The 68,014-nt window shown below is 38.7% G+C and overlaps 1 protein-coding gene across 1 annotated transcript; it reads left to right on the top strand.

Moving 5' to 3' along the window:
* The first annotated feature begins 8,101 nt into the window (after nucleotides 1-8,101).
* znf644b (zinc finger protein 644b) lies at nucleotides 8,102-40,549 on the top strand. The gene is made up of 7 exons (XM_036569457.1): nucleotides 8,102-8,157; nucleotides 16,354-16,400; nucleotides 27,398-30,226; nucleotides 32,099-32,650; nucleotides 37,003-37,128; nucleotides 37,876-37,981; nucleotides 39,084-40,549. Exons 1-7 carry the CDS (start codon nucleotides 8,102-8,104, stop codon nucleotides 39,277-39,279), a joined length of 3,912 nt encoding a protein of 1,303 aa, XP_036425350.1. The 3' UTR covers nucleotides 39,280-40,549.
* Nucleotides 40,550-68,014: the final 27,465 nt, after the last annotated feature.

Here is a 68,014-nt window from a genome sequence, read left to right as displayed (position 1 = left end):
AAATCAAAGCTCTGGCAGGCCATTAAAAGAATTACTTCATGCTCTGAAAAAAAAGGCTGCCTAATGTCAATTTCAATATCTCACCAAAAACAGAACAACACACTCGCCAGTTCACCCAATGCTATTGTGCTAGATTAGTGAGTGTGCAGTAATATGCTTCCAAAATAATGGAGTTCAGAATACTTAATGTGTATTTATTTAAAAAACAATTAGGTATGCAGGTATTAGGAATATACAAGGATTATGTCATGATCTATTTAAACCCAAGGCAGTAATTGAGATAGTAACAAGCTAAATATAAACAGAATCATTATTTATAGGGTACTTTCTATTAGACCTGCCTTACAACTTGTGAAAACACTCCCTTCATTTTTTTAAAAGATCTTTTTTATTTTTTTTATAGTGAATTTGAATCATTACAATTTTTCAAGAGTTTAATTTTTAAACAAAGAAATATTATTCAAAAATGCTGTCCCATGGTTTCATGTCGCTACCAAAACTAAAAGAGTTAGTCCATAGACAGAGCCTTATTTTAGCCACACCCCTGCATTTTAGAGCAGGAAGTGAGGCTGCATCTCTTTCCCTCATGACCTTAACTTTTATGTTAGTTAATGTAACAAGATTGTATTCTGAGTAATTTTTGACCATTTCTGTTGGTCTATTGGTCATGACATTTTGACACTATGTAAAAGACAGCAGGTGTTTTCTCTATATAGCACTGTTGTTGGAAGAAAACTAAAATGATATCTTTACAGGAGAAGGAAAAAACATACTTTACTTTTAATGTAAGTCAATGGGACCAGACTTTTTTCCAAGTGATTTTGGGTCATTTCTTTTAGTCCATTCAAGATGAAATTACATACAATATAAAGGGTAACGATTATTTTCAAATTATGTCAAAAACTGAAAAACGTCAAAAATGGAGATACAAGGTTTTCTTCCAACAACAGTGATACAACACATATACACCCATAACACACCAATACAATACTAATAACATGCTGTTTAATATTAATACAATCAATAGTGATTTTGTGATTTCAAGTATGTCATTATGTTCATTGAACTATTTCCAAACCTGTCTGAAAGCCCAGAATTAGTTGTAGCATCACCTGGTACTCAGTGTCTGGTTTAGTAAATGAGGTGCGATAGTGGTAGATTAGAACCAATCCATGCGATGGGGAGTGTTCTTCAAACTAGCATACATTCAGTATTTCAACTACTTAAAAAAACCCAACAAATGCTTGTTGTTTGTGTTATTTATTCTAATGTTATATAGTGTTTTACAAGCAAAAACACACACTGGGAAATAAATGGTTTTGCACAGTACAATACACACATATATTTATATGTGTGTGTGTGTGTGTGTGGTGCAGTTGTATACTGTTTTGCAATAAGAATGATTATAATTATATATGCATTATTATATAATTTCTTTACAGAGCAAAGTTATTTAAAATCACCTATGCGAAAAAGTAATTGCCCCTTTAGGTATTCAAACAAAAAAAATGTGGCCAGTTTTCTTGAATGTAAACCTCACTCATATTGAAGTTTACCATCGGAGTGATGTAGTTTTACAAGCACACTAGGCCATGATCAAAAGAGTCCAAAAGAGATGAGGGAAAAAAAGCTGTTGAAATGTATCATTCTGGAACGGACTACAAAACAATTTCTAAGAACGGTGAGAGCTGTTATCTACAAATTGAGAACCTTAGGAATGCTGGTGAATCTTCAGAGGTATGGCCGGCCTGCCAAAATGTCCTCAAATCATCCAGGAAGTCACTAGTGGTTCCAGGAGAACATTCAGGGAACTGTAGGTCTGTATTATTGATTTTATTTCATGGTCTGGGGAAAATTATGATATCTTGTAGTCTGCCACACTGAAAAAAGCGATACACTGAATTTACTTGCTTTGAATGTGCACAGTGCACCAGTTTCCTCCCACAGTCCAAAGACATGCAGTCAGGTGAACTGGACATGCTACATTGGCCCTAGCCATAAGTGTGAATGTATATATCTGTGTATCTGCCCTGTGATGAACTGGCGACCTGTCCAGGGTGTTTCCTGCCTTCTGCCCAGTGACCGCTAGGATAGGCTCCAGCACCCCCCACAACCCAGGAGGATAAGCAGCTTAGAAAATGTGTACATGTGTGAGTGTGTGTGGGAGGGTAAATGTTTACATCATTTCTACGTGAATAAACACATTACATCACCACAATTATGGACAAAAGCATGTAAACTCAACAACAACAATTGTGTTGATGTAACATATTTTATTAATACGGAAACGATGTGCACATCTGAATCACGTACATTCAATGCATTACCTTTTTTCAGTGCTGAGTATATTGTATTCCAAAGTATGCTGTGATTTCAGGAACACTGGATCATTTGGATAATTGCACACCTGGACCAAAGGTCAACAAGGTCATGGTGAACGCTGTATTGAATGGAACAACTCCTGCTGCCCTACAGAACTAAATTGGAGGATAAAGATTCAATCACACCTCACAAGCCAACAAATGCGAACAGTGGCTCGAAAATATGCTCAGCGCTGGATTGTTAGCGACCTTACTTAAATGAACTGGTAAAATGGAAATGGGGGATTTCTCTCAATGACACGATTTTCCGTCCTGTCAGTTCACATTGACTTTAAGAAACGAACACAAACTTTGGAAAAGGGTGAAACAATGGCCTGAAATATCGAGGATAAATCCCCGATGCCCGTCTTCATTTCTGCGGTGGAGAAACCCTGCTAATCTGTAGTCACTCTTTGATATTCATTTAAATGAGTGAAGTATTAATGGATTAAATTAGGACAGGCATTTTCTAATCTATTCTGACCTGAGAAAATAACAGGGGGACACAGGGGATAAAACAGCAATTTTCTTGGTATTACTGCCATAATTGGTCTTAGTGAAAGCTGTTATAGGGATTGTTTAAACATAACTGAGACTACATTAGCAGCCATACAAACTGGACTTCAGAGGAAGGATACAACAGTGTTTCCAGAGCTATACGACTCAGAAGACACTGATTTAACTCTTTTATATTAGTAATAAGAAAGTAAATATAACTTTCTAAAACATTTTTTAATTAACCAGTAAGGCCAGTACTGAGACTGGCCAGTCTTTGGTACTGTGTCTTCAATTCAGCAAATAATATATATGTTATTCATGTGGAAATGATGTACACAATTAGATTGCTGTTCTCTGTTAGTGAGTACAGCCAAGTCTAAAGGAGCAATTTATTGAAACTGTATAAACCTATTCTGGGGCAGCTTGATTTTTTTCTGCTTGAGAATGAATATGAGATAAATATTTAAAATTAAGATTAAAAGTGACATTTTGAAGTTATTACAAAGTAATTACCTCAAGGCACTTCAGAATTCAGCATTCATACTTAGTGTGGTATACAAACAAATGCACCAAACAACTACAGCATCTGAATAAGAATAAACACTCATTTGCATTTCACTCAGATGGCTGTATGTAAATTGTACTGTACTGCCTCGCCTATGATCTTACAACCAATGCTTAAAAGAAGCTTGATTGTGGAAACGTTCAATCTGCTGTTTATTTAAGTAGGACCAGAGCATCTGCTCAGCAAATAAATTATGGAATAACATCAATAATTCACATTCAGTATGTTGCTATCATAAACGAGTGTTTATGTAGGCAGGCTTAGCTCTATTGATTCATTTTAGAAGCAGGCTAATGATTGCATACGAGATGTTTATGTCCACATTCTGCTTTCGTTGTATTACAGTTCTCAGCTCCTGAATGATTTCTACATTTGTCTGCATATCCAAGTATGCATCTGCTTTTTACTGATTGGCTCAACATAAATTGTAGGAGAGGCTGAGAACAGTTACAGCATGGAATTTTTGTCATTAACATTAATAATGTCCAAAGGCTTGTAGACTGCTAATCTTATGCTTCTTCTGAAGTCAAGGACATCAATATTAATATGGACTTTGTCTCTACTCTTCTGGGAAGGCTTTATACTAGATGTTGAAACATTGCTGAGAGGATTTGATTACATTCAGCCACAAGAGCATTAGTGAGGTCAGCTCCTGGTGTTGAATGATTAGTTCTAGATCACAAGTGCCACTACTACTCCTCCCAAAAGTGTTTGATGGTACTGATACTAGACTCACTATTTGACTATTAAAATTAACATGTATTTGCTAAAAAGCTTTTTAAAGCTTTTTTTTTAGAGTTTTAATCTTTTAAAGCTTTTTTAATTTAATTGTCTTTTAGTTGAAGTTGGTTGTCTTTTACTGTATAAATTCCACATTTATGGGGAAGATCATCCATGAACTGGACAGACAAGCTCTCCACATGTGTGCTTATTTGCAAAGTTACAGTGTCCTCGGTGCAGGGTCACAGTGCAAACCAGAACAGCAGTGACTCAGCAGACTCCTCGCAGTTTTGTTAGGGCCTGACCAAAACAGACCAATACAAAAGCTTCAGGGTTGCCTTGACCTTCTGAAGCCAGATATATTATAAAAAGCTTGCATACTGAACTTGAGAATAGAGGAGAGGTGTCACAATCCACAATGACACAAGCCTTTGACTAAACAGGTTTACAATATGTACACCTTGAACAGTCCTCTTTCGTAGCTGCTGTAACTCAATTTCCTTTTGCATTAATAAAAGATCTGTCTGTCTGTCTGTCTGTGTGTCTATCAATGTTTCTATTTATGTAAGTAACTACTATGTAACTAGTATGTAAGTTACAGTTGTCTGCAAATGTTTGAAAATCTCCAGTCAAATTACAGGTTTTGTTAATGAAAATATGTTTAACATACTGGAAAAAATAAAACATAAAATATAAATATGCTATAACTTTTGCACTTTTTTTCCAATTTGTTAAATTCTTTCAACAAATAAATAGTAATTGTGCATTAAAGTGTGCAGAAATGTGTTCTCTGTAGAGGATACGTTAACTTATTTTCACTTAGAAAATCAACAAACCAGGGGTGCCCAAACTTTTTCATACAATTTTATGTAACTGAGACACAAGGTCGCCTCATAAATGTAGTAAAATGTAAAAGAAGAACTGAAAAGTGGGCCTAGATACAGGTTTAAGGGGTTAAATGGAAAATTGTGCTTGCATCGCTAAAGTCAGCGTGAGTTGGAAATCATAAGACATTTTCATATCCTGAGTGAAACACACTATCAGGGAGGGTCTAGCTGAATGTGTTCGCTTGATGAACAGTGGGGGTGGTGGGAGGGAGAGATGAAACATGGTATTACTGATGACGAAAACAAAACTCAGAAGACATATGAGTCGGGCAAAATTCACAACATTTTGCAGGAGGATTACAGAAAACAACAAGAACTTGGTATAATGAATTGTTAATCTCACATATAGTTTTACGACTGAAAAGCTGCTGGCCTACATGACCAATTAGTGGCAGTCAGAACCCTGTAAAGTTGATATTACTTCAACATACTTCTGTGTACTTTCTCAGGGTTCTCTTGTTGTAATTGCAAAGTAAGATCCTTGCACAGTTGTGCCACAGATGGGATAAGCAACATCAAACAAGCTTGGAATTATGTTTCAACTACTCAATATTAATATACAAGTGTATTCTGCATTGTATGTACATTGTACACCCATCGACTACTTCATTAAGTACACCTACCTAAACTCATTGTCCATTTTATCAGCTCCATTTACCATATATGTGCACTTTGTAGTTCTACAATTACAGACTGTAGTCCATCTGCTCACCCTGTTCTTCAATGGTCAGTACCCCCACAGGTCCACCACAGAGTAGGTACTATTTGAGTGGTGGATCATTCTCAGCAATGCAGTGACACTGAAATGCTGGTGGCGAGTTAATGTGTGTTGTGCTGGTACAAGTGGATCAGACAGAGCAGTGCTGCTGGCGTTTTAAACACTGTGTCCACTCACTGTGCACTCTATTTGACACACCCACCTTGTTGGTGCACCTTGTAGATGTAAAGTCAGAGATGATAGCTCATCTGTTACTGCACAGTTTGTGTTGGTCATCCTCTACTCCTTAATCAGCAGTCACAGGACGCTGCTCACAGGACGCTGTTGGCTGGATATTTCTGGCTGGTGGACTATTCTCAGTCCAGCAGAAACACTGAGATGTTTAAAAACTCCAGCAGCACTGCTGTGTCTGATCCACTCAGACCAGCGCAACACACACTAACACACCACCACCACGTCAGTGTTACTGCAGTGCAGAGAATTATCCACCACCCAAATAACACCTGCTCTGTGGTGGTCCTGACCACTGAAGAACAGGGTGAAAGGGGTGAAAGTATGCAGAGAAATTGAGGTACTACAGTCTGCAATAATAGAACTACAAAGTTCTCCTATATAGTAATTTGACTTGATACAATGGACAGTAAATGCAGGAGGTACAAGACAGGTGTACTTAATAAAGTGGGCAGACAGTATATATTACTTTTTAGCCACGGACTATATTTCCACTCTTAATGACAGCAACCTTACCCAAGAATTTGACGACCTCATTGTTAAATAATCAATAAAATTTCCAGCTATGGACACTGAAGGCCACTTCTGCAAAGTAAAAGAAAAAAAAAAACTTATGGAAGTGCCATGGCCAAACTTTACTAGACACTTCTGAAACACTAGTAACACTTTGAGCTCACTATATATACAAGTCATTCACCATATATTAGGATTTTGAGGTCTTCTGCACTGCTCTGAAAAGGTCACTAAGCTCATGGGTGACTCTCTGCCCACTGGCTAAGACATTTTTCGAGCGCTGGCCACAGCAACTTCACCCTGGAATTTTATAACCTCTTGCTTTTGGAATAATCCACAGTCCGAGTAGGGGTCCAGCTTTAGACACTGAAGACCACCTCTACTAATTACAGGAAGAGTGTATTAGCTAGTCAGATAAGAGACAACAGCTTCTCCTTCCTGTCAGTTTGCAAGACGGAAATCCTTCGAGGTCCTCTTGAGAAGGTGCTGCGATTTTGAAGCCCACCGAGCAGACACCCCTCTCCGAGTTATAGTCCAACCTGCAGGATTTTAGGCAAAATGGCGACAGTGTAATGGATGGGAGACTAAATGGAGCAGTAATGGAAGTGTCATGAGCAAAGTTGTCGCTTTTTTACTCAGTGCTGCGTCTTAAAGGTAGGTTTAATGCTCGGTTATGATCAGTCCAGGCTGTTTTGGGGGGTCTGCTGTCTGTGTGCTGAGTGTTAACAACATGCCGTTGTCCTTTTTGCTTGAGTCCTTGGGATGAAGGCTAACAGACCAGGTTATGCAGAGAGAGGGGAAGAGAGAGAGACAAGAGAGAGAGAGACAGTGAGAGACACAAGGCAAGGCAGTGCAGGATGTTCAGAGGTGAACAGAGTGAATAATCATGATGTCGTAGCGTAAAGCATGAATAAGTCACGAAACCATTTCACCATTTTCCGCTGTAAATTAGCTCGCTAGTTGAACGCGATGCTAGCTGCGCTGGGGGAAAAGTTGGGCTTTGCTTCTGCTCTGCGAGTCAGCGCACTTACAAGCAAAGGTTTGTCGTGTTTTTTTCCTCTCCCTCCCCTGGAAGTCGACGCTTTATCTGCTCCTTTACAAGCCTCCGTGTCAGGATCTAGCCAAAGCATTGTCAATCAGCAGCTCAGGCGAGCCCCGTTTCCCCGTGTCAGCAGCGGCGGCGGCAGCAGAAGCCCCAGCCCTGCCTGCCTGTCTCGATGCACCAGCTCCAGCTCAGCTTTGACACTTCAAGCAAAAGGCGCAGACGCGCAGCAACTCTCTAACAATCATCATCTCTCCGTCTCGCGCGCTGAAGGCTCATCTCATCTCATCTCTGCTAGAGCATTTGTAACTGCAAACACAAGCTCCTGCAACTTGATCAGCTCTTTTGGCAATTGCACGTTCCTCTTGTTGAGCGTTTTTAACAAGTGACACCATACTTTTACAAGCAGCCCTTCCAAACCTGGAGGAGAATAAAAATAAAGCCAGCTCGTTCTAGTCCCTTGTGGAACCTGTCAGGTGAAGCCACATTTAGAGGTTTAGTAGGCCTGCACTAACCTGTACTGCAGTAGAGTCACTTCATGCAGGCCCACAGGGGCTCTGAGCCCAGATGGTGCGGCCCTGCAAGGTGCCCTTCGGCCCCGGTGCAGATAATAAGCAGAAAGAGTGATCAGTTTCCCTTCTGGTTCATTTCTGTCAGCCTCAGTGTTTGTAGGCAGACGCCTCTAATTAGCCCTGTGTTTTCTCAGGCTGAGCTTCTTGGCTGCGGCTGATTTTTCATTTTCCTTGTGTTTCTTTTTTTTTCTTTGACTCATTTCAGACTTCGACTTCATTGCCTGTTGTTGTAAGTGTGACTGTGCGACACGTGCTAAAATGTTCTTTAGGTTGTGTGGAAAGATAAAAAATTCTCTGCCAAATACACCGCATGGGACTGCAACGGTCTTTACACCTCTTTTTTTCTGTTTTTACGTCGTTCTCTCTCTGCTTTCCTCATTAGCAATGACATGGTAAAGTGTAGAAAGCATGTAGTTGTGTTATTATATATTCTCACCCACACAGGTTGCTGAAAATCTTGATAGAGGGCAAGGAGAGAGGCCTAATACTGTACAGTGTACATTTTTTTCTGTTTCAGAATGTATGCTGCCTCCTTCGGCTTAAGGGTAGAGCACAGATATCTTCATAGTACAACATAGAGGTGAAATATGTTCAGGCGTCATTGTCTTTACTCTTTAAAAGTATAATTGCAAACTGTAAAGAAGAGATATGAATTCTAAAAGATGTGTAGAAAAACACATCAAGTGATCTTGGTTAGTTCTTGTCATGTTCTGTCATTTTGTGGGTTTGGTGCACATTTTAATAGAGCAAAGCTTTGGGACAAGTGAAATTAAACCTCTTTAAAAGTTCCTTTTAATTGCGACATTCTTAGCATACAGTCGAGTACTGAACAGCATACAGTCGAGTACAACTGAACAGAAAACCCCTCGACTCAAAACACTTTTTTCTGTCATTAAGATTACAGTTCGTTCATAACCATTAGAATGTGAATCAAACAGAATGTGATGTATTACTAGTAGCATTGAAATGAAAAATTACATAAACAAACAAATAAATAAATAAACAAATAAATAAAATTAGCAGTGAGCACAAGTGGCGTTCCTCCTACCCTATGGCTGCTAATAGAGCCATAAACACTCAAAGAAACCTTTGCATGACTAAAGGGTTCTTTGCATCGTGAAATGGTCCTTCAGATTGATGGAGAATGTGCTGTAGATGGTTCTATATAGAACCTTTTGAAAAGGGTTCTATTTAGCACCAAAAAGGGTTCTCTTACTGTTACAATGTCAAGCTTTGAATAATAGAAGAACACTTTTTGGTGCTATATAGAACCCTTTTCAAAATGTCATCAAAATGACATCATTCTGAAGAACCTGTTCATGATGCAAAGAACCCTTTAGTCATGCAAAGTGTTGCAAAGAGTGTTCATGGTTCTATATATAGAACCATTTTCTTTACTAAAAAACCCTTAAAGAACCATCATCAAGTGTGTAGGACAGACATATACATGCATTCATATGGACTATATGGGATGGTCTGTCATTTAAAGCTGCACTTTGTAAGATTGAAGTAGTGCTACTGAGTTGGGAGAAGAAAAAAAAACATGCGAAATATAGTGTCTGTGCGCTGCTAAAAATAGTAATTTTGTGAGAGTTTTTTGGACCATGTCATACATCTTTAGGTGTTAACATTACATGCACAGACTCAAAAAGAAGGTCAGGCTCAATGTTATGTCTCAAATGCCAATTCAACATACTGATGAAGATACAATGACAATAGTGGATCATTCACTCACATCCTTGGGAGACAGATCCTTCACTAAGTTTTGACTCTTCAAATACACTTTCAACCGCAGTCATCAGACTCATCTGCTCAAAGTGTTCTTCCACACATTGTATGCAGTTACATATTTCCACCAGAGAGGTCTCCAAATCTCCAGATCTTACATAGGGTAGCTTTAACATTGAAAGGAAGTTGTTGTGTATGGGGAGAGCCAGGGCGCATGTGCATGCACTGTCAATAACAGAAGTAAATGGGCAGTTGCTTGGCAGTGGTAATTGACTTCTTGTTACAGATAAAGGAGATTGAGGTTAAAACACTGGAGTATTTTCTTAATTCACTACCATCATAATGATTCTGACATTGGTGTCTGTTTTTGGACTTTACCTTAAAGTCTTGAGAGCTGTCTATAAAAGTGAGTAATTTAAGTTCTCAAAGAAAAGAATTCAGACTATGGAACATCATTTTGGCGGAACAAAGCCGAGCAAAACAACAGCAACAGATGATAGAAAAATGTGTGAAGTAAATCACTTAAACAGCTACTATAGGGCTCAGTGAGAACCTCTAGAATGGAGAAACCATCATCTGTGCACTGAAGTCCTAAACAACAGAAATAAAAAATGTCTGCACTGCAAGTTGTACATTTTGTGCATTAACATCAAAACAGAAAGACAAGATCACTGTACTAATATTAAAAGTGCAGAGATGACTCTGCAGACTTAGTAGAGTTTAATGGGCAGATGATAGTAAATACCAGCATGAATGTAAAGTTAAGGGGTACAGAATGAAAAAACAGGCATTCAAATAATCTCTCATCTCAACTCTCAGATGTGTTTCAGACGTGCAATGGCTTGTAGTCTCTGCTGGTGATGCAGTTAAAATGGCTAGACTACACTAAAGTATACCAAACATAATTTGAAAAATTCCTCAAAGTGCACTGAAAATTGGATTAGAAGGGTAAGAACGTGCACCAGAAGTAGATATATAATGACACATATTTGAAAAATGACTCCAAATGTCTTGGATGGTGCTTCACTGTGCAGTACGAAAGTGTTACAGAACACACTGCCAAGTCAGCAGGGTATGCGAGGTGGTCATTTAAGGGAAAAACATGTCATGCTTTCAACCAAGTCAGTCACTTCATATCAATAAAGAATGCAGCTTGCTTGCTAAAAATGAAACTGAAGTCAGAACCACCTAAACACACATACACAAAAGAACTGAAAAGGGTGCAGAAAAGGCCTGACAAAGTAATTTATGCTCGCTGAACTGGGGGACAAAATGTTCCCAAAAGTGAAAGGCAGTGCTCTGTTTTTGCTTCATATTTGTCTTGAGTACACACACAAAAAAGAAAAGAAGCCTTGTGCATTCATCTGTGAGTTCTCTGGCCCAGTACTTTTTAACTTTTTTGATCATCAATATCAGATAATTACTTTGTACTGACTTACCAGAAGCTACAAATAACAGTACAGTATTATAACTTAGTTCAGTGAATTAGAAATTTGGAAAGCATTAGCCTCTTTGTTTCTCTGTGTCATGAACATTATTGCCATACATTGAACTCCATTCTGCTCTCAAGTCCTTCATTCTTAAAAATTTTAACAGATTTTTATTTTGTCGTCCTCACACCTGCATTTTATGCATGAATGCCACCATCTGGTGCAACAGAAGTAAAGGGCAGAGAGGAGGATAGAGGAGGACTATGAAAATGGATTAACGTACCTTACATAACTTAAAACAGTATTAGCAGCCAAGTTGAAACCTAAATTTCATCTGTACATTTGTCCAGTTTTGCTGATAATAGTGTTATACAGTCATACAATGTCAAAACCACATATGCAAGTTTGAGATTATTTATCCTCTCAGTTTGCTTTGAGGCCAGTGTGTGATGATTTAGGCATGCTGTTTGCATGATGCTAATTAGTGAGGTGTCAGCTTCCATTACTTGTTAGCTACATTAGCCTTATAGCTCCATAAAGCTAAAGAAAAAAGCTTTGGACACAAAATAAGTCTTGGCTGATTGACTACGTTTGGGTTAAGTGGAAAATTGTGTAAATTTGGTTCTTCACCAGAATGTCACTTCAGGTGCACCATTTATTGAGAGCAGATGTGTTTAACTAGTGTTGGAACCAAATCACGATAGCAGATCTCCAAGTGATGGTTGGTGACGATGTGCTCGATTCTGCTACACCATAAAGACGCAAACTGGATGACACATTGCATAGCACCAGGGCAGAGAGGGACTCAAGACATGTTTGTTATGATTGCACATGGCACAGCTGGGAATTGAACCTGAATGTCGGCATTAGAGAGCATTTCTTGACTGATATGCATTACTTTTACCAGCCGTGCCCTCTGGGCCACAGTGTAATATTTTTTTATCAGAGGCAATAGTTTTGCATCAAAGACTTGAACTTTCCTTGGCTCGTTTTCCCCGCGCCGCTGACAGGTGCTCCAGTCCTTCCCTGTTTTCAGTCTCCATTCTTGCACACTCCGAGCTTCTAAAATTGAGTACAGACAGGCTGTCAGTCGCCATTAGCCTGATTCCAATCCAGGCAGCGGGAGACAAGTTCCTGGATGGTGAGCTCAGTTTGCCCAAATTTTTGAGACAGATTTTTAAGCGAGTGCTGCTCTAGGCCTCAGGAGATGCTCGATCCATCAGAAGTGGAGATATCTGGAAAATTCAAACAAGCATTATTGAGAGTCTGATTAGCCCGTAAACACAGCTAGGCATGTTAATGCAAGATAATTACAACCACATAATGAAAGGATCTCATCTTAGTGAGTTATGGGTGCTTGGGTATGTAACTAAAAGGACCATATCATACCCTTTTCCAGTATTTTATGCATGTTTATATGCACAAAAAGTAGATATAATTCATTTTTACATGATTGTTTTCCAACTGCTCTCCATACCTTCAAGCAAACTAGCTGTTTTTGTTATTGTGTCTTTAAGGCTGATGTAATAGGCAGCCATATGTAAATATGTTCAATGGTGAATTCGAAACGGACTGTTTAGTTTCCATATAGACATTGTGTAGGCTGGGATGTGAATTGCATGTATTAACAGATTTTATTGCACATCTTCGTGTACCATTTCTATTGCTTTGCTGAGTTTAACATATTGGAAAAAATAAAACATGAAATATAAAATGTGCCAGAACCTTTACACAGACCAGATTTTGTACGTGCACAGACCTCAATTTATGTTAAATTGAGCAAATAAACAGTAATTGTGCATTATAATGTGTGTTCTCTGTAGAGGATGTATTAACATATTTTCACTTAGAAAATTAATATGTAACATGTAATCTGAATAGGAGTGTGCAGACTTTTGCATGCAACTGTATGGGCCCTTTAAGTGAAGGAAGCTGTTGCTATGATTTCTTCACTGCACAACGAAGTCTCCCAACTCACTTGAAGCATTGAACTCTTCCCACTAATCTGATGAAAACAGCAAGTTGCTGCATGTGCAGGAGATGGCACCCCTTGTGTTTTTTCTGGGACGAGATATTGGATCATTTGGTTAGTCACATGTTGGGTTTTGTTGATGTTCATAATAAAAAAAAAGGAAATGGATGATTAATGATAAAAAAAGTTTTCCTAGACCTTATACACACTCACACACACACTCTCTCTCACACACACACACTCTCACACACACACACACACACACACACACAAACACACACTCACACACTCACACACACACACACTCATGCACACACACACACACACACGCATGCACGCACACACGCACACACACACACACACACACTCACACACTCACACACTCACACACACACACACTCATGCACACGCACGCACACACACACACACACACACACACACTCACACACGTATACAAATGTCCATAAGCAAGCGAGCCAGTCTCTTGCAGGCAGATATCATAGCGTGACTGAATAAATGAACCACTGTAGGCCAATTTTCCACAAATTGATTACGCTTCACTCCGCAAGGTCAAATATTTGCACTGAAGCGAAATGTTGGAATGGCCAGAGTGATAAAACACTAGTTCCATCCTCCCATCTCACAGTGCTATAAATGAAGACGCTGGGGAATGGCTTAATGGGAGTACACTGCCCTGAATTAGCAACCCAGCAGAACTGCAGCCGGGTCGGAGAGATATTTCAGTAAGCTGTTGATCTAGCCAGAACACTGAGACCTCCATAAGTCTGTTACAGGCACTTGAGGACAGGAGCATGTTTGTTTTCTCTGCAGAAGACGCTAACGCTAACTCTTAGCTGTTCATTCAGAGGGATTTAACCTTTAACCTTCTGCACAACCATCTCAGCTGCTGGACCCGTTGGACAGACTTTCCGAGAGTGACCAGTTGTCCTAGGTCATTTACTTGAGTGAAGGGGATGCAGGGCAGTGTATTGGGCTTTTTCCTGGGAGAGTAGACATGGATATTTTTACGGGAATGATGTAATTTTGTTGTCAGTGTTAACTAATATTAATGCTCAGATAAACAAGATTGTATTCCTAGAGAAGCACCTTTTTTGCAAGAATGTCATACTGGGATAGTGAGGAATTTTTATGATGCAATAATCTGGAGCAGCTATATTTAGGCTCTTTGTCAAGGGCAAGATTGGGCTGCACTAGACTTGTCATGATTATGACTTGTCATTAAAAAAATTCAATAGCAATACCACTATTAATATCTTGACTAGGACTTTAACCATTATGAAATTGTTAGCAGACGATTACAAATTGTCCTATAATTAATTGCAATTAACAATTTTATTGCTTTTTGAAACTATTAAAATAGAAGCCTAAAGTGGCAAAATTGGCTGATTAGCCACCTTTCTTGCTAGCAATGTTTACTAAGTAGCTAACAACAGCTAGCAGCAGAATGTGACTGTATAATTGCAGTCAGCTTCACTGCGATCATCTCAGTTGCGATTGGGTGATTATGTAGTAATTATGACAGGCTTAATCTTGACTTTGATGCCGAATCCTGAACCATATCTTTACAATACCTTCTTTTAGATTACAAAAGTAAGTGTGGCTTAAACCAGAAAAGAGTTCCAGAGATTCTGGAAGTGGGTAAATTTACTGACCATAACAGATTGCAGACTAATCAAGAAGCACTGACATTAATAACATGCAAACTGAATGTAAGTTAGACAGCCAATCAGCAGTCTAGATTTTGGAACAAGCATGCTTTTTGGACTTGAAAAATGGTATTGAGTGACCAAGTGTCTTGTTACTCAGTTATATTAAGTTATTTCAGTTGATACCATGAAAGTATTACATTATGATACGCAGTCCTGGTTGTGACACCAGAAATGTTGACTTTGATTTGGCATAAATAAATAAATAAATAAATAAGAACACCCAGATGTTTTTTGAATTGAACAAAAAAGACTTTTGAGATTACAGAATAATTATAAATTATAAAATCTCAGATTTATGAATTCCTCTCTTTTTATCAATACAGAACTCTTTAAATCCTGAATAGATCAAATAAGTATGTAAATCATTTAACATGGCCTCATTTAACTTATTCCAAATGGAAGATGGAAGATTGTGAGAAAACAAAGCCTAACATTGATCAAGTGGATTATACATTATGTTAAATTAGTGAATTAAACTTTTCACCTGTATGTTTTTAGATATGTTATTGAATATAACTCTTTAAATGTATTTTTTATGTATGCTTGAAAATGTGTTTGCGTTCAGAGGAATACAGCATCAACACTGTGTTAGCCTAGTTGACAATAGTATGGAAATGTATTGAAGCAAAAATGTAAAAAGTTGAAATATTGAATTGCTTGCCATCCCTGAAAAAATCACTGAACGATCAATATAATGTTCATCACTAGTCTGGACTGTAGCTTCTCCAAATGCAGACTTCCACATATTTGTTCATGCATCCCACTATATTCATCCTTTAAAGGGCCCATATCTTACATTTTGTGTATTTTTGTATTTATATATTTATGTATCATGAGGTGCTGAGGTGTTTTATGTACCAAAAACAACATAATTTATTTTTGCATGACCATTTTTCAACCTCTCTTTACCCCTGAGAATTAAATGGGCTGTTTTTGTTACTGTGCCTTTAAGACAGATATATATAAAAGACCCCTTTTTGATTGGCTTGTCCAGATTTGTGCCTCGTTCAAAAAGCAGTTCAGGCTGAAACACTTCTTATAACTTCAGCTTATGGTTACTTTTTCAAACAAGCGAAGAACATTCAGTTTCCCATGATATAAACCATGTAACAAGACTCAATTTGATACTCTGATGGTATTGTAATGGTTTTGGAAAATACATCTTATGCAATGAATTTACTTGAATCAAATTGGGACACAATTTCCACATGAATAAAATACATATAAATTTTTTTTTCTTGTTTAGTTTACTTGCTTTGGACAGTAGTATTGTTGATGTGATGTGTTTTAATCATGTAAAAATATTGTTCAAGCTAAATACTCTATTTACAGTGAATCCTGCGTGTAGAGGATATGTAACATCTCTTTTATTTTCTTTCATTCGTAGGCTGGTGTTCCCGTGTCTGGATGGTGCCAATGTTTGCGATAAGATCGGTAAGACCCATGTTGCCAAGCCAGTCAGTTCTTTTCTAAGTCAAAGGTCTGTTTGATGGAGTTTGGCTTCAGGAGAGATTGTTGAGGTTTAATGTTAAATAGGTAGGCAAGTGAAGGTAGATGTTGCCTTGCTGTCTGCTGGTTCTGTGTGATACTGTTTTGTAGTATTGTTATACAGAGAAGCAGCTCACCCTGGGTGTACACGGTGTCAGGCGGGTGTGGGTGTGCGCGTGTGATGTCGCAGACATTTGGTGGCGTGTCTCAACACTTTGAGCCGAGACTGAACGTGTGAACTGCTGTGATACTATAGCTGGGTGTGATCAGCAGTCAAATGAAATCAGGGCTGTCAGTTACGTGTGTCAGAAACTTCAGCTCGGCACGTCAGCCTGGAAACCTGGCAACCTTGTCATGGCAACCTTCATCTACTTCTCACACACACAACAAAATGCCAAAAAAAGGGGGATTCTTGGTAGGATCCTGTGTGTGCAAAGCTGACAAGATCATTTTGAGTAATTGGACGATGATCCATGACCCGCTTCTGTTACGTTAGAGAAATGGAGAAGATATCTAGAAATAAGTCTTCTGTTTGCTCTCGGAGCCAAAAAAAAACCCAGTTTCTCTGAAGCTTGTTCTGGGATATCTGCCATGATTTTTTGATAGAAATGTGTCTGACTCGCAGCGTCTACACTTGCCCCAAGCTGAATGTAGGCCTACTACTGTACGCCTCTCTAATACGGTGCTTTCTCCTCCCGCGCTTTTCCATGTGGCGAGCTCTAACGTTAACTTAACATCCCTGAAGCCTTTGTGATGTTGACGATTAATGGGGTAACAAGTTCCCTCACCTGATGAAGCAGGCGTGAATAAGGCTCATTGAGATGTCCCTGTAGCAGTCGCTCCTCCACACCTGAACAAGCAAATGAGAGGCTTTCCTTAATTAAGCGCTTCATTAGGGGAATTACGCAAAACACAAAACCTCACACCTCTTCTCCAAACCTCTAGACGTACATACAGAATCAACTTAGCTCCGACGTCTCCTGAGTGGAATCGATGCCACTGCTGGATTCATCACTAGGGGGCAGGATTTGATCACTAATTCTTCACACGCCATCAGATGGATGCCCATAATAACCAGCTTCCATTTACATGCCTTTTTTACAAGTCATTTATAAAACACAGGAGAGCGAAAGGAAAATGTCCTAATTTAACCTCTGAAGATGTTCTTGTAGCATGTGTTATAGAATATAATGCAAAATTTAAAAATGACAGGTGCATTATACAAAAAAAATCAATTTAATGTGCTATAAGCAGTAGGACACCTACTAATGAACATATGTGAAGCTTTGGAAATACTGTTAAAGTCCTTTAGTGAATGAAAAAACCCAATATTTTATGCTGAAATGTAAACAAGTGGACATAGTAGCCCATACCTCTTATATTATAGGCCTGTAAAGCTGTTGTGTATTTTTATTATTACATTTAACACATGGAATGACATTATCCTGTGTAGATTCCTGTGAACTGTGGATTGTCTCTGTAAAAATGAAAAGAAAGAGGCATTTGTAAGAGATTCCTGGATCGATATGGCCAAGGTTTCCACAATTCTCTATCGACAAGCCTTGTTTTCCTCATGTCGAGCATCCGTTAACCGCAGCTGCATTCACAGTTTTCTATTGACTCAAAGATGCAAAGGTAAAAGTTTGCCCCTTAATTTAACTGTCAAATGGCCAATGGCTGTTTGGTCGAATCCAAAGCTTTGCCTGTTTTAACTGAAGTGTCTCTTATTAAATTAGCATTAGCTTCTGTTGTGGCCTAATGGAGAGATTTGATGGATTTGTGGTCCAGATATTCATGAAATAAGCATTAATGAAAGAGGAGATCATGTGAACTGTGGTCTATGAATGCATTTATTTATTATTTATTTAGCAGAGAGAAATGTAGGATATTTATTTCACTTTTCAAATAGAATATCAGATGTTTCCTGAGATGAGTCAGATGGTTTCTTTTTTTGTAGGTTTGCACTTGCAGTTTATAGCTTTTAGCAGTTAATTCTTAAACATAATAGTCAAAATGGGCCATCTGTTGGTCAAGAGTGGTAGTGAACAAAGAAAAGATTAATAGGACAGTGCAATTACTCAATAAAGACATTTTAAATCTTTGCTATTGAAATTTGTAGTGAAATTTAGCTTGACCTTATTTTTAAATACAATTTTTTTTAATCAAATAGTTTTATAATTCAGCAGTCAGCAATACTGTTGAATTAATCATCGGCTCCAACAATAAAAGAGCTTTTGCTTTGTTATATGAGCCACAATAACATGTTTGAAGTAGATAACAGTGGAAGCTTCAGATGAAGTCAAAGGATTAATGCTTGCTTTGTGAAGTCTAGAAAATACGAAGTAGTTTTAAGTATTGAAGATGAAAGCATTGCTCAGTTTCGACAAAGCTGATTCAGTAGTACAGTTTTAGGAAGTTATGATTTTTTTTTCATCCTGGCTAAAGTGATGCAAGACTTTACTCGATTTGAAAGTGCACATAATTTCGATTTGAATAAAATACATCAGCACAATTTTGTCTTTTTGTTGATTTCCTTTTTTGCAGTAATTGTGTTAATGTATTTTTTTTTAATTTAGAAATTGTGTAAATATTTGAGTTAAGTGTATAGAACACTGCTATTTTTCAGTGAAGTGCAGTTTACTACTGGTTCATGTGGCATTTGATTATATAGAGGGTAAAAATACAAAAAAATCTCCAAACAGAAGAAAAGGCCCTTCAGAGACAGCTCTGTCTGTTGTGAATCAAAAGGGACATTTTGATCCTCTTTGATTTGGTCAGTTGCATTTTGATCTTGGGCGTAATGCATCTTTAACTTGTCGTATCCCTCCCCGCAGGACTAATGACCTTGCTTGGTGTTGAATGGCACCCAGGCCCAGAAGGTACAAGCAGGGGAGGGGGGTAGCATCCCACCACCATCACAGGCACCGGCCCCAGCACTGATAACATCGCATTAATTGGGATGTAGAAAGTGCTTCTCTCTCTCACTCTCTCTCTCTCTTTTGTATACATTTACCATTATACTCATTAGCTTCCCGTCGCCTCCCAGCTAGCATCTCCTTCACAGCCTGCCAGGATTCTCTTGGGAGGCTATTTACATCTCTCCATGAGGCCTCTCTCAGGGTTATTGGGGAAATCCCACCCGCCCCCAATACCACTCCCACCTCTCCTTCTCCGCTGCGGCCCCTCTTTTGATATGTTGTAGGGCTCCTGTGATTGAGGGCCACTCTGGTGTTAATGAGCGGTTGCGATGCAGGGTCCACCTCCTCATTCAGCTTTAATGGATGCCATTGACAAACAGCAGTGAATAATAAGAAAGTGATGGTTTTTTAATATCCTCGGGGAGTCTGCTTGGTAGAGGTGGTCCGCGGGATGCTGCGGAAGGCCCTGTGCTGTTGGGACCTGGTGCTTTTTTTTGATCAGCACTGTGTATTGTAAGCGAGTCAGAATTTGTTAGGCTGGAGGTCAGTGTGACTGGCATTGAAGGACTTAATAGATTGCGAGCTGACACGACTGATTTGGTGCAATGCAGTGCTTGTGTAGTGTTTGTGTTCCATTTTCTGGAGCTACACTTCTGAAAATAAAGGTAGCAGAAGGGGTTATTTGGAGAAATGCCATAGGAAAGCCACTTTGGGTTTTGAAGAACCTCAAAGAACCTCTACATAATGTAGAAGTTCCATAATAAGGGTGTAGCAATTTCTATACAGTTCTGAACAGTAACAGAATGTATGGAAATATAAACTGTTTAGCTGATATGTCCCTTGGTCTGTTCTGGGGGTCTCTTGTTTAGCATCTCCTATGGAAACCACCGTCAGTGATCAAAAGTAGACATATGGGAGCATCCCATTAAAATGAAGTAGATGGGGAGGGGCATATGTTGGGCATGCACCCACACTTTTTTCAGAAGTCTTTTTTTTGTTGATGTTAACACTGAGATGCTTTTGGGGAAACTGGGTCTGGTTTAATACAGTACTGTGCAAAAGTCTTAGGCACTTCATCAGGCTAAGATTATAATATATACAGATAGCACTAGTACAGTAAGTAGTGGTTATATATCTGTTAATATGTTTATTTAACCCTTTAAATGGCCAAGGCCCACCAGCAGGCCCAAAGTTTTGTTACAACCTACTATAACCTAAGAATAGCTCAGCCAGTTTGCATTGAATCATTGTAGTTACTGAATAATAAGCATTAGTATGTAATGAGTTTGGAATTTTAAGGGGCTAACCATTCCCAAACTTCTCCTCAAGGAAGCCCAGTACTACTTGTAGTAATTATCTAATACCTAGTTTGGCTAATCAGTGCTCAATTATGTTAAATCCAGTCTGTCCAATAGGAGGAGAGGTCAGGGGTACTCCTACACTGTTAAGGTTCTTAACAAAGGTTCTTTCATGTTTTTTGGCTTGGATGTAGAGTTCTATGAATAAAAAAAACTGCAATTGATACAGATATGGAAGTTTTGTAAACTTGAAAAAGTCACACAACTAATTTACAAAATTAGTTCTTTAAAGAATCATCCATTTAGGGGACCAGAAGTGACTCTTTTATGGAATCACTACAAAGAACCCTTCATTAATTAGAGTGTATTGGACAGTCGTCAGTTTTGGCTGAAGTTATCCAGTTTGCTGAGGAATCCTACTTTGTGTAATACCCCCCCGCCCCAGCTCAGCTCAGCTGAGGAAGTCATGTTAACAGTTAATGTAGTTAATTAGTGGTCCTCTCCACTTTAATTTAACTCTCTTATGCTGTTTTATGTAGCTCATGTCTTCGCTGGCACTTCACACTACATTTTAATGAAAGCTAATAAGTGGTGTTCCGTCCTGATACCTGCGGCTCTTGACATTTCTCTAAATGTGAACGCGCCGCTAGACCTGATCCCCGTCCTCAATTTGGAGGCGAGCGTTGACATTGAGTCACTTTCATCTGATTGGTCACGTGCCTCTACAGCAAAGCGGCAGCGCCAAAGTTAGTTTTTTTTTTTTTTCTCACATAACTCAAGCAGAGACAGATGGTGGAGAGCATGCCCTCGATCACACAGACAGCATGTAGCCCGCGCAGTCCCAGAGTATCTAAAGCAGCACGCTGGTAAGCATCGCGTTTAATAAAGGAAAACATGTAGCCCTACGACTAAATAAGACATGGGCGCCGTGGAGCATGCACTCTATATTTCTCAGCACATCAACCGAGGAGATGTATTTTTCATTGCATGTGTCTCATGCATATTAATGTGACGGCGAAACAACAATCAGTGTGAATTTTTCCAAGATTTAACAGACGCGCCACTACTTTTTAAAACTAACAGGATGATGCAACAGCCGTGTTGAGAAGTTTTTTTTTTTTGACTCCCTTTTGTGTCATTTGACTTACAGGCGTCGTCTGGCGCGAGACAGGCTGCTGATTTCGGGGCCGTGTGTTTGCTCCTGCCACTCTTCAGCTCAGCGTGAGAGTTACTCTCATTAAAACAGTCACATGCCCAAGAAACCTCAGACCTGCTGAGGTTTTTTTTCCCCTTTCTCGCTCTTTTTCCACCCTTTCACTCTCTCTTTCTCTCCTCTTTAAGAAAAAGAGATGGAAGTTTTAAACTAACAAAGCCTTGGGAAATCCCCATCAGACGTCCTTTCTTAATCCCTTTAATTTTGAAAGGTATTGTTTAAGGCTTCAAAGTTGATATGGTTTAATCCCTCCTCCTAACACTACGGGGCAGCAAATGAGGCCGTGTCAGCATCGCCGCGGCAGCTCTAATCTACTCCCCACAACAGAAAATCCTCCTTCAAGACGAGGTTGCATAGACTTTCCTGTGAACTCACTGTTTGATGTTCCGTACCTGCTACTGAACATGACTTCTGTCTTAACCCGTCTGTCACTCGCGCCCTGTCCCCTTTTATCAGCCCCACCGTCGACTCTCCCCCCCTTTCCCCGCGCTTAAAACCCACCATCAACCACGGCCCTTAACTCGCATGCTCGCATTTTGCCCCTCTATTTTGGGAGCAGGTTGATGAGGACGGGCCTGGGAGAGAACGAGGCGGAGAGGTGTTGAATCTCCTTTAATTTGGGGGGGGTTACACAAAGACTGCAGCATCAGGACAGGATGCGCTCTTTTCGTCTCCGAGTTCAGGGCCGAATTCCTGTGGTCCATTTTTAATCCGGATGAGCTCACATTGCTGCAACTTTGCATCAGCGCGCCTTTCAGTGCCCGTCCAGGGAAAAGGCAGCCTCTCACCATTGTGCTATCCAGGACATTTGAGTTGTCAGTCTTAGTTTCTAGATAAGCACTAGTTTGTTTGAGGGAGCTTTCTTTTGGAATACTTGTTCTAAGCCAGCAGCTCCTGAGCTTGTGAGGAGCTAGTGTAATAAAGCAGGAGTTATTTCTGAGCCCTCATTCGGACCGCCATTCAAAAAGAAGAACTTTTTTTCTGCTTGTGCACCTTCAGCTTTCAGTCTGAACACTGAGAGACAGCATGTTTCACACATTATTGTTTAATAACCTCTCTTGATTAATTTCGCAACTAGTACAGCTGCTGCAGAACTTTTACTTACTGCTTCCTAAAGCAGAAAAGTGTATACCACAGAGATAGTGCTCACTCTTATATCCATGTTGTATACTGAGAGCAGTACATAGGTTCCATGAGATAATTGGGGACAGATTTCTTATCAGCCAGCCAGAGGGAATGTTTTGTATTTAGCTCAACTTTTTTCTGTGTCCTTAAAGTGGTGATTTGGCCAAAAATCACATTTACACAATTTTCCCTTCACCCCAAGGGTGAGGGACAAAAGTACAGACACAATTCAGGCTTTCAGGATGGTTACTGCTAGCTATGTAATGCGGTTCTGTCTATTTTAATAGATAATAGTACGTCATAGTCTCGGAAACAACATAAGCAAGTTTGTTTGAGATTACTTAACAGTTGTGAGTGTGCAATATTTTAGGCATCCAAGTTAAGCTACTAGTTAGCTACATTACATTTGTAGCTTCAGTGCAAAACTTAAGCAAACTAAATCTATCTTGGCTGATTGAAAGAATTTTGTAAATTTTTCAGTTAGATTTTTCAAAATTTCTGCATAATTAATCGTTTAAGATGTAAGTCATTCCGAGTAGAAATGAAATGCGCTGTTCTAGAGAAACATACAGAGTCAGAATTGTTCACGGTGGTAGTGATAGGAACCAGATGTCTAAAACAGGTTAATGCCTCTAAAAGCTACTCACAGAAAAATTTTAAGTGAAATAGTTACAAATACACTGCCTGATTCCTGAGACATTGTTTTACAATATTTTTGAGAAAATATTTTTGGCCTAAAATGTATTTATAGAATGTGTTTGTGGTGGAGAAATACATGTATGATGTTATAAAGTAAAAAAAAAAAAATAGGTGTACCACTGTTGAAAGTAAATGAAATATGCTTGTTGTAGACATCTCGACCCCTGGTTCCCATTACCACCACTGCAGAGAAATCTTAGAAAGTTCTCTGAATGACTACATTTCAACGACTGAATTATGCAGAAAGTTTGAATCATCGGTGGAATTTCCATGTACGTCTGCAGGGGCCTCACAAGATCATGATCTCTGGCCATACCAGATGTTTTAATTTTTTAATAGAAATATCACAAAGAACATTGTTTTCACGTTTACTGTTTATTTGTTGAATTCAACACATTGGAAAAAATAGATAAAGTTGTAGTTGTAGTTGTCTTTTCCCTGTAGTGGATGCATTGTGAGTGTTCAAGAAAACATGTAGTTTGATCAGGGTGTTCAAACTTTTGCATATGACTATATGAGATACCATGAATGACAAATATTTCCATTAAATATGGTTATTGGCATCTCTTATTGTGTCAGTTTTGGGCTGTAGAATCACTGTGGTTTTACCAGTGTACAGGTAGAGGGGTATGATCTGAGCTAACACTGTCTGTCTGTGTTTCTCCCAGAGAGAGAGAGAGAGAGAGAGAGAGAGAGAGAGAGAGAGAGAGAGAGAGAGAGAGAGAGAGAGAGAGAGAGAGAGAGAGAGAGAGAGAGAGAGAGATGTCTACATATAATATGAATAAAATACATTACATCAACACAAGTCTTTGTTTACTACAGTTCTGTTGATGTGATAAATTTTATTCTTGTAGAAATGATGAACACTTTTGAATCAAGTAAATGTATTGCATTGATTTTTTTAGTGTAGCTAGACAGATAGATGAAGTATTCTCTGCTCCTCTGTTCTCAGATATCAGGCTGAATAGGTCCAGTTTGTTTACTCTGCTGAGCTTTGATTCACACTCACACGTAAACTTCATAAATTCGCATTATGTCAAATAAATCAGTAAATTTCATTATTGCATGCTTTACTGCTGACTACTACTTCAGGGGCTATGAATGCACTCCACTTTATTGGTCGTTTCTGCTGTGAGGGAGGAAAAGGGAGAAGAAACAGAGAAGTACACTTTTATTAGAAAGAATAGAAACATCATCCACAATAACAATTTTAATAGGGATGCATTGATATGGGAATTTTGGGCCATTGCTGATATACAATATTTTTCAAGTACATATCTACCAATGTCTGTCCTGATACGTAAACATTTATAAAATGTAGAAATTGGGACTGAATCCACCTGGATTAGCATTACAGAGAAATATAAGATTGATTGTAGAGGGATACAAGCACAGTAAAATGAATAAAATGCAGAAATTTTATTCAGCTCCTCAGTTTTCCAGCATCTCTTAAACATTCTGCTTTGCTGGAGTGCAGTATAGATGTCATCAGTTATTGGTTTGAAATGTAAGTCAAATCTGTCTCTTGCTGATAACATTTTGAAGCAATTATCAGCTGATACCGGAATGATTCTGATATGATAGATATGCCTCCCAAATTTTGCATTGGTAGTCTGACAGACTCTTGCTTCCCTATTTTTAAACACATCCAGCATTGTTCTTCACCTCTTTAGGTGCTTTATTTCAGGTTTGTAGTCTTTATCGGGATGCCTCAGACCTTTCTGACCTTTTTTTCGCTCTCTACCACACCTCTCCAGAACTGTACTAATTTTGTAAAAAATAGAGGTAATGTGGGCCTGCTCCATCACCCCAGTTATTTTTAAGATAGAGATTAATGGCAGTCCTCTTTTTCTGTGAATGTAATTTGTATTTATAGAGCTCTTATGCTGTGTATTTCGGTCCTGATTGTGTTTTTTTTGTGTGTGTATTTTTTTCTCAAGGAATAAGTAGGAAGAAACGAAATTAAAAGTTTAAAACACAAAGTGGAGCACGGCTGGTAGTTTCGCATTCCCTTATGGTTAATAAATATATCCAAGAAAAGTTTATCTTCTGGGATTGCAGAATAATGTGTAATGATAATATGCAATTATCGCCTCTGATTTTTTCAGCAGTAACCTCAAGATGAGGTGTAACTTGAGTGTTAGAGCAAGTGCTGATAGAGAGAGCAGGGAGAGGGGGAGAGAAAGCACAGTGACATATGTGCGTGTCGTGGAAGTGTTAAGTGCTCTTTTACTTGTGCAGTTAATTTAGACAGATCACAATGGGACTTCCCCTGATTCATTGTTTGTGCGTTCATTATTGAACCAGTGTTTTTTTTTAAAGAGGAAGGTAAAAAAGACAGATAGAGAACAAAAGAAAGAAAGAAAGAAAGAGAAAGGGTGGGAGACTGAGAAAGAAAAGGAGCTAATCGCTTCAGATCGATCCCCAGCATCGCGCCGCACATTTATTTAAGCTCGTAATCCTTGTAAATAGCTTCCAGCAAGGCAAAGTCAGCCTTTTAACATTGACTAAATGAAGTAAATAGAAGCGAATGAATTTTTAAAAGATGCATTGCGGTTGAACCCTGTTTGTTATGTATGGAACAGATCGGCGCGTAAGCTGGCAGCTAATGAGGCCTGTAAATTTAACGCCGAAATCATATTCTGATGGCTTTGCCACCCTGCTGTTCGGGGGCTTGCAGTGAAGTTTGCTTTAAATGTGGAGCGTCTGTTCCCCCTCCTAAAGCCCCTCACACCCGAACAGATGGAGAGAATATGGAGCTGGGAAGGTTTACCTTGGAGGTGGTAACAGTGAAGCCACTCATTAACACTGAATTTACCACTTCGTTAGCAACGCAGCTTCCTGTTGAGAGCATCCAGTGCTGGATGTCAAATCCTCAGAGCATACATTTAGCCTAGCGACCCGACAGCAATGTTGGACCCTTTCAAGGGGTATGGGGCTTTTTTGGGCAAGGCAAGCGAGACGCACCTCAAATCCTGCAACTTTTTCTAATCTGAGAAGACTGCTACGAACCAGCAAATGCAATTAGGTAGTTCAGTGTCATTCATTTTGAGGTGCAAGTCTGCAAGACTAGCCACATTCAACACTTGAAAATATCGTTTTCTTCTTCGTCTATCAATCTGTCCAGTGTTTTGGGGCAGCGTGTTTGTGTTGTGTGTGTGTGTGGTTGCACTGGTGCATGTGTGCCAATTTGTCAAGATTGAAGCAACAACAGTCTCGTGCTGGGATGTGCTTTGGCACCATCAGAGAGTGCTAAGACAGAATAATATGATCTCATTGGAGGTGTACTTTGTTCCCATGGAAATTGGTCAATTTTAGGAGACGGCTGAGAACTTTAGTGGGAGAAACAGGAAGGTCTGATCCCAGAGGTGTGCTCACATAATTAAGCTTCCTCACCAGTGTTTCCAGGGCTAACAGCAGGGTGTTCTGTGAATAGATGTGGTGGCAGTGGGTGTAGAAACCCATAATGCAGTATAAAAAAAAATAATGGCCCTCTCGCTTTGCTGTGGAAATTAGTAGTCTTTTTTTGTATGGGTGAAAGGTTATAGTTAGTTTTTACTTTGACTTTAATTTCTGTCTGAGTCCTAGAAATGGCGTATTGTCATTTAACACATTTTCTTTTTCTATTTATCCAGTCATTATTTATCCGATTTGATAACAGACCTGTTTGACGCTAATTGTGTTTTGTAGATGGTCTCTCTGTCATGGCAGCAGTGAACGAGAGTGCGGAGGAAGAGAAAGAGGTGGAATCTGCAGAAGATTGCACTCAGGAGCTGTCAGGCAGTCACACATCTACTCCCACCACCTCCTCCACCACCACCAACAACAACAACAGCAGTGTGGGGCCACAGCAGTGCCAGTCTTTGGACACTCACCAAAGCCTTTTAAATGGAGCACAGCCGAGCCCATTTGTCTGTGGCAGCGTCCCGGCCGCCCCCTGCACAGACGATTCATTGCCTTCAGGAGCACTTGTTAATGGACCTGCTTCACACTGTACCTCAGAGGAGCCCCACGTCCCCAACAAAGACGCGTCCCCTTGGCCTGGGACAGACACCAACCCCGAGGTGTTACAGCCTCCCAGCGAGCTTCAATCAGACACTTGGCAAAAACCAGAAGGGCACGTCCTGAAAGCGCCGTCCACATGGACCTCATCTGAGTTGGACAACAGTGACTGTGAGGCTCACTTGGATGTGCTGGTGGGGGATGATGCAGATAACAGGCCAATCAGCAGGCTGTGGACGAGAAAAAGTGTCAAAACAGGGTTCTTATGGGACGTTGATTCGGAGTCGTCGGAAAGCTCCTCTGACGACTACGACGACCTAAACAGGGGCCTTCGAGAGAAGTTCATGCGCTTCCTGTTGAAAGGCAGGGTAATGGATGGAGTGGTGAAAAGAGAGATGGAGACAGAAGGCTCTCCATTGGCCAGCCCTAGCAGGAGGAAGCGGAAAATGTACAGGGTAGAAAGGATGCCGACCGAGGAAGAAGTTAACAACGGCTTCGGCTCTGCTTCCCTCGCTGACGGGGACTTGGATTTTGATTCGTCCATTAGCAAAGAACATGCCTGGAGGAAAGAGCCAGAAAGTTTAAGAACATGCCTGGGGAATTCTTACGACAAAGCAGCTGTCGTGGAGAAGTTCATTTTAAGCGAGAAGGAAGGCAGGAGCGATGAAGGCAGCGACGTTGGAGAAGCAGACGACTACGTGGGTGGCAAACCTGCATGTTTAAAGAGCAGGATGGAAACAGGCAAAGAGCCGGAGCCGTTGCTCTTCCAATGCACAAAGTGCAACATTAATTTCAAGGAGAAGAGGCATTTGCATAGACATATGATGTATCATTTAGACAGGCATAATCAGGTAGGGCAGGAGAGCGTCCTCCGTCCCTTTATATGCAAAGAGTGTGGGCGTTCGTTCCGCGAGCGTTCCACCCTGCACAAGCACATGCAGATCCACCAGGCACGAAGGGAACGTCTGATGCAGGAGATTAAAGGTTTGAATGAATCACAGGACGAAGGCCGAGACGGCCAGCTGCAGTGCCCCCAGTGCGCCTTCGGAACCAGCTGCCCCAAAACTTTTGTCCGCCATGCCGAGTCTCATGAACAGGACAAACATTATTACAGTTGCGAAGAACGTGATTACTCGGCTGTGAGTGAACTGGATATGGAAGCACACCAAGGGACGGCTCACCAAGGCAGATTTTTAAAAGTCTTTGACACATTTCTTTGTAAAATTTGCACATTTAGGACAAAGAACGTCAGTGTTTTGAGAAAGCACTTAGAACTTGTTCACAAGCAGCCACTTTATGATTATGACCTTCAGTTGCATAATCTGACAGCTGACAACCATATAAAGCCTGTGTTAGACCAGGACAGGTTAATAGACCAAACTAAAGACGACATTTCACCTCCACTTTCACTGAAGCCAAAGTCCCTCAGAGACAAGCAGAACGGCTGGAGAGGAGCAGGGCTTTCCATGCGGTCCAATGGCACCGCTGACCTTTATGTGAGAGATAAAGGCACACAAAAATCCTGTAAAGGATTGAGCTCCTCACTGATCAAGTGGAGTTTTGGCAGCTTAGCAAACAACCTGTCACCATCTTCCCTGAGATGTGACAAGCCAAGTAAATTATCTGTGCCTACAGAGAGAATGGATGTGACAACAGGTCTCCCGTATGTCGAAGAGGACAATCAAGGATATGAAAGCCCTGTCTCTGAACAAAAGACAAAATATCTCTCCAGTTTTGACATGCATCTTACGACCAAGACTGCAATCTCTAGCAAAACAGCACATCTGAACCAAGACACTGCTACCGCTTCCAAAGATCCCTCAGAAAGTGGTGGTTTAGCGGAGCCGGCGCTGAAGCAGAAATCTCCCTCTAAAAGAAAAATGTCCATCCCTTATCACAACACCCCTACGAATACTTTGATTTTCCCAAAAAGTGAACCAGTATCTCCGGAATGGCAGGACGCTGAGCCCCTACAAGAAAGTGATTATGACGACGCTAATGATACTAATGAATCTAATGATGCCAATTACCATAATGACACCACTGCAAACCTCCTGGATGGCAGTGAGGATGGACACAGCCCCTACTCTGCTGACCGCTTCTTTCAACAGGGCTTTTCGCTTAAAGAAGACAGCTGTGACTCTGCCAATCATTCAGATCATGATGACTACATGGAAGGCAATGAAATTTGCACATTCATCGTGAAAGAGGAGAGTATAGAGAGCGCAGTCAGTGAGGACAATCCAGAGTTAGAGTTTCCTGACCATAACCTCAGTGATTCTTGCACAAGCTATCGTGTGTCCCCCGTGTTTGAGATGGACCGCAAGTCCTGTCCATATTGTCCTGCTGTGTTTGAGTCAGGAGTGGGTTTGTCCAATCATGTGAGAGGACATCTACACAGGCTGGGGCTGAGTTATGACGCTCGTCACATGCTGTCACCTGAACAGGTAGCATCTCAGGACCGGCAGCCCCGCATCCGCAGAAGAGCACCTTCGATGAACAGAAGAATCCGGAAAGGTGATTTATATCAAACGTAAAAATGCTAGTTTTGAAAAAACATAAACTCTGAACATAAAGTGTTAGTTTGGCAAAAATGTACTTAATTTCTGATAATTTAATACTAGACTAATCATTTCGAGCGGTAGTCAATTAATAGAGATGTGTTTGGTGTCTAAAGTTTACTTTTGCACTGGAGCTGCTTGTTAGCTTGTAACAGAGCTAACTTGTAATGGAGGCTTCTAGCCGACCAGTTAACTTGTAGCAAGTGACTTGCTTATGTGGTTTCTGTCACTGTTTTATATATAAATAGACATAAGTGCATCATATAGGTGAACAGTGATAGCAGCATCACTGATTTTATAGTTGGGTCAGTGCCATAATGTGCATTTGCTTGTGTCCAAGTCCATTATCTTCCTGTTTCATAATTTATGTAAGCACATTTTCAAGTACATCAAAATAAAATGAATTACAGGCATTTATGGTGCCAAATCTAAAAATGTCAGGTGGTGCGACAGTCCAACCATGCATATGCATATTAAGTAAACTTTTAACACAGATAATTTTGTTATTCAAAATTCTAAATAAAATAGTTTGATATTGTTTTATATTTGAAATATTTAAAATCATAACATACTGCAATTTTAAAAATGTTAATTGGGAAATTATTTTTTTTTTCAGAATAATTAATTCTGATTCTAATTTCCTCAGTTGTACTGTGACATAAAAAAAACAAAATACTTTTTTTTGCATCAGAAGGAAGACCTCAAGTAACCTTCATGATGCAATATTAGGGTCAGAAGCCCTTTCACAAATATTGAAAAATTTTAATTTTTCAGTCATAGGCTGGTTCAGTTTTCTAATACGACCTCAAGAAAACCACAGAAATATGTGATTACAATAATAATTTTGATTTATTTGAAAAAAAAAATGTATAAACTTTAATTCAAGGGCGAAGGTTTTGTGTCCAAGTACAAAGAATACTTAATACATGTTTTCAGTAGCGATACATAACTTAAAAATATAATATGTTTGTTAATGTGTGATTGTGCAGCTGGATGGTAAAATTGATGATTATGTTCAAACGTGCTTATACATTTACAAAAGCTATGAAACAGATTTCAAACAGACATGAAACAGATTCTTGCAGATATGAAGAATGCACATCATAACCTTTCTACTAACAACTTTTTAATTATTATTTGATAGCCTTATTTGTCATTGATTATAGATTACATTATGTCTAAACTAAATCAGCAAACAGACACCAAAATATGTCTTGATTAATTACATTTATATAGAATTACGTAAATATTTTTTTTCACAGAACTGTGGTTTATGGTTGGTGTGTTGAACACTTTAGAGCTTCAATCAAGCCTAAAAATTTAAACTGAACTCAAGTATAACCCAAAAATATTGTCTCTGACCCGGTCCACATCATAACATCTGTCTGAAACTAACCTTTACTGGCCCAGCATCACTTGAAGCGCTGAATAAAACCTGATTTTCCAGTCATAGCAGTGGTTCAGTTACAGCATAGTGAATATATTAGCTGTCATTATCATGAATAAATACAGTTACAGTTTAAAAAATATATATATTGATATACAGTGGCGAACCCAGACTTTTAGAGCTAGGTCCTTAATTTGGGCCATAGATGTCAAAAAGTCAAAACATGCAGAAAAAAAAATCCCACTTCAACATTAACACTATCTTCAGCTAGCGTCTCTATACTATTGTCCTTACTTACAGATAACTGGATATCCGTTGATGAACTTTTAAGGACACTTAAATATTCTAATTCGTCGGAATGCACATCCTTACTCCAGAACTCTCTTTCAGTCTTTTCTTTAATCTGCAGACTTGATTATTTTTTTGTTTATTTCTTAACAGATAAGCCTGAGTCTCAAACAGAACACACCTGTCCTCTATGTCTTGGCTGGTTTGATACAAAGACTGGCCTGTCCAATCACGTTCGTGGGCACTTGAAACGGATTGGGAAGCCAATCACAGGGGTCAGCAAATCTCCCCTCTGCATCCTCACCGAGCTTCTGCAGGATGAGAATGAGCACCAGAAGATTCTCCACTCTCTTCAGGCCAAACCACACCTCTCCAGACCTTTCATTTCTCAGAAGTTTGCAGGCAGCGAAGGTCTGTTTCTGACGCCCACCGGTGTCCCTGTAAAGGTCCAGCATCAGTGGCCTTCCAGTGAGCCACGCTCAGAAGATGGTGAGAAGAGAAAGAAAAGTGAGGACATCAGTGTAATCAATGAAACCTCGTCAAGCACTTTAATAGAACTTCTTAAGAGAAAGAGACTGGACCCGGAGCTAGAGGAGGTCAAAGGTCACTCGCAGGCAGCCAGGACTCGTTGTATCGTTCCATCGTCCAAAAGCGCTGATTCTGAGGACCTGCCTCTGCAGGACCTGAGCTCCAGCTGCAGCCAAGGTGAGGAACACACAAACAATCACCCGGGGTGGGTGATATGATGTCATATCATGTTAAACTACATCATGATGAGCTTTATTATGAGTATCAGCTTTACTTAAAGGACAGTTTACTTAAAGGACAGGAACTGTTTTATTAAAACTGCACTGCGTTTTGTTAAAGAAAAGATGTAACATTACTCAGTCAGAAGAAAAAAACAACATGCTAAAATATAGTGTGTGTGCGCCACCCAGTAAAGTCTGAAATAGTCATTTAAAAGTCAGAGGTGTTTGGTGGGATTTTACAAGAATTTTTTGGACCACATCATCCATCTTTGTTACACGCACAGACTCAGACAGACTCTTTACACACACAGACTCAACAAGAAGGTCTGGCTTAATATTTAGATCTCTAAAGCAAAATCAGCATTATACTAATGATATGATGCCAGCATTATATAATTCAGATGTATCCTCGAAACACATGTTCCTTCACCAAGTCTTCACTGATTTCTCTTTGAATACTCTTTCAACATGCTCACGAATAATCATCGGCGCAAATTTATCGTAATTTATCATGATAGCGATAAATATCGTCAAACTGTCCATGTCAAATTGGTTGTAATAAATTTTAGCATGTGGAATTGGAGCTTTGTGTGTGCTGCTGTGTGTCTGCACTGTATAAAAGATTCACAAAGCTGCCTTTATTATCGGATAATAATAGCAATGATAAACTATGTAATGATAAAATGAGGCTGATGTGCGTTACATTCCTATTCATGCATTTCTTGTTCAAAATGGTGAAAACTGACACAAACTAAGTAAAAATCTACAAATTATTCTTTGTTATATCATTTTCTTTACATGTCAAATAAATGCAACAGCAGTGTTGAGAAATCACTTAAGAGAAGATTAAACAGTAGGAATAGCCACTTTTTAGTGCTGGTCTTAAAGAACTGGATGCAGTGCTGCTAAGGATGTGAAACACTGAATACTGATGCACGTTAAAAACAATATTGTCCCTGTTGGCCCAAAAAATCCTCTTTTTTGTTTATTATTTAGAAATGGTCTTTAGAATGGAATTTAGACTTGTTACTTTAACTTACATGAAAAGTAAGGAATGTTTTCTATTATTTCTACTGAACAGTTGCTATTATGCTGATGTGGGGTTTTGTGCCAGAATGTGATGTGTATTGTGCATCTTGAAAGTGTTGTCATAGCATAGTTTTGGCAAATCACTCACCCCTAAACTTCCACACACTAACAGGCCAGCATCTATGGTCCCCATCAGTATTGGTGGTCTGTAGCCAAAACACAAATATGAAAGGATTCCAAAATGCTGTATGTATATGTACAGCAATAAAGAATTGATATTTCTTGTATGTAATTCTGTTTTTCAGAACCTCTTAAACTCTATGTTCATTATTTTGTTTTTAAACTTAAGGCTTATTATCCAGTAACTACTATGAGTTATTAACTTATGAAACTGCTGTATATATAGCATGTGGTTACAAGAGTGCAGAATGGAAGTGAGGACTAGCAGAGAGGCTTAGATGGCCAAGAGTTAAGGTCTGATGCTGTGGTTCAACTTTACAAGAAAAAAGTTGAGGAGAAACTTTTGAGTAGTTGTGGCTAATTTGCGTACTTTAGTACTTAATTATGAATTAGAAGAGGGGGTATGTATTACTTCATATTTATTATTAACTTTATTAGTTCATATACTTTCAAATTCTTTGCGGTGTTTTGCATGGCAGCGCAGTTGACATCAGTGCCTGAGGCGTAATTGGGATCTGTTTTAAAATACAGGGTGTACAGGGTTTAATTGAATGTCTGTAAGGCAGACGGTTGGTTATGAGATTCAGTACAGTACGACACTTCAAATGTGAAGTAGGCTTACTTGCACAACGACACGCTGGATGCGTCGCTGTCTCTGCCACACTTGTTTCAGTCTCTTAGAAAAAATGTAAAGTAGTGAATAATTAGAGCTGCAGTTGTCTACCTTAAACTTACAAGTAGCATGACAGAATTTACATTTTTTTAGAGCATATAACCGCATATGATTAGAAAATATATGAACTTTTTGGGCCTGCTCTGAGGAGGGGTGATATTTCTGAATCATCTGCTCATAATTATTATCAGAAATTTTTCTTTGTCTTTTTATAAGTGCTATACAGTTATGAACTTTTCTATCTTAATCAAATAATATGTTTGCATGCAATTAACAGTTGTACTCATTTTCATACTCGTCTGTGTCTTGTTTAACAGCATTGCTTTGTATGTTTTCCTTTAAAACGCTGCTCGATGTGAGGATGTTCTTTGCGATCAGTGATGTATGAGAACTGTCCTCGTCTACCGCTGTCCCTTTTTTCCATGTAACATTAACAGGTCTGAAGTTTACAGCAATCACTCTGGCTGGTGTCTAGCAGTTTTTTTTAATGAGAATACAGCGCCACTGTAACAAGAGGGTTTCTCTGTTTCTCAGACAGCCGCGTGTATGATCTGTCTTGTTTCTACTGATGTGGAATCAAAGGCTCACGGCTGCTATTTGACAGACAGGTGATGGCTAAATTGTATGATGTGTTGAAAAAAAAACTGGGTCACAGATTATCACTGAACGTTATTTATTCTTATAACATAGTCGTAACCATGTAGGTATTGCGTTACGCTGGGGGGCCTCTGTGATGGCGTATAATGACAGATAGATTAACTGCTGCGGCACTAATCGAGGAGATTTACAGCCCGTGTGTACAGCAGAGCGCTCGCATTGATGATAAATATGTAGCACTAGTACAAAACCTTGTTTCATTGCTGTTTTGTGTGTTTTTTCCACCTCCGCTGCTTTCATTATTTACAGTCGCTCATGTTCAACCACCCAATTTCAATCATACGCTGTGCTATTAAATATGTATGGCAGACACCTCGCTCTCCGTAAAGCACCCATGCTCTCTCTGCAACCTTGAAGTCTGGAGACGCCTCTGGAAGCCATCGAAGGAAAAAGTGAGAGAGGGAGAGGCAGAGAGTGCAGTGGAAAAGAGGGGGGAAAAAACGCCTCTCTACCCGCTGATTTATTGTAACGCGAATATGAAAAAGAATGAGTGTCATCCGAAGTGGCTTTGAAATTCAAATGTAAAAGCCGCAGCGTTCTTTGATGTGACGCTGGAAACGCATCAGCTGTGTTTACACACCTTTGTTTCATGTCTATCCAAATAAAGAGTTTGAGCCGCATTAGCGGAGAAAATGTTAGCGGAGATTTAAAATCGCGTTCTTCTGTTCGGGGTGTCCGTCTTAATTTTGTTCGCCCTGCCGCTTTTTTGATGGTTCACGTGCGTTCATTTTTATCAAGTTTATAGCTCGCTGTTCTGCCTGAGTGTAGTACTTGGAGGTGGGGCCCTGACAGCCTTGGCAGGAAGTTCAAACAGTCTGCTAGAATTGTAGAAATTTGAATACTTAAACAGGCTTATTAAAGCTCCTCAGCACAGTTTTTCAGATGGACATTTTTGGCAAAAGTTGACATGTTTCGCTTTTTAATCAAGCAAGACGGTGACGAGGAAGGAATAAAATATTTGCGCTTTAAGATATTTAGGTAATTAACTGAGACATCTGTTGGTTTGTTGCGTGTAATTGTCAGTAAAACAATTCGCAGGTAATTTAAATAACCTTTGGTGTCTTGTCATGGAAAAACAAGCCTAGGTAGCAGATGTTTTTCTCGATTTGGTGTGAAATGACTGGAAGCTGTTGCAGTTTTCACACAACATAGCATATACTTTTCCTTTTCTTACGTCCATTCAGTCATCCATCCATCAGACCATGATGGATCCGTCAGTTTGTTTGCACAGTGAAATGCTTGATTACAAAGTAGATGCCATGTATATATTGGAGCACATCTCGAAATTGAATTCAGCATGATGTATGATCTGCTTCCGCAAAACTTTTTTTTCCTCTGATTCCGCCTGTCATGTCTCAGCGGGGGCGAAATTATTCCTGAACATTTTCATTCTCCCGCTGTCAAAATAAAAACAAACCATGTGGAGTGTATTTTGATAAACATTGTTCTCAACGATGCAAAAGTGAGCTTAAAGATTTGACAACAGATGGAGCGAGAGGGTGAAGACTCTGAGGGAATCACAGCTTTATTTCCTTCAAGCTGGTGATGTGTGCAAAATGTTGCCCTTACTCACACACACACACACACACGTACTCACACCAACACCATGTTAACCCCTGAAGTGTTCTAAATATACTTTTATATTTGACATATGTTAATCCGAATACATTATCCAGATATTAGTAGAGGTCTGTGTTTTCATGTACTGTAATGAAGTCACTTAATCTGTCTGTTAATTACTAGTCAATATGTTTGTCTCCTTTTTGCAGAAAAGTTTGAAATTAATAAGAAGATTTGCATCCACTGCAATGCAACTTTCCACAGCGCTGTCAGCCTGTCCAATCACCTTCGAGCTTATGCACGCAGGAAGAGGATCGCACTGCTAGAGGGAACGTGTAGGTTTTCTGTCTGATTTATTTGAACTGGTTCTGAGCTGTGTAGCAGCCACTGTTAGTGAGTAGTAGTTAGTTATCTTAGTATCTGTGTAGTTAAAGAAGTTAAAGTGTGATTCTGATCATTATCTCTTCTGGAACAATGTGTATATTATTCACTTGGAAAAAAAGGCAAAAGTCAGGGACCAGCCTTTGTTTACCTAATTTCCAGTGAGAATGACCATTAAGCATCAGGAAAAAAGCAGAAAACACATATTTAACAGGTAATTACATGGAAGCCTCATGTAATATCAATATTTTGAGTGTTTTTTGTTTCCACAAAAAATACAAACACACAAAAAACACTCAAAATACCTTTATTTCAACTTCCTTTATTACAACTTCTTGCTTTCAGGTTTTTAAAGAAATCTGCAGGGATATTTTTCCTCATCTCCAAAGTTCAGTCTTAGAAGTTGGTTGCACTTTCTGCTTCTCATGGAAATGCAAGTTGTTTTTCACAGTTGAAGAACAGAAACAAATGTTTAGATTTTTTCCGATCTGATACAAGAGTGGAGCTTGATTTTCCCCTTACTCTCAAAGATTTAAGCTTTACGTATTGTCTTATCTGATAGTGGCAGTGTTGGTGGTCTGTGAGGTCTTGCATGATTGTTAGAAGTCCCCTTTACACTTTTATTAATTTTGTTAAACTGTAGTTTAGTCTAATAGATTTACACACCAGACTCCGTTTTTATTAGACTGTGTGTTTTGCAGCATATAACTGTAATCAGATCCGGCCTCGATCAAGGCCCGGGCCAAAGAGGAAGGAGTTTCCCTCTCCACACACAGCATCTGAAGTGATCTACAGACTGACCTGCAGGTACTTTACCCCACTCAAACACTCCAGCACTTCCTTACACACTCAGCACTGCCCTGATTACTCCCACACTCCTTCCTTTTTTAAATTTATATGTAAATATTTATGTATCTATTCATGTACTAGAAATGGCATGATACTTTTTCTAATATATTTTTATAAATTTTTCTAATGTATTAAAACCTTGAGTCTTGGCACTCGCCATGCCATTGTCTTGCCATTATTTTTTCTTCAAAAACTGTAAAGCTTTAAAATGAGCCTTTATTAATTGAAGCACATAACACAGTGCGAGTATGTGCTATTTCAGGACATATATATATATTTTATAAAGTTAACAATTCTGAGAAAAGATCTAAAGAGATTAAAGATATCGATATCTATGCAGTATCAGACTAGTATCCATAGAAAATGCTGGATCAGAAGGGAAATAAAAAAAATCTGATTTAATCATGTAACAAATCTGTCCTGAAATATAAAATTTGGGCCTGCCATTTAAGAGGTAAAATTGAACGATATAGTTCAATTTTACCTCTTAAATGGCAGGCCCAAATTTTATTACATACACTTCTGTAACCTAAGAGTAGCTCAGCTCAAGTTCTCATTGTAGTTCCTGTAGTTACTGAATAATAAGCCTTAATATGTAATAAGTCAGGTATTGTCAGCGGTTAATGTTCATGAGTGTAATAAGATATTATTTCAGGATATTTTGAAGTATTTGTATTGGACCATTTGCCATTCAATGTTCTGTCATTGTAAACTGTAGCTCATGTTTTCAAATGGTGTTTAAAAACAGCAACCAAAAAAAAAATGTTTTCAAATGACGATGATATTTACGGTTACATGGCTATTCATTTTTACCAGGTAACTGGTCATGTTGCGGCCATCAGTTGTCTTGCTGCTTTCTTCTTACCACCGTTACTGTATTTACTTACTTGTTACTGTGTTTGTCTTAATGTAAGCTAATGCTAAGAAAAATGCCTTGTAAGTAATATCCTGCCTGATTCTTTATTCCCTTTCACTTATTCTCTTTCACTTTCTTTCTGTCCCTCCTACTTTCTTATGCTCTCTCTTTCTCCCTCTCTCTCTCTTCCCTTTCTTGTTTTAGGTTCTGTGATCTAGTCTTCCAGGGCCCACAGTCTGTGCAGGAGGACTGGGTTAAGCACCTGCAGAGACACCTCATGCACACCAGTGTCCCGGGCACAGGGGCAAGTATGGTGGAGGTAACGGCTGTGTGTGAGGAGCTGTGTGACCCGTCTCTGGACTCTCTGCCCTTTCCCCAGCTCGCTCAGGGGCTCTCCTAAAGCCACGTTTACACGCCTGCTCTGTTCACTTTACTGTTATTTTCCTGTCCTGCACATGTACATAAGCAGAGCTATGTAAACAAAGCATATTCTACATAAATTTATCTGTAAGAATCTAAGAAAAATATATATTAGAACTATATACAGAGAGAGAAATAGAGAAAGAAAGAGATTTTCTTATATTGCACATGGATCATTTATTCTCTGCTCTTTACTTCTGTTATTTTTATATCCTGCCTCCTTAGACATGGCATGCCATTTACATCACATGTAAAGCCTGGCAAGGACACATTGGTAAATTATTAGAATAATATAATACTGTACTGACATGAATATTTACTCAGAGGACGAACGATACAACCTATTTTTGAACTACATCTACAATCTTAGTGCTACACTTACTGGTAAGACTTCTCCTGGACGTTCTTATGCAACCTCGGACATGATAAGGGGGCTCTAGTGCCACTCATTTTAGCGTTTTTAAGGACACTTTTGAACAAATGAACTAAAAACTCCACAGTGGATGTTGTTTTTCCCAACCTTTGCTGACAGATAAATCCCAAATGGAGTATATAAGAATAATGCAATACTCAGCTCCTGATTTAAGCTCATTTAAAGTGCTTAGATAAGTTGGAAGCACACTGTTCTGTGATACTCTTGCACACTGCTGTAACTCCTGTAGACACTGCTTATGGCATAGCTAATACTGAAATCAAATTGACAAGGTGGTTTCAGTGGAATCATCATTTACGGTGCTCATATGTTAGATGTGCCACTCAGAAGGTCTGCGTTTGATCATTTCGACAGCTCGATGAAGCGTTCTACTAGCCATCCCTTACTTTAGGGTGTAGAGAGAGAAACAGTTACCATGTATCCATCTTTCTGTGGTAAATAAAACTATTTACGAACAATTTTATATGTGCATTTTGGACCTCTTAAGAGATTCTACACACACAGGCTGAATCCAAAGGAAGTGTTTATCTGCTTTTCTATAATTGGAGCACATTCATGTAGCATTAACCCCCTGAACCCTAGACTTGTTACTTGGTTATTAATTTTAAGGCTTATTATTCAATACCTACTGTAAATTTGATAACTAATATGAAGCTAATATAAAAATTATGTATTTAGGGTTTAAGGGGTTAACACTTATAAACTATTGAACTGTGCGATTAGTTTGTAAGGTCAGTGCAATAGCACATTGCCAAGCATCAGGCTTTTTAGGCTTAATTACTATCCAGAAATAATAAATTAAATGATCTCAAATGTGCAATTGTGTAGATTTGTATTATTCCTATTTCTATACACTGAAAAAAGTAATGCATTGAATATACTTCACTAGATGTGTACACCATTTGCACATGAAGACTGGGGATCTTTTCAATACTAATAGCAGTACCAATACGTAAAGGATGCTTTTTGATACCTTCTTTTACATAGCGAACTAAAAGTGGTTGTGGCTTAAATCATCAGTGAGTGTAAGATGCTGGAATCGGGAATACTAAGGATAAAAAAAAGTCAATACACCCTTATTGAAATCACCCTTATTGGTTTTTGTAAAGTCAGAAATTAAGATAAATTGTCAGACATTTTTCCATCTTTAATGGGACGTTGCAACAGAGTTCAGGAGAAAAACAAATAGATGATTGTTAGGAAAAATGTTAAAAAATAAAGAAAATCTTACAGTACCCTATTTGCATAAGTGTGCACACCCTACCTGCCTTTTGCATTTATTACAGCATTTTCTTTTTATGAAGCAATTTCTTGACTTGGATGTGGGCTTTGGATCATTATCATGTCAAAGGGGAGCCTCTAGCAGGTTTTACGCCAAAAGATCTTGATGTTGTCATCCTATCTATTTTTAATGTCGTTCCTATCCCTGCTGAAGAGAAGCAGCCCTAAATCATGATGTTCTCACCATCATGCTTCACATTTGTTGCACCAAATATATCTTTTAGAATTCAGACCAAAAACATTTTGTCTCATTGGATGGTTTCAGGTAATTAAATGTGGTTTTTGCAAACTTTAAATGAACATGGATGATCTTTTCTTTAGAAAAATCTTTTTTATGTGACCAGTACCTGGAGTTTATCAACAATGTTTTTATTGATGGTAGGTGTGCTTCTTATCTTTGCACATGATTTCGAACGTAACTGGTTAAATATGAACACAGCTAAAGCTTCCATTGTTAAATAATGTACACACTCAGGCAACCAGGATATTGCAGGTTAATATTTTTATTTTTTCCCTTAATATTTTTTCTGTTCTCATTGAAGATGGAAAAATATAATGTATGTTAATTTCTGGCTTCAGTAAGGGTATGTAGACTTTTTGTATCCACTGTGTTTACTAACGGCAATGGAATGCAAACTAATGAAGAAGTGCTGATGTTGAACGTATAAACAGAAAGTAATTTAGACATTCTGTTTATATGTGTGTATATGTTATCACTGGTCTAGATTGGTGAACAAGCATACTTATTGGCTTGCTGACGCTGACAAGACTGACTGCCTAGGTACTGAAATTTGATATTGGGTGACATGGAAATTGTTTATACACGGTAGTATTGAAGTAATTCGGTTGGTACTGTAAAAATACAAAATTTTGATACCCAGCCCTACATGCAAATAAACTGCATTACATAAACACATTTATGTCTTTCATTTACTTTTGGCAGTAATTCTTCTGATCTTTTTTTTATTCAGGCAGAAATGTTGTACACATTAAAATCAAGTAAATTCAGTGCATTGCTCTTTAAGTGTACATATTTTTTTTCCATCTTTACACTTATCTCTTTCTTTGTGGGTAAAGTTTGTTTCCAGTGAAAAAGCCATCTCACTGTTATGTAATCAGTAATCCTCTCCATCTAGATGGCTGGTTCTGTCTGTAGTGGAATAGCAGCTCTGATACAGAGACTGTGGCTGGTCCACGAGTGTTGGTCAATCCCGTGCCTGTGAGGGGGCGGGGTGGAGGGGTGTCGGGGAAGGGGCGACCCTGCAGTTTGTCCTGGGCAGGGCTTAGACAGGCGATCAAAGCTGTACAAACCAATTGTCATCACGTTCCTCCAGAGGGAATTTGGAGTACATTAATGCCCCTGCTTTGGGAAGTAATTGTATCTCTCTGTGACTTCATTAGGTGCTCCTGGCTGAATCAAAAGGGCCTCTCTCCCCAGCAAGTATGGAAGCCGCGTGGTGGGCAGACAGCATCCCGAGGGGCAGAATGAATAAAAAACGAGGGATTATAATGAGATTGAGCTAACCATGACCAGGATTGCATTTTTTCCCCCATTATTCTATTGGCAGCATTATGAATGGGGGGTGGATTGAGGGGGCGGCAGGGACATAAAGAAATGTGTATCTAAGTGTAAGATCCACACCAGCCATCTGCCACAGGGGCTAGGCTGCTGACAGACCAGCGCATGCTTATCATTAGGCAGCGAATCAAAGAGGCCCGCTCTCAGGAGATTCCTCTATTAAAACTGTATAGATGTGTCATCCCTTCTCCATGTGGAAAGGGGGAAGCGCCACGGAGAGAGCATGCTTAATGGGAGCGGTGAGGGGATAATGAGTTGGCATTGTAAAACGAGAGAGGAGGTAAGCTATGTGTTCGCCTTTAATCGCTGTATTTTATTTGTTAAATCGAACCTCCAGAAAGCATAAGAAAAGGAGAGGCTTCGGTTGTTTCATATTAATAGTATAACCTTAGGTGCTAATTAAAAATGCCCTCCGGCGCATAAGCACATCCTTAATATTTTATTGGAGAGGTAGTGACAAAGACAGGCCGGGGCTTCGGGGAGGAGAGCGAGCGGTTTTATCTCAACTTAGCATTGTCTCTTAACCACAGTGTCTCAGGTGGACCTGACACCAACACCAAGAGAAACTGTTGATTGATTGATGGGCACTTTTTTTGGTCTCTCTTCTTGCCTTTCTTTTTTCCTCTTTCTTTTTTCTTTTAAGGTCTGAATCTTGTTTTGTCACCCCCCCCACCACCACCTCTCATGTGGCAGGAGTGACCCAGAGATCAGGGCCGTCGACCGCAGCCTCTTTGCTTTTGCGGCTGGTCACTCTGAAAAGTGCAAGGTCCCGCGCTGAAAAAAAGGAAAGAAAGAAAAAAAGACAGGAAAAGAGAGATAGAGAGTGAAAAAAAAAATCAATAGGTTTCCATTATCCGGTTGGGCAGTGTCACTGGCCTGTCAATGATCCCGCTACACACTCGCAGCACAAGGGTGAGACGAGCCCCAAGTCAATCGCCACTGACAAGAGGAAAGCATGCTGACAGCAACCAGGAACAAGTCAGAACACAGATTTGCACTTCAAGAGCCGGTCCGACGGGGCGGCACGAGGGGCCACCAAACGGCAAGGGGCCAGGCTCAGGAGGGACGGAGGTGGAGGGGGGTGGAGGGGGTGGGGGCTTGGCGTGGGCATTGGATCAGGGGGTTTGAGGTGGAGGGGGGTGTGGTGGGCTATGGTCAGGCTTTCAGCCCCCTCATGCCTGTCTGCCTGTCTTACTCCCTCCACTAACGCTTTTATCCCCACATCAATTATTTACCTCTGGATACACCAAAGGAAACCCAGGTGCACTGATTGTGGCTGAGAGAAATTCATCACCTTCGTAGTCGCCCACTCGCTCTTTTTTTGTCTCTTTCTCTCTCCCTCTCCTCTTTCTTCGCTGCCCAGCTCCTGCCCCTCCACAACCCCCACTTAAAAGGCCACGATGATCCAACATGCATGTAAGAGTACTATAGGGGTGTGTGGGGGATGTGTTTCAGGAAGACCGAGTGTGTGTGCGTATGTTAAAGGTAAAACATGTATGAGGTTACTGTTCTTGATGATACAACCTGAGAATAGGAGTCTATTTGTCTGGTAAGGACATTACAAGTATATATATATATATATATATATATATATATATATATATATATATACATACATACATATATATATATATATATATGTTATCACCCAATATCTGTTTTGACTTAATCAATACTTAATTATTATAACCCTTAATCTTATTATTAATATCAGTCTATTAATAATATTGACAATTATCATCATCTTTATTATGCCTCATATCCATTATTATTATTATTATTATTATTATATATTGTATTTACTTGTATGCATAAGATTGGACACACTTGGTCAAATTATATGTTTTGTTGATTTCCTAAGTGATAATAAGTTAACACAGACTTTAATGCACAGTTACTGTTTAATATGCTTAATTTAACATATTGGGGAAAAATATAAAATATGGCCTGTGCGAAAGTTTTTTTTTTTCCCCAATATGTCAGACTGGGCATATATAAATGTCTTGAATTTGATGAGTGGACCAATAGAAATGCTCCAAAATTAGTTAGAATAGAATCCTGTTCCTTGAACGTATTTTTCCTTCTCCTGTATTTAATTATATATACGTATACGCACATTTTTCTTTCTAGTGGTGTGATGTGTTGAGTCTCATTAGAGGAAGTGTGTATGTGTGTGTGTATGTGTGTGTGTGTGTGTGTGTGTGTGTGTGTGTTTGTGTGTAAGGCCAGCCCACGATTTGAACCTGCTTACATCGAGCCGTTCCTGCTGACCACATCCGCCCAGCAAAGAGAGACATCAACCGCTCCACAAAAGGCCAGAAATCAATACATTTTGACAAGGATGAAACCTGTTTGGGATGCACCGTTTTGGTCCTCCAGAAAATATGCTTCTGCCCACGTCACGTGCAATTAGATCAATGCTGCTTGACTTGAGTCAGCTACTAAAGCCAGGCTCAGTGGGCAGTGCTGCGCAATGTCCGGTCTGAACCAACACAGCAGAGCCAAGGATCAGATTCACTGCATCTTAAACATGCAGAACCACATTTGCCACACTTAACCACAATATGGCTTGGACTCTAATAAAATGGCATATTGTCCAGTAATTTAGCTTAAAGGTTAATGAGAAATGAACTTGTTAATTCTCTTCAAATTATGTTAAATGGGCATTTTTTCACAAAGGAAACCAAAAAAAAGAAGCTTGAGGCATCATGTGCATGAAGGCTATTAATTAATACGCTTTTCTCAGAATATAAAATGCCAATTGTTTTTCAATTAGTACACCTCTCCCCCCACCCGCTTCCCCCGCCCCACCACAGTCCCTCTTTTTCTAAAGCTGCAATTCTGAAATGACTGCAGGGAATTAAAGTGAATATGTTGACAAGCCTTAACAATAGCAGGTCATGTAGGCCTGCACGCTCGGTTGCTTCAGGTTCACTCCAGCAGCTGACAGGTCCTAATCACACACTGCCCTAAAGGCACAAGGGCAGAAAAGACTGGAATCACTCAATTACTGAATTATACACTAGTTTGCCCGTTTTAAATTGAGACATAATTAGTGCTGGGGATGTTAAGAGTTGTATCTGCCACACTTGGGCGGACAAGTGGTGCTGTGTTATTATCTAGTGTGTAATTCAGGACAGCAAAGCATTACTGTCACAGTGGATTTTGTCACATTTGTTATCATTAATTTGATTTGTGGTGTTTATTTAAAATGATAAGGCAGTTAAACTGATGTGGAAATGAAGGCCAGCAGCTTTAGGCTCCGATCCCACCAGCCTGGGTTTATATCTCTCAGTAAGAGAGATAAAGACTTGGCATTCAGGGAATTAAATAAGAAAAATGGCTCAGTTCATCTTTTATTTGCTACACTATCCTCTATAATATGATCCAGTTGTAAGGAGTCATTAAAAAGGACTTTAAATTCTTTTAATGTCACTCCAATAAATAAAAATAATTATATTTTTTACTTATACAGAACCATTACAATGTTCAGAATTTCTTTACAAAGCAACCAAGTCCAACAATAAAGCATTCAATTACTGACTGAATACAGTAATAATGCAGTTGTGAGTCTTTTTCTGGATGCTGCAGTGCTATAAGCTGATGCTGCACCTCTCTCCACACCATTATGGCCTGTGAATGGCTCTAAAGGATGCATGCCTTCGGAAAGGAAACTGAAGGTGTGGCGTTAGAGCTGGTCGCCGAGCAGCTGCCCCTCATCCCTCCAGGCGCACCGTGACCTCCTTTTTTCCCCCCTTCACCAAATTGGAGGCTTGACAGGCCAAGAAAAAAAAAATGAAAGAGATTTGATTTGGATTGGGGAAGAAATGCAGAATAGGAGCCCCAAACTGACGGAGGCAGACAGCATCGCATGAAGGGGGGCATTAATGCATCACGCGTAAAATATCCACATATGAAAAAAAAGAGAGAGAAAGAAAAGGATTTGGCTAATGTGCTGCCATGCGTTGACATGCACTGTGGGCCTTTTGTGTCAGTGCTAGGGAAAAGTGTGTTTGTTATCCGTCATGATTACAGTAGTACATTCAGACCTATTTGTTATTTATAGGTATTATTAGTGGTCATGGACCATACTGTTGGTGGTATATATATATATATATATATATATGTATATATATATATATATATATATATATATATATATATGTGTGTGTGTGTGTGTGTGTGTGTGTGTGTGTGTGTGTGTGTGTATGTGTGTGTGGTAAACCTGTAAAATGTCACGTCAGTTGAACAAATGCATTCATAGCTATTATCCATCTCATTAACTCATTTAAAGTTGCCTCAGCGTTTTTTACAACATCTCGAAATGTGTTCTACGTCTTGTTCCATATTCCTGCAGAAATAAAGAATAAACAGCAGAATATAAGCGAAAGAGGAGAAAAAAATCTCTCAGCTATAATAAAATGCGGCGCCAATTTGGTCTTTCCCGCTCTGTTTGCGAGTGTTAATTAATCGTTTCAAACACGGGAAAAAAAACCGAAAACGTGGAGGGGAATTTGAGAAAAGCAGAAACGCTGTTGCAGTTTGATTTTGGCTTTTCAGAAATACTCCTACACGAGCCTGCGGTTCTAGCAGTGACCGCTGGAGGGCGGCGCACTTCACACAGTGAGTCAGAACACGGTACACAGAAAGTCCCACTTAAAGTGCTTTGTTGAGCCAGCACTGCAATTTAGAGCCTTAATAGCTGACGTTCAAACTTTTTAGGGCAGTCTTAAAAAAAGAAGAAGAAGAAAAAAGACCAAGTTACTTTTTCATCTCAGCTCTAAACGGGTCTCTTAAACGATGTGAATAATTTAATTAGGAGCTGGCACTCACTTGCATTAATCTGATTTTAAATGGCACCATCTTTAGACCTACAGATTACATCAGATTATCTAAGAAGGTCTTATTTCTATATTTTTGTACTTCAGTGAACGTCTTCTTTTTGTCTTGGTAATATATATATATGACATTTATCTTAAAAGAGCCGTTCTGGAAGATTTCAGGTGCCTTATTACTATATTACATTGCAAGTCTTTCTGTTGCTTTCCGAAAATGTGCTAGAAAAAAAAAGTATTTAAAGAGAGCAGCTGTAGTAGATTTCAAGCACAATTTATTGTCTTACTGTAAATGTGCAGAGATTTGAGAATCTGGCTTTTCTTTCAGTTAAAATCTGATTTTATCCTGTAACTGTTTCCTCTGTTCATATGGAAAAGGTGCTGACAAAGAAGCAATGTGGTTTTACCAGCCTTTTACAAGGCTTCTCTTCTTTATCTGTCTTTCTAAGGAAGGCAAAAAGCCCCAAAATGTGTAGAGCTCTGCAACTAAACTCTCCCTTCTTTTCTGGGTACAACTTGACTTTAAAGTCGTATATGGATCAGTCATGTGCTGGAAATAAACTCAGTCTAATTTTAGCTAGTGTTGTCTCTGACTGCAATATAATTCCACATTTACTGTCATCTAATGTTTTCCACTCTCTCTCTCTCTCTCTCTCTCTCTCTCTCTCTCTCTTTCTCTCTCTCTCTCTCTCTCTCTCTCTCTCTGTATATATCTATCTATATATATATATATATATATATATATACACACATATATGTGTGTTTGTATACAAACAAACAAACAAGCAGCCTTGCAAAGCAAACCTGCACACATGTCAAATGTTTATTTTGCCACAATTTTAAAACATGTAATAACTTCCCAATGCACATTTCTGTTTTTGTTCTTTTTTTCTTTGTTGATATATATAATTGCGACCCAAACTGTACACCAGAGTTGGAGAAAAAAAAAAAAAGAAGAAGAAAAGAAAACGTGTCAGGCGACAAGGAAACGCAACGAAAGCAGAGAGGGGGAATAAGTGACAGATAAAAGAGAGAGGAGGCGCAGCAAAGAGGAACAAGTGCAAAAACCAGCACACACTCATCCACATTAGATAGGGAGAGCTGACAGCATGCCTTTACACACACACACACACACACACACACACACACACAGCTCCATAAAGGCTTATGTAAACCCATCCTACACACGTTTGACAGTATTTATCAATATCCTGCTAAGATTCCATTCAAAATAATATCCATTCGGCATGATTATTCACATTTTAAGATTAACTGATTAACTTTCAATTAGCAACGAAATGTACTTTAAACATGAAGTGAGGCGCCCTAAGCAGCAGTTCAGATTGGGGAATTCCACCATTTTTTACATTTTTGCTTAATTAAGTTGTTGAGATTAATTTGAAGTGGTTTGATGTGAAACATCACTGACTCTGATTACAGTGGTGGTGATAGGAACTAATTATTCAGATTTTTGATGGGGGGTCACAGCGTCTGCAGTGCAAATATAGTCTTTTTATCAACTATCCAAAATGACCAGTCAACCTACACCTGCTTCTGAGTTTTTATATGTAATGTTGATAATGGAAAAATATTGAAAAAGCAAGTTTTCTTTGGGGACTATTTTGTCTTATGTCACCCTGCATGTACCTATCCACCATTAATGGATTAAAAAATAGGCCTTAGGCCAAAGTGTTATCTCAAAACTATCGTAAAGACTGGTTCCTATCATCTGCCTCTCTGTAAGTTTCTCTAGATCTGAAAATTTCACATCAAAAAACCCTGAATGACTTTGTTTACATCTTACCCATTTAATTATGCAGACATTTGGTAAATTTGGAAAATTTGGTAGAATTTACCTTTAATTTATATGGTGTGACAGAATGCTGCATAAGAAGATAAAAAGCTGAAGTGAACCTTGGGCACATTTCACAGTCCAGTTGTAAAGACAATGCATGTGCTTGTATCACTTCTACCACTGTGTTGATATACTGAGGCTATTAATACCGCATATATGCTTGCATGGATTTATGGGCATTTTGCACTTGGTGCAGCTGCAGAGTGTTATATTTCTATTTGCCAATCAACAGTGCTGAACATGCTAAACTGCACTAATTTGACAGGAGAAAAGGAGGTGACATGTCACATTGTCTCGATTTAATCATTTGCTTTAGTCTACAGGGATTAGTCACCTGTTCTGCTCCATGCTTACTGACAGATACACAAGAATAAGAGGACGTAGAAGCATTTTTACTGGACATTGATAAATAAATGGCACTTAAAATGGAGCAATGTTCCTGATTTCATCTCATTTAAGGCCGAAGCTCATTAAGAGGGAAATGTTTATATTGTAAAAGGCTTTGCGCCCAATGCACAATCCCCATCTGCACTGCAACCACCAGCTAATATGAGGCCTTATTATTTGTTGGGAAACTGCTAAAGCTCTAATAAATTCTATGCACACAGATCCTTATGGACAGAGTTGCATTCTGTTAATGCATTCAAAAAGAAATATATTGAAAATATACACGTGCATAATGTGTGTATTCATAATGTAAGATGTAATGTAGTAATGCTAAAATATATAGCACTTTATATTGCAAAGGGTAATATTATAGATTTCAGTATATATTGAAATACGTTCTTTGATGAAAATTGCTAATGACACTAATCCAGTGGTATATATGCATAGAACTAATTACTCAGGTTTGGACTGCATCTTTAGGTCAATATAGTGTATTAGTTTTCTGTATAGGTGACATCACTGGAATGCTGTGTGAGGACAGGTCAGCCCACACACAGCTTTCTAATGACATTTGTAGTGAAACATGTGGTCAGGTTCTCTTGTTTTATGGATACCTCTCTGAGTTATAATACTGAAACTTACTCATCTGGAGAAAAAAGAAATAATAAAAAAAGACATTTTCTGTTCTCTTCACTATTCCTTTTTAATCGGATTAGATCCCCAGTGTAGCTCAAATCCATCATAGTGTGTTGCAGTCACTTGCTATTGGAGTTTTAGTGGGCTCAATGCTATAAGTCTAGGCTTTAAAAAGATTTAGAAAGAAAACAAAACAATGTTTTAAAATTATGTGGCAATATATACCAAATTCCATTAAACCGAGACAGTTTTTTGCACTAAAAATGTGCATACATTTCCTCATATCCAAACTATTTGTGGAAAATATGTGGATTTTTTCATAATGCATCAAAATTCCAAACAAAGGAAATGCATATATTTTCCTCATATCACAAATCTATGTGTGCTATATCTCAATATACAAGATACCTTAGCAACAAAATAATAAAAACATTGAACATATTTCTTCACATATAAAAATATACTCACTGAGCACTTTATTAAGAACACATGTACACTTCATTCATGCAATTACCTAATCAGCAGCACAGCTCATAAAATCATACAGATATGGGCCAGCAGCTTCAGGTGTTCACATCAACAATCAGAATGGGGAAAAAAATTAATATCAGTGATTTTGATTGTTGCTTGACTGTTGGTGCCAGATGGGCTGGGTCTATAACTGCTGATCTGCTGGGATTTCCACATACAACAGTCTCTAGAGTTTACTCAGAATGGAGTAATGAAGAAATGAAGAATGAAGAAAAAACATCCAGTGAGTGGCAATTCTGTGGATGGAAATGCCTTGTTGTTGAGAAAGGTCAACAGAGAATTGACAGACTAGCTCATGCTGGCAGCAAGTCTACAGTAACTCAGATAACCACTCTGTACAGTTGTGGTGAGCAGAAACCTTGAGGGGGATGGGCTACAACAGCAAGAACATCATGTTGGGTTTCACGTCTGTCAGCCAAGAACAAAGCTGAGGCTGCAGTGGCACAGGCTCACCAAAACCGGACAGCTGAAGACTGCAAAAATGTAGTCTGGTCTGATGAATCTCGATTTCTGCTGAGGCACACAAATAGTAGGGTCAAAATTTGGCACCAACAACATGAATACATCAACCCAACCTGCCTTGTGTCAAAGGTCCAGGCTGGTGGAGGTGGTGTAATGGTGTGGGGATTGTTTTCTTAGCACAATTTGGGCCTGTTGATACCAATCAGTCATTGCTTGAATTCCACAGCCTATTTGAGTGTTGTTGCTGGCTATGTGCATCCCTTCATGGCCACAATTTACCAGCTTCTAGTGGCTACTTTCAGCATGATAATGCACCATATCACAAAGCAAAAGTCATCTCAAACTGGTTTTATGAGCATGATAATGTGTTTAGTGTTTTTCAGTGGCCTTCTCAGTCATCGGACCTAAATCTAATAGAACACATTTGGGATGTGGTAGAACTGGAGATTTGCAGCATAAAAGTGCACCTGAAAAATGCATTGCAATGATGCAGTCATACCAACATGGACCAGAATCTCAAAGGAAAGTTTCAACATTGTGGAATCCATGCAACAAAGAATTGAGGCAAAGGACATCCTACCCAGTATTAGTATAGTGTTTCTAATAAAGTGCTCGGTGAGTGTATGTGCCACATAAGTCTTAGCACCAGATTTTCAAACAAACAAAACATATCCATGTATTTCCACATGTCCAAATACATATGCAATACTTGTAATGACTTGGCAACAAAATATCAAACAAAAAAGTACATAGATTTCCTCATAACCAAAATACATGTACACTATATGTCAATACAGGATGATTAGGTATCGAAATTTCAAACAAAAAAACATGTATATGAATTTCGGGTCCAAAATATATGTGTAATATATGTGATGTCTTAGCACCGAAATAAAGAAATACCTATATTTATTCATATCCAAATATGTGTCTTAGCACCAAAATTTCAAACAAGGAAAACCAATGTATATATATTTCCTCATGTCCAAAATATATGCAATAACTTATCACCGACATTTTAAAAAAATGTATATATGTTGTTCAAAATAAATGTCAGCATATATGAAGACTTAGCATTAAAATATTAAACAAAGAAAACATTTGTACATATCACTGCTGTTGGAACAAAACCTTGCATCTCCATTTTCAGTTGTTTAAATAATTTGGAAGTGCCTGTTGCTCTTTACATTGTGTGTAAATTTTATGATGAACGGACCAAAAGAAATGGCCCAAAATGATGTGGAAATTGTCTGGTTCCATTGACTTACATTAAAAGTAAAGTATGTTTTTTCTTTCTTCTGTAAAGTTACTGTTTTGGAGATACAAGGTTTTGATTTGACAGCAGTGATATATTTTGGGATATATAATACACATATATATATATAAACAAGTATCAATTCTGTGCAGTTCAAATTGCAATCAAGCTTTGTGTTGATGTTTAGCACTAAAAGAGGCTGTTTTTTAATGTGGCTCTGTACACTGCAAAAATTATTTAGACTTTTTGCAAAATTACAACTTTTCCTTTTTTGTCAACATCATAAAAGACTGACATCTATGAAGTCAGCATAGATTTACCAATGTGCACATCCATCATAACCTGGGTTTATGTCCTTTTTGAGTTTCAATGGATTCAAAATGTGACATCCCCAGGTTTCTGACTTTATTAGGTTGAAGCTGTAGATCTTGTTGTACAGTGTTTATGAGTGAAGTGAGCCCACAGCTTTGCCCTGCAGGACCACATTGAAAGCGAATCACTTTAATTTCGAGGTTGCTGCTCGTGCATGAGCCTCATTGAATCCGCTGCCACTCCAAGGCGGCTCTAATCACAGGATCAACAAGCCAAAGCCATCGGAGAACAAATAGATGGAGATGAAATGAACAAATGATTAGCATGCTGTGAAAAGTACAATCCGTTTCTTATTTAGCATTTAGATAACTGTCTGTCCTGAGGAGCAGGCTTCAAAGTTGAACCCAGTTTAGGCGAGAGGGGATTAATTCTCTCTCCTGCATGCTTCATTGAATCTCTCATTACCAAACTTTGTCTGTATTGATGTTAGATTTGATTGAAGATTAGAGCATTTAGCAAATCTTGCTTTTCCGCGTGTATCAGACTTGATTTTTTTTGTCCACCAGCGCCCGCTGGTCAATGCCCTCACTTTTATCCTGCGTCTGCTTCATTTAAACTTCATCAACTTAATCAATGAACTGGAACAGGGAAACGTCCCCACGGTGCGGTGAGCTCCTTTTGTTGGATAATTCTTTACTCTCTCTCTCTCTCTCTCTCTCTCTTTCTCTCTCTCTCTCTCTCCCTCTCTCTCTCTCTACCCACTCCCTTTCTCAACAAACTGGCACTAAAGCTTTAAAATACACTTATAATGAACTATTTCAATCAATATGATAATGAATATTGGTTTGCACTTGTTTGTCTGGCGGAAGAATGTATATGACAAGTGAATCTCTCTCTCTCTCTCTCTCTCTCTCTCTCTCTCTCTCTCTCTCTCTCTCTCTCTCTCTCTCTTTCCTCTTGCCTTGAACATGGAAACTCCTTCATTTGTTACTGATGTGACCTCTTTTGCCATTGTTATCGTCTACTGTTGACACCGATGCTACAAATTGATCATACAATATAAAATTATGAATCCTGGTGAGGCTGCAGGTCTCAGCATTTAGGAGGAAGAATTTACAGCTTCACTGCATTGATGGTTTCTTTCTCTTGTCCTTCTTTCTTTCTTTCTTTCTTTCTTTCTTTCTTTCTTTTTTCTTCCTTGTATGCTTCTTTCCATTCTTACTTACATTATTCCGTCCATGTATCCATACATCCACCTTCCGTTTCATTCAGTATTTCTTTCCTTCTTTCTTTCTGTTTTCTTTCTTTCTTTCTTCTTATAATTATATCCTTCATTATATCCTTCTTTCTTTCTTGTCTTTTCATGCATCAATTTATATTCTTCCTTCCTTTGTTCCTACTTATCACCATCTCCATCTCCATCTTCATTCATTCATTCATTCATTCATTCATTCATTCATCTTTCTCTCTTTCGCTCTTTCTTTCTTTCTTTTTGTCCTTCTATGCTTCTTTCCATCCTTCCTTACATTATTCCATCCATATATCCATACATCCACCTTCTGTTTCATTCAATATTTCTTTTTCTTTCTTTCTTTCTTTCTTTCTTTCTTTCTTGTCCTTTCATGCTTCCTGATATCTTTCCTTCCTTCTTTCCTTTCTTCCTTTCTTCCTACCTATGTCCATCTCCATTCATTCATTCATTCATTCATTCATTCATTCACTCACTCATTCATTCATTCATCTTTCTTTCTTTCTTTCTTTCTTTCTTTCTTCCTGTCTTTCTTTCGTTCTTTCTTTTTGAATGCGTTAGCTGGAAGTTGTGCTGCTGCGCTGCTCAGGTGTGCTACGCTAGAGTGCAGTGTAGATCACTCTGGGAGGTAAAGGCAGTAAATATGTATTGTTATTCCTGCTGTATTGTGTGTACCTGTCCTCTCTGCTTTTGCGCACCTATAACACACCACACGGAGTACTGCATCATTTTTATATGGCTGCCCAAGGAGCCATTTCAGACGGATTTGCGAGGAAAAATGTACGTCCCCATCTGTTGGCACGCTAATAAATGTGCCACGCTGCGGGGCCATCCAGTGGTAATCATATCTTTAATCATCAACTGGCAAGTGATATACATCTCCCCATAAAAACCTTCAGATTAGAAAAAAATCCTCCTCCTTGTGTCACGGGCCAGCCGACACATCTCCCTGATGATTGTGGTAGTTGTGCATGCAGGAATCACGTGCTCTCTACAGCGTAAACTGCATTTGAATAAACCTTTTAATAAGCCTGCGTATCCTGAAACGCTGGGTTATGGGAGCAGACATTATGAAATGAGATGCTGAATGTATTACTTGTTTTATATTAAGGATTAGGCGTGATATTGCCTCAAACCTCTTGGTAGCAAATTAGCATATCCTCTGTTCCAGTCATGTATTCAAGTTGAAATAATTCAGTGCAGAAAACAATGAAACCTTTGACCTTTAATTAACAAATATACGCCATGAACTAATGTGACCTAAATGAAATCCCATTCAGATTAAGCAGTTTTAATACATGCCATGTCACTGACTATAACAGCGCTCCAGGTGAAGGCTTTAGGGTCCTTATTGTGTATAGTATACAAGGCAGTCTGAACACTGGATTTTTCAAATTCTGTGCTACACTGTTAAAAAAGATGATTCATTAAGGCTTCTTTAGTAATGGGAATTGAACGCATGGTTCTGTATAAAACTGTTTCATGCTTAAATGGTTCTTTGCATGGAGAAATTGCTCTTCAGATTGATGGAGAATGTGTTATTTATGGTTCTATATAAATGCTTTTTGAAAAAGCTTGACACTGTAAAAATAGCAAAACCCTTTTTGGTGCTATATAGAACCCTTTTCAAAAACATGCTATATAGAACCATATACAATGCCTTCTCCATCAGTCTGAAGAGGCATTTCTCCATGTGAAAAACTATTTAAGAATGAAATGGTTCTATATAGAACTCATGGTTCTAAATAGCAACATTTCTTTTACTAAAGAACACATTAAAAACAATATATTGCTCCATAAAGCCCCAATCAGGAATAGCAATTAATAAAGCAGGTTTGTGCATTGAAAACAGCAGAGATGGAAAAAAATTTGCATATTAAGATGCATCTATGTGTGACTTATAAAACATATTTATGTTTTGATATGCAGCAATGAATTGAATGAAAAATTCAGAGACCATCTTTCATTTATTTCATTTCCAGTCAAAGCGGCCATTAACTGTCAAGGCTATGTCAGGCATAATTTCTGTGGAGATTACACATAAAAAATCCATATGCATAAGGAAGAGAAAAGCCAAAGGAAAATAAGTGAAATAACGGGTGTTTCCAAACCTGCAGTTAAAAAACATTATCAAAGATACAGAGGAAATTCCTCCTCACAACAGTATAAGACCTGTTAGACCACCAAAACTGTCACCATCAGAAAAACAGTACTTAAAACTTTCATCTTTGAGAGAGAGGAGAAAATCAAGCTCCACTCTTGCTTCAGATCTGAAAAATACACAGGTATTTCTGTCTAACTCAACACTATGAGTCTGAAAGGATGTGTAGCTGTCAAAAAGCTGTTACTGAGAAAAAGAAATAGACACATAAGTGAAATTTTGCAAATCAAACGAGGAAGCTGCTGGTGTTCTTAGAACAATGAACTGATCACCACAGAGTCCAGACCTCAGCATCACTGAATGTGTTTGAGATTACTTTGATTGCGAAAAGCAGAAAATCCAACTAACTTCTAAGACTGAACTTTGGAGGCGTGGAAAAATATCCCTGCAGATTTCTTCATAAAGGCAAAGAGTGGACACCATGAATACTGAAAAATGTGATATTCTATTTGTATGCTATATATATATATATATATATATATATATATATATATATATATATATATATTTCCTGATGCTATAAATTAATGCTATTTTGACAAGAAATAATGGTTGGGTCTTTGCTGTATTAAATAAAAATGCCTTCTTCATCTTGTATGATGCTACTCTTTCTGTCATAGAATGGTTTATTAATGACAGTGATGATTTACCTATATATTATTATTATTTGTATCTTTTCTTTGGTAGTGACGACCCAGTTTTCCAAGTCTAGCATTTCCTGCAAGGCACCATATCATTACAACCCTATCCATTATAAGAGGCCATAAAAGATTTCAGAGCATCAGATTGGAGCCTGTTTATGTACTACACAAAGCTTTCAACAGAAAACAGGCCCAGTCCTCCTGTATGTTCATGTCTTCCACTTTGGGCACAGCGAGTATGTTAGACATTATAATTTGCAGTTGCAAAGGCAGAAGCAGTGGGCACCCAAAACTGAGACTTATAACTGTTTACAAATCAATTGAAAAGCCATTTTAATCTGGTAAATCGTTAATGGTGCTTTACACGTGCCTAATGGTGTTTTCCTCACCTCCAGTACGAGAGTCCCTGGATGCTAGCATTCATGTGGAGGCTTTCTATTCAAAACCTGCCTCGGCAAGGCATCTCATTATTTCTGCCTGAAAGTATTGGCACATGAAGAGAAGTGTGATTATTGGTGATAAATATATAAGCATTACGCTTATCTTTTTCGGTGTTCGCCGTATGAGCTCTCGCTCGCAACGCCACAGGTAACGGGCAATATCTGAACATGCAGTAGGTGAGGATTCTCCATTTTCTCAATGCAGAGGCTTTTTTTTCCCACAGAAATTCAGCACCAAGAGCTAAACATAGCAAGACTGTGACATGTAAACATAGCATAGCAGATAAAAACTGAAGAAACCTAAAAAAAAGTTCTCATTCAGAAATTATGCTTTATAAGCAACTAAGAGAAACACTTAGACTTATTACCATGATTTTGCGGTAACACTTTCTATGAATGTGTCCTTTGTAAGCATCTATAAACACATTCATAACATGTTATAATGCATTCATAAGGCATTATAAACATGGCTATAAATATTTATAAAAATGCATTACAGGATATAGCCATGCTTATTATCCATTATAAATTGTTAACATAATACATTATAAGTACTGTTCATAACAAATTATAAGAGCTCATAAGTTGTATTTGTCCGCTCTAAGTAAAGTGAAGCATACTGTACTAAAGCCTCCTCCAGTATTAAGAGTGAGGCTTCAAGTTAAAGTATTTACTGAAGAATTTACTGAAACACTAAAACATACAAAATAAAGCACATTACAGGCTTCAAATGTCAGATTTTAAACTAGTGCTGGTTAACGAAAGCACATTGTAGCAGTAATTCTAGGCTGGACAGCCTGTTTGGAGCATCTGAATATTCAGGACTGAAGCACTGAAGATGCAGCCCTCACAGCACCAGCAGTGAGAAATAAAATACTGGAAATCTCAGAGCATAAATAAACTTTGTATTTGTCTTTCCGCTCTCCAAGCTGGGACTGATTACTTTGATACTGACAGTATAACATGTTATTAACACTATTTATAATGCATTAAATTAGCAATTCATAATGTATAATAAACATGGCTATAAAGTGTAATTCAGTGTAATTCATTTTTATAAATATTTATAACCATGTTTATAATGCCGTATGAATGCATTATAACATGTTATAAATGTGTTTATAGATGCTTACCAACATGACATTTGTAGAAAGTGTTACCATTTTTGCTTTACAATTTAAATATTATTTTATACTAACATCACTAATTAAATGGTTATGTCTAAAGCAATTACTCTACATTTTCATTTGATCTGCATTGGCTTGTTGCTTTTATTTTATTATTCTGAAATGACAAAACACACACACAAAAAAAGATGACGTCAAATTCTCCATGTGAAAAAAAAAAATCATGATAACATATCTCTTCTTCTACTTACAAACAAATGTGGTATCCAGTAATAAGTTTAGAAACACTTAATGAACTTCTTCACTATCTGTCTATCTATCTATCTATCTATCTATCTATCTATCTATGTATCTATCTATCTATCTGTCTGTCTGTCTGTCTGTCTGTCTGTCTGTCTGTCTCTCTCTCTCTCTCTCTCTCTCTCTCTCTCTCTCTCTCTCTCTCTCTCTCTGTCTCTCTCTCTCTGTCTCTGGCAGGAGTTCTGAGGCTCTCTCTTTTTCATCTCTCTCAGTCAGCCTGTAAACAGCTGTCTTGTTTGATTGACAAGTCTACATGCGCTCGACATGGCCAGAGAAAGTCCTGTTCTTTCTCTCTCAGCACGCTCTGAGCTCACAAACGTGTCAAGAGCACCGTTTCCATCTATCCGTTTAAAATGGTACCACACTGACACCGGGAAAGAAAAAAAAGAGAAGACAGAGAGAAACACCTCATGTCTTTTGCTGGTGCTTTAATCATGCTGGATGCCTGCCATTCCTTCAGCCTCCTCCATGCTGTGAGTGGTCAAAGCTACCTGAATGAGATGTTTCAAAGTGTTAAACTAAATTAACAGGGATTGATGCATGAAAGGGATGCAATTGCGACTCTTTAAAACAATCATCAAACTGCAGCACAAAAGACTACGACGAGGGGACGAGTGCTTCTCTCCACAAAGGACAGCATGCGCATTGATCCATGCTATCTGTTACACAGCTTTGCATCTCCTGCACGCGAGACGCTAACGATTTACGACATCTGTGTCTTTCGATTGCTACCAAGCGCTTGATGAGACATCCTCAGTGATGTAAGAGACTGAAAACACCTAGAAGGCCTGAACGGAAAAAAAGTTATGTGTTAAAAGCCATTTTCAGCAGGTCTTTATAACATATAACATGCAATATGTTGCTTTTCTGCATCCACTGCGGGTAATATGTTTATTAACCAGGAACAGACAGGTTTGTTCCTAAATGTGTTTAGCACCTACTGATTCTTCTGCTGAGTTTTTAAGATGATCCTGAAAACTTCATCAGCTCAATCAGCTGTGTTATGCCAGAAATTTCTAAAGAATTAAAAACTGATCTAATTAACTAATGTAAGGGACTGTTATCAAATAGTATGAAGAAGGCTTTAGAAAACAGCACAGCAGACAAGAAGAATATTCTAGAACTCTTTTTCGCAAACTAGATGGCAATGAATATGCCATGCTGTGTTTGTTGCTGGGAACTGTTTTTGTTACGAATGAAAAAATAAATAAATAAATGAAGTAATGAATGAATGAATAAATAAATAAATAACTATATACACACACTGACACAGAATGCTGCACAATGGACTGTGTACAAAAGAATGTTTTACTCTAGGTAAAACATGACGCTATACTCTACATAAAACATGATGCTATAAATATCATATAATATGATGCTATATCATGGGTGTAACATGCTATACACTGATTATAACAGAATGCTGCACTATAGGTATTACAGAATGCTATACTCTGGGTATAACAGAATGCCGTACTCTGGGTATAGCACAATGCTACACTCTGGGTACAACAGAATGCTATACTCTGGGTATAACAGAATGCTGTATTCTTGGTATAACAGAATGCTGTAATCTGGGTATAACAGAATGCTGTACTCTGGGTATAAGAGAATGCTATAATCTGGGTTTAACAGAATGCTGTACTCTGGGTATAAGAGAATGCTATAATCTGGGTTTAACAGAATGCTGTACTTTGGTTATAGCAGAATGCTATACTCTGGGTATTGCAGAATGCTGAACCCTGGGTATAACAGAAAGCTATACTCTGGGTATAACAGAATGCTATAATCTGGGAATAACAGAATGCTTTACTCGGGGTATAACAGAATGCTCTACTCTGGGTATAACAGACTGCTATACTCTGGGTATAACATAAAGCTATACTCTGGGTATAACAGAATGCTATACTCTGGGTATAACAGAATGCTATACTCTGGGTATAACAGAAAGCTCTACTCTGGGTATAACAGAGTGCTATACTCGGGGTATAACAGAAAGCTCTACTCTGGGTATAACAGAGTGCTATACTCTGGGTATAACAGAAAGCTCTACTCTGGGTATAACAGAAAGCTCTACTCTGGGTATAACAGAATGCCATAACCTGGGTATAACAGAATGCTGTAATCTGGGTATAACAGAATGCTGTACTCTGGAAGTAGCAGAATACTATACTCTGGGTATAGCAGAATGCAGTACTCTGGGTATGACAGAATACTCTACTCTGTGTATAGCAGAATGCTGTACTCTGGGCACAACAGAATGCTGTAATCTGGGTATAACAGAATGCTGTACTCTGGAAGTAGCAGAATACTATACTCTGGGTATAGCAGAATGCAGTACTCTGGGTATAACAGAATACTCTACTCTGTGTATAGCAGAATGCTGTACTCTGGGCACAACAGAATGCTGTACTCTGTGTATAACAGAGTGCTATAGCCTGGGTCTAGCAGAATGTTGTACTCTGGGTAAAACCTTTTTGTGAATGTTGTTTTTTAACTCTTTCCACTTACGAATTTAAAATAATCAGCACTGGCCATTCATTCTTTTTATCCAGCCTATCTGGCTGCGTCTTCTTCAGAGTATATTCAGAGACAGTGACAGCAGGCCTCTGCACATACATTTTATGGAGCTGGGGCAACATGAACATGAATTAATTCTAAATGTATTCTGTACAATGCACTGCAATCGCTTTTATTACTGCAATTGTGTTTCAAATAAAACCGAACATAGTGTTGAGTTGTATCAAACGCAGCAAATGTTACTATCTATGCACAGATTGAACCCCAGTCGCCAGTGTGCAGAGCTATTACTACACTAGTGATTCACTGCTGAATGCTTAGTTATGACTCTTTTTAAGAACTCCACAGACTCTCATATGCCTGTTTTTCACAATGATAATTACTTGGTGTAGCAGGTTATCAACACTCCTTACCAACATTATGTGTAGTTGTTGTTTAAAATAACCACAATATGTATGGTGATGCTTATGAGTTTTTTACTGGAGGGAGTTCCAGCGCTGTGGTCATGCCTGACAGGTCAGAGTTACTGAAGAGAAATCTCCACAAATGATTGGGTACTGCACCAGAGGGGGCGGTCAAGAGAGATGAATCTCATAGAACCCAAGCTGACCCATGAGCTCTATTCCCTGGGCGAGGCTGAGCCTCATCTTGCTGAAATGGATCTTGAAGAATGGTGAAGGCAATATAAAATACAGTTATTGCACACACCAACCAAAAGGCAGTTGTATAGTGTGAAGACTCTGGTGGGTCTATCTGTGCGCATGCCTGAGTGACAGGCCTTTTGAATGATGCTTACAATGACCAACTATTTCCTTCCAATTAAATTACTTAAAGGACTTTTGGGTTTTTCTTTGCACAGTTGGTACAGATTAATAGGCTTTTACAGAAAAGTAAAGCAATATGCCATTCAGTAACTTTTCCAGTAGTTAAAAAAGTAATAAAAGTTATTTGTAATTTGTAATGGATTATTTTTTGAGTAATTACACCAACACTGATCACTTTCATTAGAGTTTCAAATGTCTACACTCTTAAAAAAGATGGTTCTTCTTGGCAAAGATAATGGTTCTATACAGCACTAAAAAGGATTCTTCTACTGTTACAAGCTTGACATTGTAACAATAGCAGAAACCCTTTTGGTGATTAGATAGAGCCTTTTCAAATATGTTCTATACAGAACTATATATAACACATTCTCCATCAGTCTGAAGAACATTTCACCATGTAAAGAACACTTTAATGTAAATGGTTCTTTGAGTGTATGTGGTTCTATGTAGAACCATTGTTTTTACTAAAGGACATTGTATAATAGCTTCACAGTATATGAACAGAACAGAATTGACCGTTAAAATTAGTAATATACAATTTTGTAAGTTGTATAATAAAGTCTGTGTTCAATTTTATATTAAATCAATGGATGAACTCAATGTTTAGAGCTAAGAGTTGAATTACACCCAATAGTCTTCCAATCTGGGCTAATACCATAATGCTCAAGCTCTTTGCTCCATGTGAAGATCACATATAGGTTTTTAAGATGTGATTATTTCATTCTAAATTTTAGACTCTATTCTCTCCAGGTTCATTTTAAGCTCTAGCCAGTCTGTCAGGAGATTTGCTCATTTACAAAACTGATACTTTCTACTGCGTCTTTTTATTGCTTTCCCAAAGTTATATTGATATCACACTGCACTGATATCTCGTGTCCGTACAAATGTAGTTGTGAGCAGTTGTGAAGAAAAGTCAACTAGAAACAGTGAAGTAGGGGATAAGGGGGATTTATGAGTGTATATTGGGGTATTTAGACAATATTTGAGTTTGGCCACAACTGGCAAGGTGTTTATTTGGTCAGTGGTGTGGAGAGGTGGAGAGATAATTGAATTTCCTCTGAGACAGAAAGAGCTTTTCGTCCCGATCTCTTCAGTTCACCCATTAGGCCTCTGTATCGGCTCTCCGTGTGTGCCCCCCACCTTCTGTCAACACTCAGCACACACTTTTAGACACCTATCTCACTGCTGGTGACATGTCACTTTTGAGTTTCACATCAAATCACGCTAGGTTTGAAAAAAGAAGGTATTGGTGTGGGAGTCTGGCATGGTGTAAAGTCCCAGACAAGAGAGAGGATATATGAAATATCAAAGATGAAATAGCCAGGCTTTGTGCTTTTAGCCGGTAGTCGCTAGCTCTGTAAAACAAAGGGCCTCCCTTTCTCTCTGTCTTTGCACCTTGCTATGTTTGCACATCTGCATGGACTGTAGCTCTGCCCAGATCCACTACAACGGGACCTTTGCTCACTCGCCTTCATTTAACTAAAGAGAATATATGCATCAAATGGAAAAAAAAACAACAGATGAAAATCCATGCAATTATGTCCTTGATCGGGTTAAGCTCCCTTTTGCCAGCACTCCAAACCATCAGCGGCCGAAAAAGTGAAAAAGCTGCCTCCAAATGGGTGGTGTCCAGGCTTCGGCCAAAAACGGGCCCAAAAACCACCCCCCACCCCATAAACCCCCTTTCCTTGCAGCCCTGGCTGCCGTTGGCCCCATCTCGCATTCCTCAGATCAGCGTCCAGGCCTCTCCTCCCCTTCTCCCGCTCCCTCGCTCCCCGTCCCAGATAATGGAACGCGCTTGCCTCTGTTAGGCTGCCAAGGGCCTGCCGCTTCTGCCCGCCAATAATGACCTGAGGGGATGCCTCGTGACAGGCCGGCTATAATAACGCCTCCAGCCACGGACAAAGCAGCCCCCAGGGCTCTATTTTTAAATACTTTATACTTTAGAGCGAGGGCTAAGAGTCATTTATTGTTTTTTAGGTCATGTGTATGGATGGGTGCTGTAGTGCTGGAGTGTGGGCAAGAGAGAGAGAGAGAGAGAGAGAGAAAGGCAGAGGAGAGTCATCCTACTCGTGAGCATTCTAGTAAAGGGAAGAGTGTTTTCTCTAAAAGGGGCATTCAGATTTGCACAGCAGTGCCAGTTTGGGGAGCAGTCAATGTCGCAGACAACCGCTGACTGCTTAAAGGGCCCATTTCATGGAAAATTAAATTTCTTTGCTTTTTGGAAATAGAAATGATGTAGTACGTAAATGAAGTCCATAGTATATATATGTGAACTATCCTCCAAAAAGAACCCGTCCTGAATTAGTTTTTTTGTGATGTCACAAAAATTGATGCATTTACGTATATCTGTCTATTCAGCCTATAACTGTATATCTCCACCCATTCACGTTTAAGTTTTAAGTTTTTGAATGAGATAAAATACAGAGCAGCCAGTAAGAACAGAGATCTTTTATGTATATATGACTTAATGGCACAGTAACAAAAACAGTTTTTTTATGTTAAGGTATAAAGAACAAAAGCATCATGTATCATGACTGTTTTTGGCACATAAAACCACACAAATATCAAAGGTTGACCTAAGTAGGGGTGTTGAGTGTGGGTAGGGGAAGGGGAGCAGGGAATACAAGAAAAATATAGGATATAGGTCCTTTAAGTAACTGGGATTCTCACTGTAGAGTCTACTTGAGATCCCTAACGTTTGTAAAATATTTTGCCTTGGTTTATCAGAAACACTAAATTGTGCTTTTAAGATGCTGCTGACAAAACATAGCAACAACTACTTAGTATTAGACCCAATTTGGCCACCGTCTGGACACTTCATTTATATATTTCTTCTATTGCCACACTATTTATTGTTTTATTCTGCCAGATTACACACACATTACAAAAGACTTTGTACACATGATTAACATATAAAACATAAAACAGACTAAGAAAAGACACCATAATATTAATAGATGTATGAGAGAAATGCAAATCAGGATACGTAAGGATGTAATGAATGCACAGGGTATGTACCTATGTGCAACATTTGAGAAAACATGATACAGTACGATGTAAAGTATATTACAGCATGATATGGACACTGTATAGTGATACAGTCATACATAATGGAGCAGATATAAATTTAGAATGTAGTATGGTGTTAGCATTTCATATTAACTCCTTAAAATCCCAGAATTATTACATACTAATTACAGAATTATTATTAGAATGCAAAACTTATTATTCAGTAACTACAGGGACTTCAATGCAAACTGGTTGAGCTATTCTTCTAGAAGTGTGTAATAAAACTTTGGGCCTGCCGATGGGCCTTGGCCATTTAAAAGGTTAAGTGTTAGTAGTAAATGTGAGAAATGCCATACTGTTTATATAGTTTTAGAATGGCCACTCTACATATATATAGTTCTATAACTGACACCCTATTTATATATAGTTCTAGAACAGACTCATTATTTATGTAGTTCTAGAACTGCCACCTATTTATACTTAAGTAATAGAACATGAGAGGGAGTGTGTTATCGCAAAACATAACATTCGCAATAACACACTCCCTCTCATGTTCTATTGCTTTTATGCAACAGTTGAATAAATAAAGTACGAAATAAATCAATTGGGCCGTAAACGTGGCATTTAATGTTTTAATGTTAGCAATTCCTTCCACCAAATTGTAGCTCCTTAACAAGCAGCTTCTTGCTACGTCAGAGTAATGAGCTCCCCTCACTCGCTGCACAACCAGCAGTTCGTTCTCCAGCTCCTCATACAGACCAACTGACAGTTTCGGAATTTAGTGTAGTCTCAACTTCAGAGTCGGACTGTGAATCGGCTGTAGGTCCAATGTAATTTTAAAAGTGTCCATTTTCTGTTTGTGCACAAAGTAAGAAGTCAAAACGTTCAAATAGCTTGAGCGTCTCCTACAGCTGTCAAAGTCGTTGCTTAGCAATGGCATCTCAGCGGAGTGATACAGTGTTTGTGAAAAACCCTGCTGTCATGGTAAAACAACAAGACGGTTAGAATGCTTCTCAACCAATCAGCTTGCGTGGCCGGAACTAACTGTTGCATAAAGTTCTATAACTGACGCCCTATTTATATAGTTCTAGAACTGCCCCACTATTTATATAGTTCTAGAACTGCCCCACTATTTATATAGTTCTATAACTGCCACACTATTTATATAGTTCTATAACTGCCCCACTATTTATGTAGTTCTATAACTGCCACACTATTTATATAGTTCTATAACTGCCCCACTATTTATGTAGTTCTATAACTGCCACACTATTTATATAGTTCTATAACTGCCACACTATTTATATAGTTCTATAACTGCCCCACTATTTATGTAGTTCTATAACTGCCCACTATTTTTGTAGTTCTAGTAATGCCACACTACTTATATAGCTCTATAACTGATACCCTATTTATATAGTTCTAGAACTGCCTCACTATTTATGTAGTTCTAGAAATGCCACACTGTTTATATAGTTCTATAACTGACAGACTATTTATATAGTTCTATAACTGTCACCCTATTTATATAGTTGTAGAACTGACGCTGTACTTACATAGTTCTATAACTGTCACCCTATTTATATAGTTGTAGAACTGACGCTGTACTTACATAGTTCTAGAAATGCTACACTATATATGTAGTTTTAGAACTGACACCATATTTATATAGTTCTATAACTGACACACTATTTATACAGTTTTAAACCAACTACACTATTTATAGAGTTCTAGAACTTCCATCCTATTTACACACCTATTATACTATTTACACCTCCACCCTCCACCTTTTTTTTGGTTTTGGGCTGTGACAGAAATTAATTCTAATTTGCACTTTAGGGCTGCTGAGCCACTGAAAATTAATCTTTTCAGCCTCTTTTGACTGACGGGAAAAACACCACAAAGAACAGCAGCTCTTGAAAACAAAGGCCCTTACTCTGCTCATCCCAAAGCAGTGACTAATAACTGTAGTTTACCAAGAATTAACTAAAGTTTTTTGCTTTTTCTTCGTCTCCTGCACTTTTTTAAAACATTACGCCCATGTCAACTGCTATGAATAAGAAGCCAGCTTCAGCCTTGCTCAAACAAACTTATGCTGGTTTGTTTATGTGACTGGTGGGAATTTATGCAGACCGCTGATGAAAAAGTGTCTGAATTAATTTATTGATTCAACCATTTTTAGTGCTATTTAGTAAACTAAACAGTTCTCTCCTATATAGCAAGGTACTAATGAGGTCTCACCTTCAGTATACCACCTTATTTATAAAGTTCTAGAATGGACATGCCCATTTATGTAGATCTACAACAGCAACCCCTTCATATGTTCCACTATGGCATTCATATTGTTCAAGAACTGCCACCCTAATAATGTTCTAGAAGCACCACTCCTTTTACACAGTTCTAGAACTTCCTTCCCCATTTATGTAGTTCTAGAGCCACCATCCCTTTATAAAGTCCTAGTAATACTGCTTTATTTATGTAGTTCTAGAACAACCCCCCAGAACAGACATTTATATAGTTCAGCAACCACCACCCTAATAATAATGTTCTAGAAGCGCTACCCCATTTATACAGTTCTGGAATGGCCACCCCCTTTTATTTAGTTCTAGAGCAGCCACCCCTTTATACAGTCCTAGAACCACCACCTTAATTGTGTAGTTCTTGAACTGCTTTCCTCATTTGTGTAGTTGTAGAGCTGTCACTGTAATAATAATGTTCTAGGAATACTACCCTGTTTAGATAGTTCTAGAATTGCCATCCTTTTACATGTAGTTCTAGAGCTGCCACCCCTTTATAAAGTCCTAGAATCACCACCTCATTTATGTTGTCCTAGAGCAGGACCCCAGATATATAATTCTAGAACACCGCTGGATTG

Source organism: Colossoma macropomum, unplaced genomic scaffold (assembly GCF_904425465.1).
Source record: "Colossoma macropomum unplaced genomic scaffold, Colossoma_macropomum, whole genome shotgun sequence".
NCBI classification, from domain to species: domain Eukaryota; kingdom Metazoa; phylum Chordata; class Actinopteri; order Characiformes; family Serrasalmidae; genus Colossoma; species Colossoma macropomum.
Note: the sequence above shows the minus strand (reverse complement) of the source record. Positions and strands in the feature narration are given on the sequence as shown.

Bases quoted from the DNA above. Each gene is read 5' to 3' on its own strand.
- znf644b (XM_036569457.1), top strand. From the start codon at position 8,102: ATGGTGCGGCCCTGCAAGGTGCCCTTCGGCCCCGGTGCAGATAATAAG. The intron at 37,129-37,875 runs GTAGGTTTTCTG...TGTGTTTTGCAG, and splicing joins CGCACTGCTAGAGGGAACGT to CATATAACTGTAATCAGATC. The intron at 37,982-39,083 runs GTACTTTACCCC...TTCTTGTTTTAG, and splicing joins ATCTACAGACTGACCTGCAG to GTTCTGTGATCTAGTCTTCC.